Raw genomic sequence first — 72,089 nt, forward strand, 5'->3', positions numbered from 1 at the left:
GTCCAGTGGCTCAACAGTGAGGAGGCCCGTCAGCTTCACCCTGTGAAGCGTGCAGCACTCGCCCACTACAAACTGGTCGATGTTCACCCCTTTGAAGATGGCAACGGACGTACATCACGGCTACTAATGAACCTGATACTCATGCAGGCTGGGTACCCTGCACCTAGTATTGTTCGCGTAGAACAAAGTGCTGAGTATTTCAGAGCTCTCGACACGGCCCAGGTCGGACATCACTGTGATGTCCGACCTTTCATTCGTTTCTTAGCCAAATGCATAGAGGACACTCTGGACACATTCCTGATGTTTACTAATGGCAGCAGCGGCCCTGGTCGGCAGTAATGCGCCCTAGGCGAAATTGGCATTCAAGGCCCTCCCCCCCAGTAAAAAAATAACTATTGATTTCCATTCCCATTGATTCAATCAATTTCCAATGGCAGCAGAAAAGTTATCTCAGTAATCCATAAAGTTGCGTCATTGATGATTAAAGTTAAGTCATCTGAGGAGTTCTGAGGAGTTGCCTGCCAAGTCTATAAAAAAAGTTACAGGTTACCCTAGAAGTCTATAAAGTTTCCCTAGAACTATCATGCGTTGCCTGTCAGGCAACCACACTAATTAATCTGAAAATTAATTTATTTATTTATTGAAATTAACAACCAGAAAATTGCCATCAAAGTACTCATACAAACTTTGCACAGTAGCAACTTTCAAGAGTAATGAATGATGCTGAGATGTCGCCCCTCCCTGCTTCACAGGCAAGCTCGCCTGTGAAGGCAAACTCTGTGTGAGTGAGAGAGCATGCAGCTGAGTGTGAATGTCTGATGTCTGTCTGCCCAGTGAAACTGATAAGCCTTCAGAGCCTGCTAGGAGAGGAAGTAAGAGGACACTGGCTGTCATCTCTGTCACTGCATGTCCTCTCTGTCACTGCATGTCCTCTCTGTCACTGCATGCCCCCTATCTCACCTGCATGTCCTCTCTGTCACTGCATGCCCCCTATCTCACCTGCATGTCATCTCTGTCACTGCATGTCATCTCTGTCACTGCATGTCCTCTCTGTCACTGCATGTCATCTATGTCATTGCATGCTATGTCATTGTATGTCTTCTCTGTCACATGCACATTAGTCGGGGGCGTTAGGGAGATAACATGGCCATTTTGTGCTATATTAGTCTAAATGCGCCAAATTTTGCCCAGATGTAGCCCAGGGCATGCTCTAATGATCTAGCTAGGGCGCCCGAATAGGCGACCTTCGGGGTCACCACAGCGGCTATATCAAGTTGGGTTCTATACAGGAGGAAAATACCCAGAAAAGAAAAAAATGGGTATTTAAGTAGGATGTGAGGGGTCTAATTAGGGGTTCGTCATGATGCTGAATCCACTACAAGCAGTTGTTTTGCACAAAACAAATTCCTTGGGCTAAAAATGGACCCAGAAAACGATGGTTTAATGATGAAAAGTGATGAGTCATCACTTTTCACAGTTTTGTGGGCATTTCCACGCCCAAGGGATGTTTTTTTTTGTGGAAAACAAATGCTTGCAATGGATTCAGCATCATGACAAACCCCTAGTTAGACCCCTCGCATCCTACTTAAAGCAGATGTTTTTCTGGGTATTTTCCTCCTGTATAGGAAGTCGATGGGAGCCCAACCTGATTTGGCCGCTGTGGTGACCCCGAAGGTCGCCGACTCGGGCGCCCTAGCTAAATCATTAGAGCATGCCCTGGGCTACATCTGTGCAAAATTTGACGCTTTTAGACTAATATATCCCTAACGCCCCCGACTACGTCATCTCTGTCACCTGAATGTCCTCTCTGCCCCAGTAGGGGCGAGCTCATTTTCCGGCCTCCAACCGGGTCGGGTACTGGTCGCTATATTACCGACCCGGCCATTAATTCTACCAATCGGTCGGTAGATTTAGCCTACTTAAAGCATTATCTCCATAAATTTGGCCGCTGTGGCGACCCCAAAGGTCGCTGACTCGGGCGCCCTATCTAAATCATAGAGCATACCCTGGGCTACATCTGTGCAAAATTTGGCGATTTTAGACTAACTAGAAGCTCGGCCGTCTAGTCGCCAACCTGGCCAACTCGGGCACGATGTAAATAGGGAATGAATGCCCCACCCTTTAATGCAAACCCCATTATACCTGTTGTCATAGGACCCGTTTTGACCATGTTTTTGCCTGTGTCCATTTATGCCCATATATGGTGATATCTGTATGTCTGCATCCATTTTATACCCATATATGGAGATCTCTGTAGGACCCGTTTTGACCATCTGTTTGCCTGTGTCCATTTATGCCCATATATGAAGTTATCTGTCTGTCTGCGTCCATTTTATGCCCATATATGGAGATCTATGTAGGACCCGTTTTGACCATCTGTTTGCCTGTGTCCATTTATGCTCATCTGTTTGCCTGTGTCCATTTATGCCCATATATGGAGATATCTGTCTGTCTGCGTCCATTTTATGCCCATAAATGGCGATCTCTGTAGGACCCGTTTTGACCATCTGATTGCCTGTGTCCATTTATGCCCATATATGGAGATATCTGTCTGTCTGTGTCCATTTTATGCCCATATATGGAGATCTCTGTAGGACCCGTTTTGACCTTCTGTTTGCCTGTGTCCATTTATGCTCATATATGGAGATATCTGTATCTGTCTGCATCCATTTTATGCCCATTTTATGCCGGTGGGACGAAAGGTTCTCGAGATACACAGATTACATACATACATACACACTCACAGAGATTTGTTGTTGACTCATGTGGCATACGTGATGTCAGGCCTTTTATGAAGTGATGTCACAATGAGTCAGCGCTTGCGCCGATTTCCTCCGGAACAGCCTGATGTCAACAATCAGCTCCGCATAAGGAGATTCCGAACGTTTCGCGCCGGTTTCGGAAAACCGAGCGTCGGGTCGGGTCGAGGCCCGGCACTGCACTCAATCACTGCACAAATCTGAAGCCGGTGGGACGAACGGTTCTCGAGATACGCGGATTACATACACGCAGACACGCACGCAGAGACTTCTCGCATTTATTGTAAGATATAGCGCGAAATATCCCTAACGCCCCCGACTACTAACAGGATACGAACTACCGGCCATTCGGCTAATGTTTTTTGGACCAGCCTAGAGCTTCGGCGCGGTGGTTGAGCAGAGGCCACTGCATCTTGATCCCCACCGGAGGGAAGTGGACCAGACCCAGTGTCTGGGATCATTTCGGACAGCTCATTCTCCCCTTCGCTCCCCGACTCGGTGGAGGAGGATGACATGTCCCGAGCAAGGAGGAGAAGGAAGACGTATACCGGCAGTACAGAGCAGGATCAGGGGGGCGCGCCTCCCTGATCAGGTGATCATGAACTAGCTACGCAAGCTGCGCCTCATTCATTCATACTTACACATCATACTATAATCTGGCTTTTAGATTGACCTGATCCAACCCTGAACCCTGATAATGATCATTGGCTGTGTGACTGAATGACTTGGTAAGTGAATGATGTGAATTGGTAAATGACCATGTGGTTCCATTGTTTGCAATGTTTGTTGTTTGATTTTGGGTTTAAATGATTATTGTCCTGGATTTGGGGGGTCCTGGACATTGAACAGGCAACCACCCCCCACCAAACCACCCTCACAAGCGTCTTGTAAGTATAGGAGTTGAGGCATTACATTTCATTTGACTTGGTTCTTTAAATATTGTGAAAATACCACTTTCTGACATCTCAGATCCGCCATCCCATACACCATACTTGGGACAAGACTGATGACATCATCAACATGACTGTTGGATTCACAGAGAAGCCAGGCTATTTAATATACCTGTAATTGCCCAGCTTTGGCGTATACCTGTGCCACAGTTACGCTGCCAGCTCTTCGCTGCATCTTTTGCTTCTAAGACTGTGGAAAGCATAGTAGTGCAGCTGTTGCGAAGCCTCTCAATTGCTCTCACGTCATACCGGCAGTTGACAATTGACATGATTGCGCATGAAGTTGAATCTAAGTTGAATCTCCATATATGGAGATGACTGACGTATCTCACCTCATCTCACATTGGATATCTCCATATATGGAGATATATAGCTGCTGACCTCATCAGGATGACATCACATCGTACACAAATGAGCGGCCCATATATGGAGATGTCTAGCTACTGACCTCATCAAGATGACATCACACTGATGTCACCTCGTACACAAATGAGCCCTATAAATAGGAGCCTTTGGCACCAAAGAGGCCAGAAGCATTTCTCGACTCAGACCTTATCACCAGGATCACCTAAGCTTATAGCTTATCATCACATCCAACCATCTCGAGACACTCAGCTAGTTCTCCCAGCAAGACTTCAGAGCCTTCCATACGATTCAAGGCATCTCGGTTAAGTTCTTACCGGACACCACTGTGGCGGGTCCTAATCCTAGAAACCAGTCCATTTGGAGTAGCAATTTTATGTGCAAAAGGCTTTGGAGATGAAAAGACAAGGGAAGAGAGCGAATGCTCACAAGCTGCTGACGATTGCCCTCAACAAGAATCCTCACTTTGTGGATGCCCTGGCAGAGCGGACCATTCTGGAGGAGGAGAAGGATGTTGTTCAAGCAGACCACCTGTATGCCAAGCCAGAGAGCAGAGAGCACACCCTCCCTCTGGAGGAGGAGATTGACCAACGTCACTTTGGTATCATCGACAGCAAAATGCACAGGCTTTTGTCCATTCCCAAGCTTAAGTCTGCCCTCAGACAGGCAATGGAGGAATCCCACTACCACCATATATACCACACAGTGGCCATTGAAGGTAACATATTGACTCTACCAGAAATCCGCGCCACCATTGATGCCGCTAGGCGCTATGACATTGCTGGCAAGGGCCTGAAGGAGTTCAACGAGGCCATGCGCCGTGCCATCCCTGGTAAGCGCCTGAAGGAGTTCCACGAGCCCATTGGCATTGACGCAGCCCTGAAATATATAAAAAGCACCCTGTTGCCTAGAGCTGAAGATGACATCTCGCTCACAGACATCCTAGAGATCCACCGCAGAGTGCTTGGCGACGCAGACCCCGGGAAGGCAGGGAGGCTCCGTAAAGTCCAGGTGTATGTAGGACGCCATGTTCCACCTCACGCTCGGGATGTTGCCCGACTCATGCAAGAACTGGTCCAGTGGCTCAACAGTGAGGAGGCCCGTCAGCTGCACCCTGTGAAGCGCGCAGCACTCGCCCACTACAAACTGGTCGATGTTCACCCCTTTGAAGATGGCAACGGACGTACATCACGGCTACTAATGAACCTGATACTCATGCAGGCTGGGTTCCCTGCACCTAGTATTGTTCGCGTAGAACAAAGTTTTGAGTATTTCAGAGCTCTGGACACGGCCCAGGTCGGACATCACCGTGATGTCCAACCTTTCATTCGTTTCTTAGCCAAATGCATAGAGGACACTCTGGACACATTCTTGATGTTTACTAATGGCAGCAGCGGCCCTGGTCGGCCGTAATGGCGCCCTAGGCGGAATTGGCATTCAATGGCCTCCCCCCCAATACGAACATTAACTAGAAAAGATGACATTTTCTGAAATTGCGCGTGGTTGCCCGACTCGTGTGGGATCGATTTGTAAAAAATAACTATTGATTTCCATTCCCCGCCCTTAGGGAAGCTGCGGTCCAATTGGCACTTGGTCGCACCCGATCTCCGGTCGAACCTACGCAGCCAAGTGCACCTCCCCTTTCCGGGGCCCCTAAAAATAGGGGAGGGGGCCCTAAAAAAACTACATTTTTTTCCCCGCAAGGCGCACCCGGCCCCGGGGCCCGGGGGCAAACGGGGCCCGAGCAGTGATTTTTTTAAAAACCCATCATACCGCTGCCACCACCAGGCGGAGTCACGCTCCACCCTCCCGGACAAAGTAATGATATTGCCAATCGGACCGTCCTATTGGCAATAGCCTACGTGTTACGGTGCCGCTCGGACGGGTCCGATCGGCAATTGAAGCCATTAAGCGATTCGGGCTCTGCCTGTCACGCCTCTATCTACCTGTCTCGCCTCTCTCTACCTGTCTCGCCTCTCTCTACCTGTCTCGCCTCTCTCTACCTGTCTCACCTCTCTCCACCTGTTTCGCCTCTCTCTACCTGTCTCGCCTCTCTCTACCTGTCTCGCCTCTCCCTGCCTGTTTCGCCTCTCTCTTCCTGTCTCACCTCTCCCTACCTGTCTCACCTCTGCACCTATCTCTACCTGTCTCACCTCTCTCTACCTGTCTCACCTCTCAACCTGTCTCAACTCTCTCTACCCGCCTTGCCTCTCTCTACCTGTCTTGCCTCTCTCTACCTGTCTTGCCTCTCTCTGCCTGTCTTGCCTCTCTCTACCTGTCTCACCCCTCCCCACCTGTCTCACCTCTGCACCTATCTCTACCTGTCTCACCTCTCACTACCTGTCTCACCTCTCAACCTGTCTCAACTCTCTCTACCTGTCTCGCCTCTCTCTACCTGTCTCACCACTCTCTACCTGTCTCACAACTCTCTACCTGTCTCACCTCTCAACCTGTCTCACCTCTCTCGACCTGTCTCAGCACTCTCTACCTGTCTCACCTCTCAACCTGTCTCACCTCTCTCGACCTGTCTCACCACTCTCTACCTGTCTCACCTCTCTCTACCTGTCTCAACTCTCAACCTGTCTCACCTCTCTCTACCTGTCTCACCACTCCCAATCTTGCCAATTGGACGTGCCAAACGTCCAATTGGCAATATAATGTAATGATTCCAGGGACACCCTGTCTCACCTCTCTCTACCTGTCTCACCTCTGTACCGTATCACCTCTCTCTGCCTGTCTCACCGCTCTCGTTCCTGTCTCACCTCTCAACCTGTCTCACCTCTCTCTACCTGTCTCACCTCTCAACCTGTCTCACCTCTCTCTACCTGTCTCACCTCTCTCTACCTGTGTCAACTCTCTACCTGTCTCACCTCTCTCTACCTATCTCACCTCTCTCTACCTGTCTCACCACTCTCTACCTGTCTCACCTCTCTACCTGTCTCACCTCTCTCTACCTATCTCACCTCTCTCTACCTGTCTCACCACTCTCAACCTGTCTCACCTCTCCACCTGTCTCACCTCTCAACCTGTCTCACCTCTCTCTACCTGTCTCACCACTCCCAATCTTGCCAATTGGACGTGCCAAACGTCCAATTGGCAATATCATTGCAATGATATTGCCAATTGGATGTTTAAAACGTCCAATTGGCCATATCATTACATTATCTTTGTATTGGCAGTGTCTCAGAAATAGATTCCAGTCTATATTCCAGTGTATATATATATTTATTTGACAGTTGCACATTTAAAACATAAAATTAAATAACAAAACAAGAAGAAAGAAAAAACAGGCTAACAGGCCTTTCATAATGTCTTTATGAAATAATAATAAAACATTTTATGCAGTGCAATATGGATATTCCGAAAATTTAAACAGTGCCCAGTGCAGTGAAAAGAAAAAACAAAAAACATTCCTTTAATGTTCATTTTTTTTCAACGATAAAACTTTTTTAAACTTTTAAGAAGAACGACAAAACAGGCTAACAGGCCTTTCATAATTTCTTTATGAAATAATAATAAAACATTTTATGCAGTGCATATATGGATATTCCGAAAATTTAAACAGTGCCCAGTGCAGTGAAAAAACAAAACAAAAAACAGCCCTTTAATGTTAATTTTTTTCAACAATAAAACTTTTTTTAACTTTTAACTCATTTAGTGCCACCCCTTTCACCACTAGAGGGCGCCCAGTGGCCAGAGAAAATCCCATAGAGATATGCTGGTATATGCAGAAGCCCTGCAGCCATGACTTGCCTGAACACTTTCCTTTGTGCATGACTGCATGTACAGGAAGAGGATGAAGTTAGCTTGAAGTTAGCTATTGGCTACCAAGCATTTTAGAAGCCTTATTTTCGTCAACTTAGCCATGATTAAACCTTGCACACCTCATGCATGGGAAAAAAACAGAGAAGAATGAGCTCTGAAAAATCCAATGCAATCCAGAGTGGATTTGTGCAGTTTGTTCACAGCTTTCAAACAAAAAAATCCGATTGGAAATCCGTTCAGGCATTCTTGAGATAATCGCCCTTATGTTTTACATGTAATGTAAACAAAAATGGCTGCCCTGTATGTTAGATGGGGTTGTATGGGGGTGGAACATGCAAAATCGCGATTGAAATCATGTTCACCAGATTTGATGGGGTCCAAAAAAAAAAAAAAAAAAAAAATCAAAAAAAAAAATTTCAAAAAAAAAAATTTTTTTTTTTTTTTTTTTTTTATATCCCGAACTTGTTCGGGATAGGCACCCTGTGATACGATCATATATCCCGAACTAATTCGGGATAGGCACTCAATGAGTTAAGAAGAACGAAAAAAACAGGCTAACAGGCCTTTCATAATTGCGTTATGAAACAATAATAAAACGTAGGCAAAGGTCTGAGCTATCTGCGTGCGACATTTGGAGTCTTTAGCACCAACCATGTGCTGTCAGGGCTCTTTCATGCGATTCGGGCTAATTCGGATTCACGTCCATTGACTTCAATTAGTAGTTAGGATCCGGAAAACCGCATATCGGGTCGGGTCGAGGCATAGCTAAGAACGTAGGCAAAGGTCTGAGCTATCTGCGTGCGAAATTTGGAGTCTGTAGAACCAACCATGTGCTGTCAGGGCTCTTTCTTGCAATTCAGCCTTTACATTGGAGAGTCAAACTTATTTTTTTTTGAACAAGTTCTTCCTGGCCTCCTTGAAAATTTTTTGGGACCGCAGCATTCTTTTGTAGTCTTTGAAGGGACTACACACTGAAGCCTTTGGTGGGGTTTTTTTTGGCGTAGAGCCACTCTCACCATAGTCATGGTCGTCTACGATGTCGTTGTCCGACTCGTCGGAATCTGGTTCCTGGTGCACCATGGCCTGATGCACCAGGGTAGGCCTGGCCTCTCCCTCCTCCACCACCCTGGAGGAAGAGGCGCCGTCAGGCACCAGGGGAGGCCTGGTCTCTCCCTCCTCCACCACCCTTGAAGAGGACGCCTCTCCCTCCTCCTCCTCCTCCTCCTCCATAGAGGCAGGCTCCATTATAGCCGACTCAAAAACCTTTCTTATTTTCCTACTCTCCCAATGGTTGGGATCGTAAGCATAATAGGTGTCGGCAGTGTCCTCGCTGTGGAGCATGTAGTTGACTATGAGCGTCCTGTTGGGTCCATGTCGGTACTTGGCTCTGGCCTGGAGAAGCAGAAGAAAACAAATAGGAACATTAGAGCTGAAAAGTAAAACTATTAAAAATCACACCTTCAGTTGTCGGCCATATTTTGTTGTGAAGCTTCCATGTTCACTTACCAGGTCGGAGACGGAGCTCCTGAGGGTGCCGAATCGAACCTTCCCGGGGAGCTTCATTGCTTTCCAGCAATTCTGCATCAGCTGGTTCAGGTTTTTGCAGCATCCCTCACCCGCGGTGAAAAAGAAGTATTTATTTTTCGCCTCCTCAGGAAGTTCCGCCTTTATGGCGAGCCACCGCCTCAGCCAACTGTACTCCTCCTTGGTGAAGTACATGGAGGCCGCTCCAAACTTCTTCTTGGTCTTATTTTCGATGACCTATGACAGAGACAGTTGGAGAGAAGGGGAAAAGGAGAGGAAGCAGAGATAAAGTCAGTTTTGATTTGCGTTAAGTCAAACGTTGTTTCTCTTTCTTTCTAGGTGGCGGTGATTTAGTAGTGGACAAGCAGGTATGTTTTAGTTAGGGTCTCAGCCAGGTAAGTACCAGCATAGGACTTAGCATGGGACTTTAGCTCAGGCTTATAGCTACATAAGTGTCTCAGCGTTATGTCAAACATTGTTTTCTGTTCTCTTTTCTTTCTAGGTGGCGGTGGCGTAACAGCGGGCGAGCAGGTAGGTTTTAGTTAGGGTCTCAGCCAGGTAAGTAGTAGCATAGGACTTAGCGTAGGACTTTAGCTCATTACTTGCATTACTTGCAATTGGACTGCCAAACGTCCAATTGGCCAATTGCTAATTGGACTTTTTAAACGTCCAATTGGCAGTCAAAGTGGTTACTTGCCTCGACGATGTAGCCCTTGTCCATGTCGCCATCTGCCTGTGTGACCATTGTGTCTGTAAGTTTGGAGTGGACCTGGTTGCGGTGCCCAAAGTTGCATGCGAGGTACAGGCACATGTAGCCGTTGAAGGCAGCCTTTCTCTGGTTGGTGCACCCGCTCCCCTCCGGGTCCTCGATCAATGCTGTAAACAGAAGCACAGATCACAACATGGGTCATTATTGAATACGTTCCCTGTGATGTTGAGAGCAACTGTCAAATTGCGATATTGACTTACCCAACACCTCTGGAATCTTGACCTTGCAGGTCTGGAGGCAGGTCTGGAGGTCAGCTGCCTTGTGTATAAGCTTCCTCTTGTTTGCTTTGACCTCATGGGCCCGCCTGACCTTGTTGGGCCTGTTGGTCTTGATGAGGCGGTCCATTAAGGTGATCAAGTTTGTTAACTTCTTTGCAGAGACCCGGCAGTGGGGTGGGGGGCAGTCACGCATGTATTTCAGGAACGTCCTGACGTTGAGCAGGTAGTGCTCCAGGGTGTTGGGTGTCTTGTCGAACTGTACCTTCACTACCTTGAAGACCCAGCTGTTTAGGAGAGTTAAATGTGTTAATGCATGTCTTCAACCATCACTCTCTCTTGCACGCACACCACATCCGGATGGTACAACATTACTCACACTTTGATCCGCTCCTTGTTGTCCACAAACCCCCACTCGCTCAGCCGGGAGGCATTGTGGGCCATGAACTGGAGAAACACCTTGATCCTGCTCAGTTTTGATGTATTGTTGCCTCGGGCAACATCAGACTGGTCAAGGCCCAGCTCTTGTTGGGCAAATTCGTCAAGGTATTTGGCTGTAAAAGATACATCATATGTTAATAGTGTTGCCTGGAGCAGCAAGCTCAAACAGTATGTTATGTCATGTTACATTGCCAATAGGACACTCCATTTGCCATACTTACTCATGCCGGGAGAAAACTGTATGAATCTCATCCGGTTTCCCTTCCCGGTCCCCAAACTCAGAATCGATTTCAGTCTCATTGCATTCAGTGGCCGCCTCTCGAGGTTCACTCTTGCGAGGGACACTCTTGGCTGTCGCACCTGTCAAATACATAGAATAAATATAAGAAACCAAGTTAAGAGTTAAGATCTGTTTATTTGACAGGGACCTTGCTCATTAATGGACATGTCAGTTTTCACTTCAATGTAAATGAGCCAGATTTAGCCCGCTGTGGGCTAATTTCCATCTGCAGTCCCTGGACCCCCATTGGTGGTGATCAACCCCCCCAATCCAACCCTTGATGCTGAGTGCCAAGCAGGGAGGCATTGGGTCCCATTTTTATAGTCTTTGGTATGACCCGGCCGGGGAATTGAACCCCCGACCTCCCAGTCTCAGGGCGGACACTCTAACCACAAGGCCACTGAGCTGGTCAGACAGACAGACAGACAGACAGACAGACAGGATCCCCATTGGTGGTGGTGATCAACCCCCCCAATCCAACCCTTGATGCTGAGTGCCAAGCAGGGAGGCATTGGGTCCCATTTTTATAGTCTTTGGTATGACCCGGCCGGGGAATTGAACCCCCGACCTCCCAGTCTCGGGGCGGACACTCTAACCACAAGGCCACTGAGCTGGTATTGATCACATGAATGAGATAATGGAGCCACTGGCCTCTTTCTGGGTGCTTACTGGTACAGCGGGAGACTCATCTTCGGTCACCTCCACTTCCCCCGCCAATTCCCCGCCATCCAAGGGATCTGGTACCGATATCACGATTGGCTGTGGAGAGTGATGCATGGGGAGGTCCGGTTCGTCCCCAAACTCCATTTCATCGGAGTTGTTGGGGACTTCTGGATCCTCCACGCTCGGCTGTAGAGAGATTGGTCTGTGTCAAACCCAAATACATTCTAGGGGCAACTGGACGGTTCAAACGGCAAGAGAAATATATTATTTCTGTTGTCCCCACGCACCAGCTACAGATAAGCAGTAGGGGCAACTGGACGGTTCAAATGGCAAGAGAAATACATTATTTCAGTACCAGCATAGGACCTAGCATAGGACTTTAGCTCAGGCTTATAGCTACATAAGTGTCTCAGCGTTATGTCAAACATTGTTTTCTGTTCTCTTTTCTTTCTAGGTGGCGGTGGCGTAACAGCGGACGAGCAGGTAGGTTTTAGTTAGGGTCTCAGCCAGGTAAGTAGTAGCATAGGACTTAGCGTAGGAATTTAGCTCATTACTTGCATTACTTGCAATTGAACTGACAAACGTCCAATTGGCCAATTGCCAATTGGACGTTTTTAACGGTTCAAACGGCAAGAGAAATATATTATTTCTGTTGTCCCCACGCACCGGCTACAGATAAGCGGTAGGGGCAACTGGACGGTTCAAATGGCAAGAGAAATACATTATTTCTGTTGTCCCCGCACACCGGCTAGAGATAAGCGGTTGGATAGACAGACAAACACACCTGCGGGTAATCCAGCATCCAATTGGGGATACTGCGCTGGCGCTTTCCAGCGACAGAGGCAGGGGCGATGGCAGGCCAGGTCAAAGCACTGGTGACTGACTCGGGGTGCCAGCCAGGGTCAACAACCTGTAGGAAGAACAGGCGTGGATAAACATCTTTGGAAACAGTCAATTGGACCGACAGACAGACAGACATCCAGACCATTGGATAGTTTAGAATACCTCATTCTCAGACTCTGAGTCAGAGTCAGGCGAAAATCCAGGTGTAGGTGCTGGTGCAGTTGCACAGGCACGGGCAGGCCTCTTTGCAGAGGCAGAGGCCTGGCATGATTAAACAAAAACAGTCAGTGAGACTTCCAGAAAATTGGATAGAAAGACACACACAGAGAGATGAATACAGACAGATGAATACAGACCTCTTGCGCGGGTGTCTGGCGCTTCCCCTTCCCCTTCCCCTTCCCAGAATGGCCTGGGCGCTGAGAACCCTGTACAATGAGGAACAACAGATGTGCATAAACAACATGGGAAAATGTCAGTTGGACAGACAGACAGACAGACAGACAGACAGACAGACAGACAGAGTTTTAGCTATATAAGTGTCTCAACATTATGTCAACCATAGTTTAGAATTAATACCTCAGGCTCAGCAGGCACAGCAGTCGAGGACACCTGTCCTTGAAGTGCTCTCGCCATTGCCTTATACTTGGATCTTTCAACTAAGGCTTTGGCAAGAGACTTCCGTGTTTCTTTTAGCTCTCTTCTGAGTGCCCAGAGCTCGGCAGTAGTTGTGTCCTCGCCAGGGGGGGGTGGATGGGGGATGGGGACCACTTGCAGGACCATGACCCTCTCTGGAGGAGGACGGGGGAGGTGAATGTGCTCCAGGACGTGGTCCAGGCCCAGCCCCCTGTTGCTCGCTGGAGGAGGACGGGGGAGGTGGACGTTGTCGTGCTCTAGGACGTGGTCCAGGCCCAGCCCCCTGTTGCTCGCTGGAGGAGGATGGGGGAGGTGGACGTTGTCGTGCTCTAGGACGTGGTCCAGGCCCAGCCCCCTGTTGCTCGCTGGAGGAGGACGGGGGAGGTGGACGTGCTCCAGGACGTGGTCCAGGCCCAGCCCCCTCCTCCTCTGGCTCCTCGTCCGACGGTGGCTGGTACGGTGGCCGGTATTCTGGCGTGTAGTTGTCCAAATCTACCGTGGTCACCAGAGGTGGGTGAGGGTTCTGGGCCCTCAGTTCGGCCATTGTTTTCCGTATTTTTGCCCAACCGGCCTCTTGCAAGATCATCTTGGCTCGTCGGTCCCCGTCTATCTTGCCGTGTAAATCTTTAACGTGCCTTGGCAGTTTTCTGGTTTTCTTTCCGCAAGCAGGACACGGGTCCTCGTCGATGCTCAGGCGGCCCCGAGACATCTGGAGATAGAGCCATCGCTCCTCATCATTGGTTATCCTGTGTGTGTTAAGGAGGTGCTCCTTCACCTCCTTGATGACCTTCTCACACCCAGGGACGGTGCACCACACGTACCTGTTTTTGGTGGCTGAAACAACAGTAGGTTTTAGTTAGGGTCTCAGCCAGGTAAGCACTAGCATAGGACTTAGCATAGGACTTTAGCTCAGGCTTTTAGCTACATGAGTGTCTCATTGTTATGTCAAACATTGTTTTCTGTTCTCTTTTCTTTCTAGGTGGCGGTGGCGTAACAGCGGGCGAGCAGGTAGGTATTAGTTAGGGTCTCAGCCAGGTAAGCACTAGCATAGGACTTAGCATAGGACTTTAGCTCAGGCTTTTAGCTACATGAGTGTCTCATTGTTATGTCAAACATTGTTTTCTGTTCTCTTTTCTTTCTAGGTGGCGGTGGCGTAACAGCGGGCGAGCAGGTAGGTATTAGTTAGGGTCTCAGCCAGGTAAGTAGTAGCATAGGACTTAGCGTAGGACTTTAGCTCATTACTTGCATTACTTGCAATTGGACTGCCAAACGTCCAATTGGCAATATAATATAATGATATTGCCAATTGGACGTTTTAAACGTCCAATTGGCAATATAATGTAATGATATTGCCAATTGGACGTTTTAAACGTCCAATTGGCAATATAATGTAATGATATTGCCAATTGGACGTTTTAAACGTCCAATTGGCAATATAATGTAATGATATTGCCAATTGGACGTTTTAAACTGGATGGTTCGAATGGCAAGATAAATACATTATTTCTGTGCCCCCCGTGCACCGGCTACGGATAAGCGGTTAAAGACACAGAAATACATTCTGTTGAACAGTGAAATTTATATTTGTTTTCCCCCACAACCCAAATTCAAATAAGCAGTTGAAGATGATGGATGGATAAAATACGCAATGTTGCGCCGCTAGTAACATGCGCGCCAAGTTTCACAATATTTCGAGTACGCTATGCAGCTCAAGAACGCAATTTATTGGGAATAATAAAGAATATAGATATAAACATTTTCAATTCACACTTGCTATGCAGTGCTCGGGCCCTACAATACACAGTCCAAAATACACAAACCAATAACCAACCTACAATGATCTACATTGTGAGCTTGTGATGATGATCTGTATTTTGTCTACAAAGTTTTTAATTATTTCCACATTACCAATTGGACAATGTTCAATTGCTTGCCTAATGCTTACTCACCATGCTTTTGCTCCTTCAGCACAGGTCCAAAAGGTCTCTCTCCTTCAGCTCTTCTTGACCTTCTGTTGAGTTTGGAGGGTGGAGTGTGTGGGTTAACACACCTGATTCTCATAATGAGTTGATTAGCACATGGGGGATGGGGGATGGGGATTATATGTAATGATATTGCCAATTGGACGTTTTAAACGTCCAATTGGCAATATAATGTAATGCTATTGCCAATTGGACGTTTTAAACGTCCAATTGAACGGCCAATAGAACGGCTAGAGATGGCTGGTTGCAGGTGTGTTAATTAAGGCCACCTGGTTTTGCTCACATCATACCTCACTTCACAAAGAGCACAGGACATAGACTGAGTGATTTCAGAGACAAATAATACAACATGCCAAGGGTAATAACAGTCATAATAAAAGTCATAATAGTATATTATGTTGGGTAAAAATGTTTCTTGCTAGTTTAAAGAAGACAATGTAATAAATGTTGCAATACCATTCCATGCATTTATTATTCTTTTCTTTTTCAGGACAACCCCAAGAAGGGATATTCCCGGAGCCTTGTGCCTGACAAAACTGGCAAAAACTGCAGATGCATGGTAGAGATGGTCAGGCTCAACAATGCCCTCATCAGGGCCGAGAGGGAGCGTGACGGTTACCGTGCGGCCCTCACTCAATTACAGGAAAAGTGGGCAGAGGTATGTATTCTGTCTGTCTGTCTGTCTGTCTGTCTGTCTGTCTGTATGTCTTACTATCTGACTGCCTCGTCACCAGACTGTATTTGTTGAACATTTCCAGGTGGAAAAAAAGGACGAGGAAGGAGGCCAGGCGGACACAGGAGACAAAGAAGAGAAGACTGAAGGAGGAGAGGAAGAAAGCTGCCATACAGCATGTGGGGACGAAACAGATGAAAAGGATGGGGGAGAGGGGGCAGGGGCCAAGATGGTTTAATTAAAATTTAATAAAAAATGTGGCAACTATGCGCAACATGAGTTTGACTTCTGTACTTGTCCTTGAACAATGACTGCCTTTACAATTATAAATGTATAATCATAATCTCAGATACCTTTCCAGGTGAACTAGCACTTTTCAAAATCTACATAGAATCAGGGGCCACAAAACGACGAGTCGATAGTGACAAAGTACAAAGCATTTCAGTTCCAATACATGTTTATTGCTAATCGGACGGTCCAAATGGCAATAGAATCCATTTTAATACATAAAAAAGCATCTTCATGGTTTATTTTATAAGTTCTGTAGGTGCTACAGACACCCCAATTATGCCACACAGTCATCTTTCACCGCTCTATCATAATATGCTGAGTTTTAGCCAGAGGGGCCTTTATTTGGGTGAAAAGTAAAGGTTATAGTGAGCCAAGAAAGGCCAGGCGTTCATTTGGCAATATTTGCTTTTTTCATTTTGATACTTCAAACGGCTCCCGCTCCAAAACCGTGATAGATAACGATTAGCTCTGGATATATTTTATTATTTGATAGGCCTAGATAACGCACATGCAGTATGGTAGCTTTTGGTGGTCCAGGGGAGAAATAGGAGCAAAAGAGTATCGACCAATGTCCGTTTGGCAAGAGAAAATAATACCCCCCCCAAAATGAAAGTGTTTTTTGTCCGCCGATCGGCCATAAGACCACCCCAGGCCCCCAGATTCTCAGCAGCGATAGTCCTCGTGCCCAACAATCATAATCTAGAAGCTGGTCTTTGTACAAATTGTAGAAAAAAAGTGCTTCATTTCGGAGCCTCCGAAAGCTCTTAGAGTCTACGCCACTGAGACCTTTCGGAGCAGAAGTTGACCTTTTGAGACAAACTTTTTTTCAACAGGTTCTGAGGTTACGATACTGACATATGTTTATCGGCAGTCGATGCAAAGGCCCGCTGCGGTGGTTTCACGTCTCTAGCTGCTCTGGGAGGCCCGCAAACGCAGCGTCCAATTGGCAATAGAACGGCTAGAGATTGTTATGTGCCAATAGCAAGTGAATCAATCAATCATAATGCCACTGGTCGCAGGTGTGTTAATTAAGGCCACCTGGTTTTGCTCACATCAGACCTCACTTCACAAAGAGCACAGGACAGGACAGAGTGATTTCAGAGAGAAGGAATACAACATGCCAAAGGTAATAACAGTCATAATAGTAAATTATGTTGGGTAAAAATGTTTCTTGCTAGTTTAAAGAAGACAATGTAATAAATGTTGCAATACCATTCCATGCATTTATTATTCTTTTCTTTTTCAGCACAACCCCAAGAAGGGATATTCAAAAAAACGTCCAATTGTCAATCTCGTTACAATTTTATATTCCCGGAGCCTTTGGCCTGACAAAACTCCCCAAATCTGCTTGAGATGCATGGCAGAAATGGTCAGGCTCAACAATGCCCTCATCAGGGCCGAGAGGGAGCGTGACGGTTACCGTGCGGCCCTCATTGAATTACAGGAAAAGTTGGCAGAGGTATGTAGTCTGTCTGTCTGTCTGTCTGTCTGTCTGTCTGTCTGTCTGTCTGTCTGTCTGTCTGTCTGTCTGTCTGTCTGTCTTACTATCTGACTGCCTCGTCACCAGACTGTATTTGTTGAACATTTCCAGGTGGAAAAAAAGGACGAGAAAGGAGGCCAGGCGGAGACAGGAGACACAGAAGAGGAGGGGACTGAAAGAGGAGAGGAAGAAAGCTTCCATACAGCTGGTGGGGACGAAGCAGATGAAAAGGATGGGGGAGAGGGGGCAGGGGCCAAGATGGTTTAAATAAAATTGAATAAAAAATGTGGGAACTATCCGCAACATGAGTTTGACTTCTGTACTTGTCCTTGAACAATAACTGCCTTTACAATTATACATTTATAATCATAATCTCAGATACCTTTCCAGGTTGAACTAGCACCTTTCACAATCTACATAGAATCAGGGGCCACAAAACGACAAGTCGATAGTGACAAAGTAAAAAGCATTTCAGTTCCAATACATGTTTATTGCTAATCGGACGGTCCAAATGGCAATATAATCCATTTTAATACATAAAAAAGCATCTTAATGGCTTATTTTATTTTTATTAGTTCTCTAGGTACTACAGACACCCCAATTATGCCACACAGTCATCTTTTACCGCTCTATCATAATATGCAGAGTTTTAGCCAAAGGGGCCTTTATTTGGGTGAAAAGTAAAGGTTAAAGTGAGCCAAAAAAGGTCAGGCGTTCATTTGGCAATATTAGCTTTTTTCATTTTGAAACTTCAAACGGCTCCCGCTCCAAGACCGTGATAGATAACGATTAGCTCCGGATATATTTTATTATTTGATAGACCTAGATAACGCACATGCAGTATGGTAGCTTTCGGTGGTCCAGGGGAGAAATAGGAGCAAAAGATAATCGACCAATGTCCGATTGGCAAGAGAAAATAATTTCTCCCCCCAAAAAAGCATCTTCCTGGCTTATTTTATAAGTTCTGTAGGTGCTACAGACACCCCAATTATTCCACACAGTAATCTTTCACCGCTTTATCATAATATGCTGAGTTTTAGCCAAAAGGACCTTTATTCGGTAAAAAGTAAAGGTTACAGTGAGCCAAAAAAGGCCATTCGTTCATTTGGCAATATTACCTTTTTTCATTTTGAAACTTCAAACTGCTCCCGCTCAAAAACCGTGATAGATAACGATTAGCTCCGGATACATTTTATTATTTGATAGGCCTAGATAACGTACATGCAGTATGGTAGCTTTCGGTTGTCCAGGGGAGAAATAGGAGCAAAAGATAATTGACCAATGTCCGATTGGCAAGAGAAAATAATTTCTCCCTCCAAAAAGGCATCTTTATGGCTTATTTTATAAGTTCTGTAGGTACTACAGACACCCCAATTATGCCACACAGTCATCTTTCACCGCTCTATCATAATATGCAGAGTTTTAGCCAAAGGGGCCTTTATTTGGTTGAAAAGTAAAGGTTAAAGTGAGCCAAAAAAGGTCAGGCGTCCAATTGGCAATATTAGCTTTTTTCATTTTGAAACTTCAAACGGCTCCCGCTCCGAAACCGTGACAGATAACGATTAGCTCCGGATATATTTTATTATTTGATAGGCCTAGATAACGCACATGCAGTATGGTAGCTTTTGGTGGTCCAGGGGAGAAATAGGAGCAAAAGAGTATCGACCAATGTCCGTTTGGCAAGAGAAAATTATACCCCCCCCAAAATGAAAGTGTTTTTTGTCCGCCGATCGGCCATACGACCACCCCAGGCCCCCAGATTCTCAGCAGCGATAGTCCTCGTGCCCAACAATCATAATCTAGAAGCTGGTCTTTGTACATATTGTGGAAAAAAAGTGCTTCATTTCGGAGCCTCCGAAAGCTCTAAGGGTCTACGCCTCTGAGACCTTTCGGAGCAGAAATTGGCCTTTTGAGACAAACTTTTTTTCTAAAGGTTCTGAGGTTACGATACTGACATATGTTAATCGGCAGTCGATGCAGAGGCCCTCTGCGGTGGTTTCACGTCTCTAGCTGCTCTGGGAGGCCCGCAAACGCAGCGTCCATTTGGCAATAGAATGAAAGAGATTTTCCTGAACTCAAAATTCCATTCATTCTATTGCCAAATGGATGCCGCGTTTGCGGGGCCTCCCAGAGCAGCTAGAGACGTGAAACCACCACAGGGATGCTCTGCATCGAGTGCGGTTTGACATATATCAGAATCATAACCTCAGCAGCTTTTGAAGATGACCGTTTGCACGTTTCAATATGTAGGGGCCACATTATGACACTTAATGTCGAGGGGCGAACGACACCACACTCGAGGGGTCGCAGGGATCGTGTGGTGTGAGTTTCGTGTCGATAGTGGCCACGAGCCCAACGTTCTGGCCATAAATATTTGGCTTAGGCAATAACATGAGTCTATCACGCAGTCCAATAGGCCAATACATGTTTATTGCTAATCGGACGGTCCAAATGGCAATAGAATCCATTTTTAATACTCTGTTACATAACAAAGCATCTTCATGGCTTATTTTATAAGTTCTGTAGGTGCTACAGACACCCCAATTAAGCCACACAGTCATCTTTCACCGCTCTATCATAATATGCTGAGTTTGAGCCCGAGGGGCCTTTATTTGGGTGAAAAGTAAAGGTTATAGTCAGCCAAAAAAGGCCGAGCGTTCATTTGGCAATATAAGCTTTTTTCATTTTGAAACTTCAAACGGCTCCCGCTCCGAAACCGTGATAGATAACGATTAGCTCCGGATACATGTTATTATTTGATAGGCCTAGATAACGCACATGCAGAATGGTAGCTTTTGGTGGTCCAGGGGAGAAATAGGAGCAAAAGAGTATCGACCAATGTCCGTTTGGCAAGAGAAAATAATACCCCCCCCAAAATGAAAGTGTTTTTTGTCTGCCGATCGGCCATACGACCACCCCAGGCCCCCATATTCTCAGCAGCGATAGTCCTCGTGCCCAACAATCATAATCTAGAAGCTGGTCTTTGTACATATTGTAGAAAAAAAGTGCTTCATTTCGGAGCCTCCGAAAGCTCTTAGAGTCTACGCCTCTGAGACCTTTCGGAGCAGAAGTTGACCTTTTGAGACAAACCTTTTTTCTACCGGTTCTGAGGTTACGATACTGACATATGTTGATCGGCAGTCGATACAGAGGCCCCTCTGCGGTGGTTTCAAGTCTCTAGCTGCTCTGGGAGGCCCGCAAATGCAGTGGCCAGTTGGCAATAGAATGAAAGAGATTTTGACTGAACTCAAAATGCCATTCATTCTATTGCCAAATGGATGCCGCGTTTGCAGGGCCTCCCAGAGCAGCTTGAGACGTGAAACCAACACAGGGATGCTCTGCATCGAGTGCGGTTTGACATATATCAGAATCATAACCTCAGCAGCTTTTGAAGATGACCGTTTGCACGTTTCAATATGTAGGGGCCACATTATAAAACTTAATATTGAGGGGCGAACGACACCACACTCGAGGGGTCGCAGGGATCGTGTGGTGTGAGTTTCGTGTCGATAGTGGCCCCTGGAAGTCACCCAGAACCAGGCTGAAGAAGGCCAGCACATCTAATCGGACATGATCACATGACCTCAGACCCATGCATATTGCCATTTGGACTGGACGTGACCAATTGGCAAGAGACCAATGGTCAGACAGTACCTTTAACATGTATGGACCTAGCCCTAACCCTAGCCCCCTGGTGGCGGACTAATCTAGTGCCAATTGTACTGTTTTTCTTGCCGATTGGACGCGTCCAATTGACAGGATTTAGCCAATTGGACGCGTCCAAAAGGAAGGATCCTGTCAATTGGACGGTCCAATCGGCAATTTGCTATGGACAATTGGACGAAAACTTTTCCCTAAGCTCGACCGCAACTTTGTGCGGTCCGGTTAGCACTAGAATGTCCAATTGGAACTAGGCCCGCAGATACCAATTGGACGTTTTTCCATTACCATTGATTCAATCAATTTCCAATGGCAGCAGAAAAGTTATCCCAGTAATCCATAAAGTTATGTCATTGATGATTGAAGTTAAGTCATTTTTGAGGAGTTACCCAGCCATTTCCAATGGCAGCAGGAAAAAAGGTCTATAAAAAGTTACAGGTTACCCTAAAAGTCTATAAAGTTTCCCTAGAACTATTATGTGTTGCCCTGTCAGGCAACCACACTAATTAATCTGAAAATTAATTAATTAATTAATTTATTGAAATTAACAACCAGAAAATTGCCATCAAAGTACTCATACAAACTTTGCACAGTAGCAACTTTTAAGAGTAATGAATGATGCTGAGCTGTCGCCCCTCCCTGCTTCACAGGCAAGCTCTCTGCCTCTGTGTGAGTGAGAGAGCATGCAGCTGAGAATGTGTGAATGTCTGATGTCCTACTTGGTTCTATAAATATTGTGAAAATACCACTTTCTGACATCATCTCAGATCCGCCATCCCACAAGCCATATTTGGGACAAGACTAATGACGTCATCAACATGACGTTGGATTCACAGAGAAGCCAGGCTATTTAATATAGCTGTATTTGACCTGTATGCAGTCATGAATGCTACACTGATCTGGCGTTACGCCAACTGCCGTGTCCTTGGGGGATGTGTTCTCCCTTCGGTTTCTCTTCGGGGATCTTTGCCACTAGGTCCCCAGCTTTGGCGTAAACCTGTGCCACAGTTACGCTGCCAGCTCTTCGCTGCATCTTATGCTTCTAAGACTGTGGAAAACATAGTAGTGCAAAAGGCATTGGAGATGAAAAGACAAGGGAAGAGAGCGAATGCTCACAAGCTGCTGACGATTGCCCTCAACAAGAATCCTCACTTTGTGGATGCCCTGGCAGAGCGGACCATTCTGGAGGAGGAGAAGGATGTCGTTCAAGCAGACCACCTGTATGCCAAGGCAGAGAGCAGAGAGCACACCCTCCCTCTGGAGGAGGAGAACTTTGGTATCATCGACAGCAAAGTGCACAGGCTTTTGTCCATTCCCAAGTCTGCCCTCAGACAGGCAATGGAGGAATCCCACTACCACCATATATACCACACAGTGGCCATCGAAGGTAACATATTGACTCTACCAGAAATCCGAGCCACCATTGATGCCGCTAGGTGCTATGACATTGCTGGCAAGGGCCTGAAGGAGTTCAACGAGGCCATGCGCAGTGCCATCCCTGGTAAGCGCCTGAAGGAGTTCCACGAGCCCATTGGCATTGACGCAGCCCTGAAATATATTAAAAGCACCCTGTTGCCTAGAGCTGAAGACGACATCTCGCTCACAGACATCCTGGAGATCCACCGCAGAGTGCTTGGCAACGCAGACCCCGGGAAGGCAGGGAGGCTGCGTAAAGTCCAGGTGTATGTAGGACGCCATATTCCACCTCACGCTCGGGATGTTGACCGACTCATGCAAGAACTGGTCCAGTGGCTCAACAGTGAGGAGGCCCGTCAGCTGCACCCTGTGAAGCGCGCAGCACTCGCCCACTACAAACTGGTCGATGTTCACCCCTTTGAAGATGGCAACGGACGTACATCACGGCTACTAATGAACCTGATACTCATGCAGGCTGGGTTCCCTGCACCTAGTATTGTTCGCGTAGAACAAAGTTTTGAGTATTTCAGAGCTCTGGACACGGCCCAGGTCGGACATCACCGCGATGTCCGACCTTTCATTCGTTTCTTAGCCAAATGCATAGAGGACACTCTGGACACATTCCTGATGTTTACTAATGGCAGCAGCGGCCCTGGTCGGCCGTAATGGTGCCCTAGGCGGAATTGGCATTCAATGCCCTCCCCCCCAGCATGAAAATTAACTAGAAAAGATTACATTTTCTGAAATTGCGAGTGTGGTTGCCCGACTCGTGTGGGATCGATTGTAAAAAATTAAAAAATAACTAATTATGTCCATTCCCATTGATTCAATCAATTTCCAATGGCAGCAGAAAAGTTATCCCAGTAATCCATAAAGTTATGTCATTGATGATTAAATGCAGCTGAGAATGTGTGAATGTCTGATGACCTACTTGGTTCTATAAATATGTGTCCCAATTTGCCTGGGAGCCAGTCATTGGATTTTTATTCATTTTCATTTTTTCATTTCATTTGAAAGCTGGGGATCATAGCTACAAAATGATATATTGGTTGTGGAGATTGACCCAACAGTTTTGAAGATATGGCTTATAGAATGATGCCATGCTGAAATACTACTTTTGAGATATTCAAGTTTTAAATAAATGTCTAACCTGCAAATGACCTGACGATCTCTCACATTAATTAAAAAAAGTCTTATTTACATGCAGAGTTAAGCTCTGGCGTTTAAGTGAAATGTAGCCTGAAATCTATGAAATGCTTTAGTGGCTTTATCACATTTTAGTAAAAAAAAAAAAAAAAAGTATTTTCAGTCCCTGTCTAAAGCTGTACTTTCCGAGATGACTGGCTCTCAGTGAGATTGGGACACATATTGTGAAAATACCACTTTCTGACATCATCTCAGATCCGCCATCCCACAAACCATATTTGGGACAAGACTGATGACGTCATCAACATGATGTTGGATTCACAGAGAAGCCAGGCTATTTAATATACCTGTATTTGACCTGTATGCAGTCATGAATGCTACATTGATCTGGCGTTACGCCAACTGCCGTGTCCTTGGGGGATGTGTTCTCCCTTTGGTTTCTCTTCGGGGATCTTTGCCACTAGGTCCTCAGCTATGGCGTCTACCTGTGCCACAGTTACGCTGCCAGCTCTTCGCTGCATCTTCTGCTTCTAAGACTGTGGAAAACATAGTAGTGCAAAAGGCATTGGAGGTGAAAAGACCTCACTTTGTGGATGCCCTGGCAGAGCGGACCATTCTGGAGGAGGAGAAGGATGTCGTTCAAGCACACCACCTGTATGCCAAGCCAGAGAGCAGAGAGCACACCCTCCCTCTGGAGGAGGAGATTGACCAACGTCACTTTGGTATCATCGACAGCAAAGTGCACAGGCTTTTGTCCATTCCCAAGTCTGCCCTCAGACAGGCAATGGAGGAATCCCACTACCACCATATATACCACACAGTGGCCATTGAACGTAACATATTGACTCTACCAGAAATCCGCGCCACCATTGATGCCGCTAGGCGCTATGACATTGCTGGCAAGGGCCTGAAGGAGTTCAACGAGGCCATGCGCCGTGCCATCCCTGGTAAGCGCCTGAAGGAGTTCCACGAGCCCATTGGCATAGACGCAGCCCTGAAATATATTAAAAGCACCCTGTTACCTAGAGCTGAAGATGACATCTCGCTCACAGACATCCTGGAGATCCACCGCAGAGTACTTGGCGACGCAGACCCTGGGAAGGCAGGGAGGCTGCGTAAAGTCCAGGTGTATGTAGGACGCCATGTTCCACCTCACGCTCGGGATGTTGCCCGACACATGGAAGAACTGGTCCAGTGGCTCAACAGTGAGGATGCCCGTCAGCTGCACCCTGTGAAGCGCGCAGCACTCGCCCACTACAAACTGGTCGATGTTCACCCCTTTGAAGATGGCAACGGACGTACATCACGGCTACTAATGAACCTGATACTCATGCAGGCTGGGTACCCTGCACCTAGTATTGTTCGCGTAGAACAAAGTGCTGAGTATTTCAGAGCTCTGGACACAGCCAATCGCGGTGATGTCCGACCTTTCATTCGTTTCTTAGCCAAATGCATAGAGGACACTCTGGACACATTCTTGACGTTTACTAATGGCAGCAGCGGCCCTGGCCGGCCGTAATGGCGCCCTAGGCGAAATTGGCATTCAATGCCCTCCCCCCAGTATGAAAATTAACTAGAAAAAATATGACATTTTCTGAAATTGCGAGTGTGGTGGCCCGACTATTGATCCCCATTCCCATTAGAGGTCTTCTCGGGTCTAATTTTAACTACCCAAACTCAAAGGGACCCGGGGAAAATGGAGCCGGACCCATATGGCCCCGTCTATAATTTGGAATTTCAGAACAGTTACCCGAGCAGCCCCGAAACATGACGGACCCGGTCTGACGGCCCTGTGCCATTATTAGGCCAATTAGATCCGATACCCACGCAGAACGAGAGGTCCGACACCCGAACCTGTGGCCCTGAAATGAAAGAATTCCAACGTTATTTTATTAAGAGTTGTATGAGACGTCTTTCTTACCTAAAGTCGCCATGGTTGCAGCTGCTGCTGTTGCTGTCAGCGGCGCTGTCACAAAATGATCTTTTCCCAGACCATGCAGACAGTTAGTAAATACAAATAAATCCATGTTTTCTTTATTCCTTCTTCTTTGGCTAGCCAATGCTAATGCTATCATTTTCTGTCGCATGTGTTGTTCATTATATCTGTCTGCTTTGAGTTTCCAATATGCTTTGCAGAGCATGACAACACGCAATGACAACTCCATTGTAAACCATTAACCAAAATGTTACGTTAATCTATCTATAAATGCGAGAAGTCTCTGTGAGTCTTTGTGTATGTAATCCGCGTATCTCGAGAACCGTTCGTCCCACCGGCTTCAGATTCAGCACGCGCGTTCCCCGCCGCGGCGCGGAGTGCCGGGCCTCGACCCGACCCGACGTACGGTTTTCCGAAACCGGCACAAAGCGTTCAGAATCTCCTTATGCAGAGCTGATTGTTGACATCAGGCTGTTCCGGAGGAAATAGGCACAAGCGCTGACTCATTGTGACATCACTTCATAAAAGGCTCTGACATCACGTACGCCACATGAGTCAACAAAAAAGGTCATGGTTACGTATTGAATGACATCAGTATGACGTGTTCTGATGTTCATATATGGGCTTAAATGGACACAGGCAAACATATGGTCAAAACGGCTCTTATGACAACAGGTATAATGGGGTTTGCATTAAAGGGTGGGGGGCATTCATTCCCTATTTCAAATTCGGCACGCGTGTTCCCTGCCGCAGCAGGTAGTGCAGTGCCCGGCCTCAACCCGACCCAATGCACGATTTTCTGGAACCGGAACCAAAGGTTCGGATTCTGATGTCTAACATCAGGGTTTTCCGGAACCGGCACTGTGTCTGCATAGATCTCCATATATTGGCATAAAATGGATGCAGACAGACAGATACAGATAACTCCATATATGGGCATAAATGGACACAGGCAAACAGATGGTCAAAGATCTCCATATATGGGCATAAAATGGACGCAGACAGACAGATACAGATATCTCATATATGGGCATAAATGGACACAGGCAAACAGATGGTCAAAGATCTCCATATATGGGCATAAAATGGACGCAGACATACAGATACAGACATCTCATATATGGGCATAAATGGACACAGGCAAACCGATGGTCAAAATGGGTCCTATGACAACAGGTATAATGGGGTTTGCATTAAAGGGGGAACTGGCACTGTGTCTGCAACACAGTCGGAGGCCCAGACAGATAAAGAGATCTCCAACGCAGACAGACAGATACGGATATCTCATACATGGGCATAAATGGACACAGGCAGGTTCGGATTCTGATGTCTGACATCAGGGTTTTCCGGAACCGGCACTTTGTCTACAGAGATCTCCATATATGGGCATAAAATGGACGCAGACAAACAGATAACTCCATATATGGGCATAAATGGACACAGGCAAACAGGGTCAAAAGCGTCCTACAGAGATCTCCACATATATGGGCATAAAATGGACGTTGACAGATATCTCCATGTATGGGCATAAATGGACACAGTCAAGCAAACAGATGGTCAAAACGGATCCTATGACAACAGGTATAATGGGGTTTGCATTAAAGGGCGGGACATTCATTCCCTATTTACATCGTTCCCGAGTTGGCCAGGTTGCCGACTAGACGCTCGGCCGCCCGAGCTTCTAGTATCAGCAATCGTTGATAATAATAACAAATCCAACTGCCCCATACAGTGTTGTGACTGTGAGTGAGTACTAAACAACTTTTCACAACCAATGCATCAGATTACACGCTGCATCGTTTAGTGACATATTGTGGCGTGATCTCTTTGGTGCAGTTGGTGCGTTCTCTTTCATTCAATCTCGGCTGACTCTGCTCCACTCGGGTAACAGGAACTGGCGATTTCACTATAGACACCCGCCCCGTGGTAAATGCTTGGAAATGGCCCCGTTACCTGGCTCGGGGCAGGTCGGATCCCGAGTAATTTCGGATCTCGGGCAGGTCCGAAGACCTCTAATTCCCATTGATTCAATCAGTGGCAGCAGAAAAGTTATCCTAGTAATCCATAAAGTTGTCATTGATGATGAAAGTTACGTCATTTTTGAGGAGTTACCCTGCCATTTCCAATGGCAGCAGGAAAAAGTCTATAAACAGTTACAGTTTACCCTAGAAGTCTATAAAGTGTCCCTAGAACTATAATGTGTTGCCCTGTCAGGCAACCACACTAATTAATCATAAAATTAATTAATTTATTTATTGAAATTAACAACCAGAAAATTGGATCAAAGTGCTGTGAGAGCCCAAACACGCTTGCTTACTCAGTTATTCGTTATTGCGACCGTCAGGTCGCACTTACTATCAAAACCTCCACCAGCTGTCCGTCAGTCCCTCCGTCAGTCTGTCTGTCACACGTCACACGTCACACTTTTGCCCTGCTCATATCTCCGCAACCGTTGCCCCGATCCATGCCAAATTTTGCACACATACTCCATGCCTGCCCATCAATTCACACATGACCCTCTACTAGCGCCACCATGAGGCCGATTCTTGCAAAACACATTTTTGGACACAGCTCCTACAATTTTTACCCTAAAATCACGCAAATCGGTACACAGTATGTCTACACTCATGTCATCAACATGGATCTGTCCCATATAGCGCCACCTTCAGGCCTATTTTTTAAAACACATTTTTGGACACTGCTCCTACAGATTTTGCCCTAAAATTAAGCAAATCGGTACACAGTATGTCTACACTCATGTCATCAACATGGATCTGTCTCATATAGCGCCACCATCAGGCCGATTTTTTAAAACACATTTGTGGACACTGCTCCTACACATTTTGCCCGAAAATCACGCAAATTGGTACACAGTATGTCTACACTCATGTCATCAACATGGATCTGTCCCATATAGCACCACCAACAGGCCAATTTCTTCAAACACATTTTTGGACACTACTCCTACACATTTTGACAAAAGGGACAAGCTGCTGACGATTGCCCTCAACAAGAAACCTCACTTTGTGGATGCCCTGGCAGAGCATGGGACCATTCTGGAGGAGAAGGATGTTGTTCAGGCAGACAACCTGTATGCCAAGGCAGAGAGCAGAGAGCACACCCTTCCTCTGGAGGAGGAGATTGACCAACGTCACTTTGGTATCATGGACAACAAAGTGCACAGGCTTTTGTCCATTCCCAAAGGGCGAGCTGCCCTCAGACAGGCAATGGAGGAATCCCACTACCACCATATACCGGTATACCACACAGTGGCCATCGAAGGTAACATATTGACTCGACCAGAAATCCGCGCCACCATTGATGCCGCTAGGCGCTATGACATTGCTGGCAAGGGCCTGAAGGAGTTCAACAAGGTCATGCGCCGTGCCATCCCTGGATAGCGCCTGAAGGAGTTCCACGAGCCCATTGGCATAGACGCAGCCCTGAAATATATTAGAAGCACCCTGTTGTCTAGAGCTGAAGACGACATCTCGCTCACAGACATCCTGGAGATCCACTGCAGAGTGCTTGGCGACGCAGACCCCGGGAAGGCAGGGAGGCTGCGTAAAGTCCAGGTGTATGTAGGACGCCATGTTCCACCTCACGCTCGGGATGTTGCCCGACTAATGCAAGAACTGGTCCAGTGGCTCAACAGTGAGGAGGCCCGTCAGCTGCACCCTGTGAAGCACGCAGCACTCGCCCACTACAAACTGGTCGATGTTCACCCCTTTGAAGATGGCAACGGACGTACATCACGCCTACTAATGAACCTGATACTCATGCAGGCTGGGTACCCTGCACCTAGTATTGTTCGCGTAGAACAAAGTGCTGAGTATTTCAGAGCTCTCGACACGGCCCAGGTCGGACATCACTGTGATGTCCGACCTTTCATTCGTTTCTTAGCCAAATGCATAAAGGACACTCTGGACACATTCCTGATGTTTACTAATGGCAGCAGCGGCCCTGGTCGGCCGTAATGGCGCCCTAGGCGAAATTGGCATTCGATGCCCTTCCCCCAGTACCAAAATTAATTAGAAAACATGACATTTTCTGAAATTGCGAGTGTGGTTGCCCGACTCGTGTGGGATCGATTGTAAAAAAATAACTATTGATTTCCATTCCCAATGATTCAATCAATTTCCAATGGCAGCAGAAAGGTTATCTCAGTAATCCATAAAGTTATGTCATTGATGATTAAAGTTAAGTCATTTTTGAGGATTACCCTGCCATTTCCAATGGCAGCACGAAACAAAGTCTATAAAAAAAGTTACAGGTTACCCTAGAAGTCTATAAAGTTTCCCTAGAACTATTATGTGTTGCCCTGTCAGGCAAACACACTAATTAATCTGAAAATTAATGAATTAATTTATTGAAATTAACAACCAGAAAATTGCCATCAAAGTACTCATAAAAACTTTGCACAGTAGCAACTTTTAAGAGTATTGAATGATGCTGAGCTGTCGCCCCTCCCTGCTTCACAGGCAAGCTCGCTGCCTCTGTGTGAGTGAGAGAGCATGCAGCTGAGAATGTGTGAATGTCTGATGTCCTACTTGGTTCTATAAATATTGTGAAAATACCACTTTCTGACATCATCTCAGATCCGCCATCCCACAAGCCATATTTGGGACAGGACTGATGACGTCATCAACATGACGTTGGATTCACAGAGAAGCCAGGCTATTTAATATACCTGTATTTGACCTGTATGCAGTCATGAATGCTACATTGATCTGGCGTTACACCAACTGCCGTGTCCTTGGGGGATGTGTTCTCCCTTTGGTTTCTCTTCGGGGATCTTTGCCACTAGGTCCTCAGCTTTGGCGTATACCTGTGCCACAGTTACGCTGCCAGCTCTTCTCTGCATCTTCTGCTTCTAAGACTGTGGAAAGTATAGTAGTGCAAAAGGCATTGGAGATGAAAAGACAAGGGAAGAGAGCAAATGCTCACAAGCTGCTGACGATTGCCCTCAACAAGAATCCTCACTTTGTGGATGCCCTGGCAGAGCGGACCATTCTGGAGGAGAAGGATGGTGTTCAAGCAGACCACCTGTATGACAAGGCAGAGAGCAGAGAACACACCCTCCTTCTGGAGGAGGAGATTGACCAACGTCACTTTGGTATCATCGACAGCAAAGTGCACAGGCTTTTGTCCATTCCCAAGCTTAAGTCTGCCCTCAGACAGGCAATGGAGGAATCCCACTACCACCATATATACCACACAGTGGCCATTGAAGGTAACATATTGACTCTACCAGAAATCCGCGCCACCATTGATGCCGCTAGGCGCTATGACATTGCTGGCAAGGGCCTGAAGGAGTTCAACGAGGCCATGCGCCGTGCCATCCCTGGTAAGCGCCTGAAGGAGTTCCACGAGCCCATTGGCATAGACGCAGCCCTGAAATATATTAAAAGCACCCTGTTGCCTAGAGCTGAAGACGACATCTCGCTCACAGACATCCTGGAGATCCACCGCAGAGTGCTTGGCGACGCAGACCCCGGGAAGGCAGGGAGGCTGCGTAAAGTCCAGGTGTATGTAGGACGCCATGTTCCTCCTCACGCTCGGGATGTTGCCCGACACATGCAAGAACTGGTCCAGTGGCTCAACAGTGAGGAGGCCCGTCAGCTGCACCCTGTGAAGCGCGCAGCACTCGCCCACTACAAACTGGTCGATGTTCACCCCTTTGAAGATGGCAACGGACGTACATCACGGCTACTAATGAACCTGATACTCATGCAGGCTGGGTACCCTGCACCTAGTATTGTTCGCGTAGAACAAAGTGCTGAGTATTTCAGAGCTCTGGACACGGCCAATCACGGTGATGTCCAACCTTTCATTCGTTTCTTAACCAAATGCATAGAGGACACTCTGGACACATTCTTGACGTTTACTAATGGCAGCAGCGGCCCTGGCCGGCCGTAATGGCGCCCTAGGCGAAATTGGCATTCAATGCCCTCCCCCCAGTACGAAAATTAACTAGAAAAAATATGTCATTTTCTGAAATTGCGAGTGTGGTGGCCCGACTCTTGTGGGATCAATTGTAAAAAAAAAAAAAAAAACTATTGATCCCCATTCCCATTAGAGGTCTTCTCGGGTCTAATTTTAACTACCCAAACTCAAAGGGACCCGGGGAAAATGGAGCCGGACCCATATGGCCCCGTCTATAATTTGGAATTTCAGAACCGTTACCCGAGCAGCCCCGAAACATGACGGACCCGTGCCATTATTAGGCCAATTAGATCCGATACCCACGCAGAACGAGAGGTCCGACACCCGAACCTGTGGCCCTGAAATGAAAGAATTCCAACGTTATTATATTAAGAGTTGTATGAGACGTCTTTCTTACCTAAAGTTGCCATGGTTGCAGCTGCTGCTGTTGCTGTCAGCGGCGCTGTCACAAAATGATCTTTTCCCAGACCATGCGGAAAGTTAGTAAATACAAATAAATCCATGTTTTCTTTATTCCTTCTTCTTTGGCTAGCCAATGCTAATGCTATCATTTTCTGTCGCATGTGTTGTTCATTATATCTGTCTGCTTTGAGTTTCCAATATGCTTTGCATGACAACACGCAATGACAACTCCATTGTAAACCATTAACCAAAATGTTACGTTAAAGTCTCTGTGAGTCTTTGTGTATGTAATCCGCGTATCTCGACAACCGTTCGTCCCACCGGCTTCAGATTCAGCACGCGCGTTCCCCGCCGCGGCGCGGAGTGCCGGGCCTCGACCCGACCCGACGCACGGTTTTCCGAAACCAGCACAAAGCGTTCGGAATCTCCTTATGCAGACCTGATTGTTGACATCAGGCTGTTCCGGAGGAAATAGGCACAAGCGCTGACTCATTGTGACATCACTTCATAAAAGGCTCTGACATCACGTACGCCACATGAGTCAACAAAAAAGGTCATGGTTACGTATTGAATGTCATCAGTATGACGTGTTCTGATGTTCATATATGGGCTTAAATGGACACAGGCAAACATATGGTCAAAACGGCTCTCATGACAACAGGTATAATGGGGTTTGCATTAAAGGGTGGGGGGCATTCATTCCCTATTTCAAATTCGGCACGCGTGTTCCCTGCCGCAGCAGGTAGTGCAGTGCCCGGCCTCAACCCGACCCAATGCACGATTTTCTGGAACCGGAACCAAAGGTTCGGATTCTGATGTCTAACATCAGGGTTTTCCGGAACCGGCACTGTGTCTGCATAGATCTCCATATATTGGCATAAAATGGATGCAGACAGACAGATACAGATAACTCCATATATGGGCATAAATGGACACAGGCAAACAGATGGTCAAATATCTCCATATATGGGCATAAAATGGACGCAGACAGACAGATACAGATATCTCATATATGGGCATAAATGGACACAGGCAAACAGATGGTCAAAGATCTCCATATATGGGCATAAAATGGACGCAGACAGACAGATACAGACATCTCATATATGGGCATAAATGGACACAGGCAAACCGATGGTCAAAATGGGTCCTATGACAACAGGTATAATGGGGTTTGCATTAAAGGGGGAACCGGCACTGTGTCTGCAACACAGTCGGAGGCCCAGACAGATAAAGAGATCTCCAACGCAGACAGACAGATACGGATATCTCATACATGGGCATAAATGGACACAGGCAGGTTCGGATTCTGATGTCTGACATCAGGGTTTTCCGGAACCGGCACTTTGTCTACAGAGATCTCCATATATGGGCATAAAATGGACGCAGACAAACAGATAACCCCATAGGGGACGGTTCTCCATTCCGAAACCCCCCCTTTCCGAAACCCCCCGTTTTCGAAACCCCCCCTTTTCGAAACCCCCCATTTTCGAATTTCTAATTTTCGGAAAGGTGGGGTTCCGGAAATTGCGGTCGGGACCTCACCATTCCGAAATTCAGAATTTGAGCAGATTATTCCACCAGCAGGGCTTAAAGTGAGCCGGAACGGCCGGAACCCCCGTCAACACTAGGGCTTTGCACATAAAGAGTGCTGCTGCATTATATCCTATATTAATTATATGGACTTATAATAAAGTGAATATGCCTAATATGAATGCCATATAGGCCTATTAATTATATGGACGTATAATATGCATGACGCACTGTGCGTCTGGGAACACATTGCCAAAGGGCACAAAAAAAAGAAGAAGAAAAAAAAGCCAAGCCGATCATCATCATAGATTCAGAGCCTAATAACTAATATGTAGGCCTACCGGTATTTGCTCCGCCTAAAAATAAACAAGGAATGCATGCCAAACTATTGCGTGATGCCTGATCAATGGTTGTGAATGTGATAATCGATCTCGGTGGTCGCCCGCAGTGAGTGCACCTGCAGGCTGGCTGTGCTGCTCCCACAGCATTCATATTCATTACTGTCTGAAAAGGCATCCAATAAACTGAATAAAGACTACTATGTGAATTGTGAATAACTCTTTACCTACTGTCGCTGCCGGCTGTGATGTGATGCATTTTGAAGGTCCATGAAGAAGTCATCCTTAATTGGGGTGACGACAACCAGAATGCAGAATAGACTATCATTGTTAGTTGGCTGCGAATGTAATTCCACAATGGTTTAAATTATCTAATGTAACTTTGAGAAGCGCAGAGCTGGTCAGAGTCCAATCAGACCAGCTGCGGGACTGCTGCGCTAATTGGGTTGACTCGTTGACCCTATAGGCCTACTTGCGCTATTCGGTTTATAATTGAAAAATGGAAATGCAATTACAGTAGGCCTATTAATTCATTTATCTGTCTGTCTGTCTGTCTGTCTGTCTGTCTGTCTGTCTGTCTGTTGATCATTTTCCCATTGCACACAAAACGTCAAGTCAGTCAGTTCAGCACCGCAGGCAGCCCCTCATCAAGTGGTTGCACTTACGTATGAGACAGAAATGGGCCTCTAATATTTGACAATTTGGCCAATGTTTAATTTTGTTAGAAATGTGCAGATACTGCTCTATAGACGTAGACTTTGTTGGTTTGTTTACTGTCGAGTGAGAAAATGGTGCATGCATATTAAGTTAATCATCTGGGGACAGAATAATTTGGGTCCCAACCCACAGGTTGAGAACCACTGGTATAGCTCCCAGTTACCAATGGATCAATTAGCGCGGTCATTATTTGCTTTCAAGGAAAAACAAACAATAGATGTGTGAATTGCGCCGGTCATTAGCTCCTGCTGTGACATCAAATGGATATGGTCCACCAATTAAGGATCAAAGCTAAGGCAATTGTGGTGATCGAGGATTTCGGTGTCTGGAAGTTTGAGTGGAGTTTTTGGTGTGGGGATTCGACAAGAGATGACATCTGCTATAGACTACAGTCTCACAGCTGAAAAAGGGAACTGCATGCGCTGAACTTTATGACAACTAGGCCTACTATAACTATACTTCCTAAACGTCAAGGAGGGCGCTCCACTAATCACGTACAACCAGACAAGCTAGGATCACCTTTTAGTAGATCATGTATCATTGATTTATGCTGTCATGAAACTGTAGGCCTACTTTTTCATATGCAACCTTCAAATAAATTCTTCAATCCAGCGATCAATCAAAGGCGCCTTACTCTGTTGCGCACCTTAATTAGGTTTTGACAGAAATATGTGATACACTGACTGATCACAGCCACAATGAACAATCATCTGGTCTGTATGTTTAATGTTTTTTCGTCTGTGTATCCGGGAGTGAAAAGCCTATCTGCAGATTCAGCTCATAGCGTGGCAGCGCACGGCGGTGCACAGACTTCACCGATGCTCCGTGTGTGTGTGTCGTGTGTGTGTGTGTGTGTGTGTGTGTGCGCGCGTGCGTGCGTGCGTGTGTGTGTAAAGCATCTGCTGTTTGTATATTGTGAGTTGTTTGTCATCATTTAAATAAACGTGTTGACACAGGACAGTAGGCTATACAGTACAGTTCAGATGCAAGTCTAGCCTATAGCCTAAAATAACTGACCAAAGCATTGCTGTGTTTACGTCAATGTTCATAGTGTCACCTGTAGCCTAACTACTCTCAGTACTCTGGGGGGGGGGGGGGGGGTTCAAAGAGCCTCCCGTTCAAAGTAGCCTATCTCAATCATGAACTTCACCTCTATAGGTCAGGAACAAAGTACTCAATCATTAACTACACCTCTAACAGGTCGGGAACAAAGTACTCTCAATCATTAACTACACCTCTATTGGTAGGGAACAAAGTACTCAATCATTAACTACACCTCTATAGGTCGGGAACAAACTCAATCAATTAATTGAGAGGCCAATGAAAAAAATAGTATAAAAGGAGTCAATCAAACAATCAAATGTGTTTGAGGCAAGTGAGGCGAGGACGGAAAGTCTGTGTAAGTTGAATCAACATTTAAATTAAAATAAAACATAGTAGCCTACAAATATGGCTTATTTGCAAGTTGGGAACGCTAGAGGAGGGAAAGCCCTCATCATTGATGAGTACCGTTATCTACGGAATAAAGAAATTGTGGGGGAGAAGACGTACTGGCGGTGCACTCGGTGCAACATGTTTGTCCATACCCGCTGGCTGGACGTCCACGCGGACCCACCAGCGGAGATAGTGGTGTTGAGGCCTCCGGGGGACCATGGGCACGCACCAGAGGCCGAACTGGTCCGCTGCACCACTCTCATCGAGCGGATGCTTCAACGTGTGGCAGCGGACCCCACCATCCCTGTCAAGCGCGTGTATGACAATGCTGTGGCCCAAGCCGCTGCTGCTGAGTTGCGTTTCATGCAGCCCTGGAACTCTGTAAAATCACGGCTGGAGAGGCGCCGGGCAAGCCTCATGCCCCCCATTCCAGCTACTGTCCAGGAGGTGCAGGTGGAGGGCGAATGGGCCCTGACATGGTCAGGCCACGAATTCCTGGCTAAACACCATGTCCAGCAGGGGTTCGTGGCGTTTGGGACCGAGGCCAACTACACGAAATTGAGCCAGTGTAACCAGGTTAGATCTGTTAAATTGAATAATTTACAGAGTATTTCCACGATACTATTTTGTCTAATTTATATCAGTATGAACACAACAGTGGTGTAAACTAAAGCAACTATAAGTACATATAGTTAAGAAGTGTACTTTATGAAGTATTGTACTTTACTTGAGTATTTTCAACTTCCAATACTTTTACATCTACTCCACTACATCTGGGATCCAAATATTGTACTTTTACTCCGCTACTAAACTTTAGTTACTAGTACTTTGCAGATATAGCCAATACTTTCATATTTTTACTCAAGTTCATTTTGAATTCTGGACTTTTACTTGTAACGGAGTAGCTACATCTACAGTGCAGTATTGATACTTTAATTTAAGTAGGCCTACAAAATGTGAGTAGGCCTACTTTTTCCACCTCTGAGTAAAGAAATACGGTTATTGTGTTGTTTCAGATATATATGGACGGCACATTTAAAACATGTCCTCGGCCATTCTACCAAATGTGTGCCATACACGGCCGCTACTTGGGAAGGGTGGTCCCATTTGTCTTCGTCTTGATGAGCGGCAAAACGACGGAGATGTACAGCGCCGTCCTCTGGCACGTCAAGAGGAGGGTCGCGCGCCTCACAGGGCAACCGTAAGTGTGTGTGTGTGTGTCTGACTATGAAATGGGCCTGATGAACGCCTTCCGCCAGGAGCTGCCAGCAACCAGGATCACTGGCTGCTATTTCCACCTGTGCCAGAGCTTCTGGCGGAAAGTGCAGGACATTGGCCTTGCAGGTTAGTGATGGTGTATTAACACAACCCAACAAATAGACATTCTCTGTGATTTCTTGACAGGATAAAGGACAAATGATTCAATGGATGTGTTGTAGGTCAAGTCTAGTAGTATGGTTATATGCAAATAGATAGATAATAATGTTAAGAGCTGGCAGGAAAGATTCATAACAATATACTGCTTGCAAATCAGACTTATTGGATTTTAGCCAGTAATCAATAATTATTACTGACAAATAAAATAAACATTGATGATGATAATTATATTATTATTGTTATTATTATTATCATTTGTAGGCCTAGTAGTAGTAGTAATTGTAGTAGTATCATAGTTCTATAATAATATTACTATTCATTCATTCTTGATTTGAAGCTTTTTGTTCTTTTGTAAACAAATATTAGTATCGAGCATTGAGTGCTTATGAAATTAGTATGATTTTAGTAGTAGGTTAACTTTTTAACTATTTCTTCACTTAATGTTTGCAGGTCCATATAGGCAGGACCAGAACCTCCGGGAGTGGGTGAGGAAGGTTATGGCCACTGGCTACCTCCCCGTTGCCCTCCTGAGGGTGAATTTCAGGGCCTTCATCAGAAGCCCAATGACCCGCCGCCTTCTCCGCGAATATCCCCCACTGGGTGACTTCATCCAGTACCTGGAAGACACCTATGTGGGGGAACAGGCATTGTTCCCCCCCGATGTGTGGTGTGTGTTCGGCCGCCGCTCAGACAGCAGGAGCAACAATTGGGTGGAAGGTATCTTAGATCTTTATTATTATTACTATCGACGTTGTTGTTATTCTTATTACTGTCTGTTCTGTTTGCAATAGGACCTAACACTGAGCAATGTGGAATGAAATGTCAATGGGCCATGTGCTATGTGTGCTTATGATTCTATGATTATTTCAGCATGGCATCACAGGTGGAATCTGCGGGTGGAGAGGCGCCGCCCCTCCCTCTGGGTCTTCATCCGCAAACTGAAGGATGAGCAGAGGACAGTGGAGTCAGTGTGTCTCCATGCAGACCGCGGGGAGCAAGCACCGCCCCAGCGGAGAAAATGGCGGGTCATGGAGGAGAGGTTTGAGAGTTTCTTTATACAAAGAATAATGAAATAATAAAAGACTGTAGGCCTATATAGGTCCAGGGAGCAGGTGGAGGCTTTGGCCTATAGATGTATTGGTCATTTGAGGAGCATCCACAGGGGAGTTATACCTTATTGAACTTATTGTGCTCAACAAAAATGTTTTCACTTATTAATATTATATATTAATTACCAATATTAATGACATAATGATTTTCTCAAACAGGCTTCGGAGGATCCGGAGGCAGTATACAGTAGGAGAAAGGACCCTGGAACAATACTGGGAGGCAGTCCAATACTGCGTCCATAATTTTGTGTAGGCCTCTGCGATTCTTTTTCTTTTTTTTTTAATTTCTAATTGAATCTAAGTTTGTTTGGAATTGGAACATGGAGCAGCTGAATTCAAATGTTAGACATTTTGAAATGGGAGTCTGGGACATTATACTTTAGTACAGTGGTTCTCAACCTTTTCAGGCCATGACCCTCTACCCCGATGGAGGCAATACATTTTGTATAGGCCTAACACTGTTTTATTTGAAAATAGCAGATACATTGCCCCAGTTAATTTCTTTCTTTTCTTTCTTTATACTTTATTTATTCAGGGGAGCCCATTGAGAGCAAGCTCTCTTTTTTCGAGGACACCCTGATCACAGCATATGACACAATTTAATAATGTCTGTCTCTAATATTTGATCATTTGGCCAATGTCTAATTTGTCATTTTAGAAACATTGAAGTCCTTTTATTTTCATTAGAAATGTGTATTTATATACACTTAAACTTTATTTTGGTTTGTCTACTGTTGAGTGAGAAAACAATGTTGCACATTAAGTTAATCATCTGGGGACCCCCCAAGCCATGTGCGGGTTAAATCTAGTTATATATAATAAGTTAAATCCCCCTTCGACCATCAGCTCCCACTAGATTTCTGACCATTACGGCCCATGGCCGTCCTCTCAGTGAATGCTTTCATTTCTGATCACCGCTCCCTCGATCACGCATTTATTTTGTGAGAAGTTGCTCACAGCCAGCAGCCAGATAAAAGGAAAGTGCCAAATGGGTATCCACGCTGTGCCTAATAGCCATGGGCCGATTTGTGGGTCTCTCACCCTCGCTCTGCCAAATGGAGACGTTTTACGCACGGAGAAAGCCTGGTGATGCGAGGTTACGCGCGGAGCGAGGTGAGACTAAACAGAATTATATTATGAGAATGTGGCCTTAATTTGTGAAAATAGCAGATCCATGCTCACGCCTCGGTTAATTTAATATTTTATCATTTGGTCAATGTTTAATTTGTCATATGAGCATTACAGTCCTTCAACATTTGTCACTTTACAGTTAGACTTTATGTTGGTTTGGTGAGTGAGAAAACAATGTTGCACATGAAGTTAATCATCTGGGGACCCCCCAAAATTCCCGACCTTCAGGTTGCAGAACCACTGCTGTAGTATCGGTAATTATTTTTGTTATTGTTATACATCTTGTCAAAACTTTTGTGCGTTTACTTATTATTGTTATTTAATTATTATTGTTATTTAAAACTGTCATCATTGAAATAAATATGCCATCTCAGCTGTTACAGAACACTTAACGCCTGGGCTTTGTTTAATTTATCGCAAGAAAGTTCTAATTTGGTTTGAAAAGTAGGCTATGAATGAAGACTGAATGAGCTTTATTACCGGTAGTCATTGTTGCATAAAACAAGTTCAAGAACAACGAAATTGGAGCAAACCTTTATTGTTACTTAGGTAAAAGTATCAATAGCATACTGCATTATTGAAATACTGTGTTACAAGTTAAAGTCCGGAATTCAAAATGCACTTGGGTAAAAGTAGGCTACGAAAGTGATGGCTTCAAAATAGGCTCACAACGTGTCACAGCGCAGCGCGACGCGTTGTGAGCTTGTAGATTGGCTATTTTCAAATAGTCTAAAACGGGGCTAAATGCACTATGTTTTATAATAGGCCTATAATAATTTACATCTGCAAAGTAACTAGCTATGTTTTCATATAGGTCTAATTGTAGTGGAGTAAAAATACAATATTTGGATCCGAGATGTTGTGGAGTAGCCTAGTATTGAAAATAAATAAATAAATAAAAACGTTTGGCTCACCCGCCGCTTTGAGAAAGAGAGATCTCTCATGCGAGAGAGAGAGCGCTAAAGTCAGATATAAAGATAGTCTTATATAGGCTATATTCGGAATAGAGGGGTGCTATAGAAGAAGAGTAAACACCCCCATTTCGAATAATGGAAGTCCATGTTCGGAAAGCGGGTGCTTTTTCATTTCGGAAAAGCGGGGCTTATATAACATTTGGAGACACCGCTATTTCGAAGAATGGAAGTCAATGGTCGGAATAGCGGGATTTCGTAATAGCGGGGTGAACCCAACTCCATAATGGGCATAAATGGACACAGGCAAACAGGGTCAAAAGCGTCCTACAGAGATCTCCACATATATGGGCATAAAATGGACGTTGACAGATATCTCCATGTATGGGCATAAATGGACACAGTCAAGCAAACAGATGGTCAAAACGGATCCTATGACAACAGGTATAATGGGGTTTGCATTAAAGGGCGGGACATTCATTCCCTATTTACATCGTTCCCGAGTTGGCCAGGTTGCCGACTAGACGCTCGGCCGCCCGAGCTTCTAGTATCAGCAATCGTTGATAATAATAACAAATCCAACTGCCCCATACAGTGTTGTGACTGTGAGTGAGTACTAAACAACTTTTCACAACCAATGCATCAGATTACACGCTGCATCGTTTAGTGACATATTTTGGCGTGATCTCTTTGGTGCAGTTGGTGCGTTCTCTTTCATTCAATCTCGGCTGACTCTGCTCCACTCGGGTAACAGGAACTGGCGATTTCACTATAGACACCCGCCCCGTGGTAAATGCTCGGAAATGGCCCCGTTACCTGGCTCGGGGCAGGTCGGATCCCGAGTAATTTCGGATCTCTGGCAGGTCCGAAGACCTCTAATTCCCATTGATTCAATCAGTGGCAGCAGAAAAGTTATCCTAGTAATCCATAAAGTTGTCATTTATTTATTGAAATTAACAACCAGAAAATTGGATCAAAGTGCTGTGAGAGCCCAAACACGCTTGCTTACTCAGTTATTCGTTATTGCGACCGTCAGTCCCTCCGTCAGTCTGTCTGTCACACGTCACACGTCACACTTTTGCCCTGCTCATATCTCCGCAACCGTTGCCCCGATCCATGCCAAATTTTGCACACATACTCCTTGCCTGCCCATCAATTCACACATGACCCTCTTCTAGCGCCACCATGAGGCCGATTCTTGCAAAACACATTTTTGGACACAGCTCCTACAATTTTTACCCTAAAATCACGCAAATCGGTACACAGTATGTCTACACTCATGTCATCAACATGGATCTGTCCCATATAGCGCCACCTTCAGGCCTATTTTTTAAAACACATTTTTGGACACTGCTCCTACAGATTTTGCCCTAAAATTAAGCAAATCGGTACACAGTATGTCTACACTCATATCATCAACATGGATCTGTCTCATATAGCGCCACCATCAGGCCGATTTTTTAAACCACATTTGTGGACACTGCTCCTACACATTTTGCCCGAAAATCACGCCAATTGGTACACAGTATGTCTACACTCATGTCATCAACATGGATCTGTCCCATATAGCACCACCAACAGGCCAATTTCTTCAAACACATTTTTGGACACTACTCCTACACATTTTGACAAAAGGGAAGGGAAGAGAGAGAATGCTCACAAGCTGCTGACGATTGCCCTCAACAAGAAACCTCACTTTGTGGATGCCCTGGCAGAGCATGGGACCATTCTGGAGGAGAAGGATGTTGTTCAGGCAGACAACCTGTATGCCAAGGCAGAGAGCAGAGAGCACACCCTTCCTCTGGAGGAGGAGATTGACCAACGTCACTTTGGTATCATGGACAGCAAAGTGCACAGGCTTTTGTCCATTCCCAAAGGGCGAGCTGCCCTCAGACAGGCAATGGAGGAATCCCACTACCACCATATACCGGTATACCACACAGTGGCCATCGAAGGTAACATATTGACTCGACCAGAAATCCGCGCCACCATTGATGCCGCTAGGCGCTATGACATTGCTGGCAAGGGCCTGAAGGAGTTCAACAAGGGCATGCGCCGTGCCATCCCTGGATAGCGCCTGAAGGAGTTCCACGAGCCCATTGGCATAGACGCAGCCCTGAAATATATTAAAAGCACCCTGTTGCCTAGAGCTGAAGACGACATCTCACTCACAGACATCCTGGAGATCCACTGCAGAGTGCTTGGCGACGCAGACCCCGGGAAGGCAGGGAGGCTGCGTAAAGTCCAGGTGTATGTAGGACGCCATGTTCCACCTCACGCTCGGGATGTTGCCCGACTAATGCAAGAACTGGTCCAGTGGCTCAACAGTGAGGAGGCCCGTCAGCTGCACCCTGTGAAGCACGCAGCACTCGCCCACTACAAACTGGTGGATGTTCACCCCTTTGAAGATGGCAACGGACGTACATCACGCCTACTAATGAACCTGATACTCATGCAGGCTGGGTACCCTGCACCTAGTATTGTTCGCGTAGAACAAAGTGCTGAGTATTTCAGAGCTCTCGACACGGCCCAGGTCGGACATCACTGTGATGTCCGACCTTTCATTCGTTTCTTAGCCAAATGCATAGAGGACACTCTGGACACATTCCTGATGTTTACTAATGGCAGCAGCGGCCCTGGTCGGCCGTAATGGCGCCCTAGGCGAAATTGGCATTCGATGCCCTTCCCCCAGTACGAAAATTTATCAGAAAACATGACATTTTCTGAAATTGCGAGTGTGGTTGCCCGACTCGTGTGGGATCGATTGTAAAAAAATAACTATTGATTTCCATTCCCAATGATTCAATCAATTTCCAATGGCAGCAGAAAGGTTATCTCAGTAATCCATAAAGTTATGTCATTGATGATTAAAGTTAAGTCATTTTTGAGGAGTTACCCTGCCATTTCCAATGGCAGCAGGAAACAAAGTCTATAAAAAAAGTTACAGGTTACCCTAGAAGTCTATAAAGTTTCCCTAGAACTATTATGTGTTGCCCTGTCAGGCAACCACTCTAATTAATCTGAAAATTAATGAATTAATTTATTGAAATTAACAACCAGAAAATTGCCATCAAAGTACTCATAAACTAGACCAGGTCAACCTGGTTGTGCCAGACCCCCTGTCTGTCATCATCATTTATGACCTCATGCCTTTTGTAGGCATGTCATCATCATGTCATCATCATATATACCCTTTATATAGAAAACCCGGACAGACATTTGCTTATGTAGGCCTACCCATTTCATGGGTCTGGCAAAAACTTTGCACAGTAGCAACTTTTAAGAGTATTGAATGATGCTGAGCTGTCGCCCCTCCCTGCTTCACAGGCAAGCTCGCTGCCTCTGTGTGAGTGAGAGAGCATGCAGCTGAGAATGTGTGAATGTCTGATGTCCTACTTGGTTCTATAACTAGAGAAATTGCAATTTGGGAAATTGCGAGTGTGGTTGCCTAAAAAGTTACCTTACTCTTACATCACTATATATGTTTCCCATTCAAAGTCAATGGGAAAGGTCAGATACCTAAAAGTTACTCACTATATATGGTGTTTCCCATTCAAAGTCAATGGGAAAGGTCAGATACCTAAAGGTTACCTTACTATATATGGTGTTTCCCATTCAAAGTCAATGGGAAAGGTCAGATACCTAAAAGTTACTCACTATATATGGAGTTTCCCATTCAAGTCAATGAGACTAAGAGTTGTAAAAACTGCAGAATTCCCCAGAGTAATAATGTGGTTGCCCTGGCAACCACACTAAATATTGTGAAAATACCACTTTCTGACATCATCTCAGATCCGCCATCCCACAAGCCATATTTGGGACAAGACTGATGACGTCATCAACATGACGTTGGATTCACAGAGAAGCCAGGCTATTTAATATACCTGTATTTGACCTGTATGCAGTCATGAATGCTACATTGATCTGGCGTTACACCAACTGCCGTGTCCTTGGGGGATGTGTTCTCCCTTTGGTTTCTCTTCGGGGATCTTTGCCACTAGGTCCTCAGCTTTGGCGTATACCTGGGCCACAGTTAAGCTGCCAGCTCTTCTCTGCATCTTCTGCTTCTAAGACTGTGGAAAGTATAGTAGTGCAAAAGGCATTGGAGATGAAAAGACAAGGGAAGAGAGCAAATGCTCACAAGCTGCTGACGATTGCCCTCAACAAGAATCCTCACTTTGTGGATGCCCTGGCAGAGCGGACCATTCTGGAGGAGGAGAAGGATGGTGTTCAAGCAGACCACCTGTATGCCAAGCCAGAGAGCAGAGAGCACACCCTCCTTCTGGAGGAGGAGATTGACCAACGTCACTTTGGTATCATCGACAGCAAAGTGCACAGGCTTTTGTCCATTCCCAAGCTTAAGTCTGCCCTCAGACAGGCAAAGGAGGAATCCCACTACCACCATATATACCACACAGTTGCCATTGAAGGTAACATATTGACTCTACCAGAAATCCGCGCCACCATTGATGCCGCTAGGCGCTATGACATTGCTGGCAAGGGCCTGAAGGAGTTCAACGAGGCCATGCGCCGTGCCATCCCTGGTAAGCGCCTGAAGGAGTTCCACGAGCCCATTGGCATAGACGCAGCCCTGAAATATATTAAAAGCACCCTGTTGCCTAGAGCTGAAGACGACATCTCGCTCACAGACATCCTAGAGATCCACCGCAGAGTGCTTGGCGACGCAGACCCCGGGAAGGCAGGGAGGCTGCGTAAAGTCCAGGTGTATGTAGGACGCCATGTTCCACCTCACGCTCGGGATGTTGCCCGACTAATGCAAGAACTGGTCCAGTGGCTCAACAGTGAGGAGGCCCGTCAGCTGCACCCTGTGAAGCGCGCAGCACTCGCCCACTACAAACTGGTCGATGTTCACCCCTTTGAAGATGGCAACGGACGTACATCACGGCTACTAATGAACCTGATACTCATGCAGGCTGGGTACCCTGCACCTAGTATTGTTCGCGTAGAACAAAGTTATGAGTATTTCAGAGCTCTCGACACGGCCCAGGTCGGACATCACTGTGATGTCCGACCTTTCATTCGTTTCTTAGCCAAATGCATAGAGGACACTCTGGACACATTCTTGACGTTTACTAATGGCAGCAGCGGCCCTGGCCGGCCGTAATGGCGCCCTAGGCGAAATTGGCATTCAATGCCCTCCCCCCAGTACGAAAATTAACTAGAAAAGATGAAACTTTCTGAAATTGCGAGTGTGGTTGCCCGACTTGTGTGGGATCGATTGTAAAAAAAAAATAACTATTGATTTCCATTCCCATTAGAGGTCTTCTCGGGTCCAATTTTAACTACCCAAACTCAAAGGGACCCGGGGAAAATGGAGCCGGACCCATATGGCCCCTCTATAATTTGGAATTTCAGAACCATTACCCGAGCAGCCCCGAAACGTGACGGACCCGGTCTGACAGCCCGGTGCTATTATTAGATAAATTAGATCCGATACCCACGCAGAACGAGAGGTCCGATACCCGAACCTGTGGCCCTGAAATGAAAGAATGCCAACATTATTATTATTAAGAGTTGTATGAGACGTCTTTCTTACCTAACGTCGCCATGGTTGCAGCTGCTGCTGTTGCTGTCAGCGGCGCTGTGCCTCTCGTTACAAAATGATCTTTTCCCAGACCATGCGGACAGTTAGTAAATACAAAAAAATCCATGTTTTCTTTATTCCTTCTTCTTTGGCTAGTCAATGCTAATGCTATCATTTTCTGTCGCATGTGTTGTTCATTATATCTGTCTTTTTTGAGTTTCCAATATGCTTTGCAGAGCATGACAACACGCAATGACAACTCCATCATAAACCATTAACCAAAATGTTACGTTAATCTATCTATAAATGCGAGAAGTCTCTTTGAGTCTGTGTGTATGTAATCCGCGTATCTCGTGAACCGTTCGTCCCACCAGCTTCAGATTCGGCATGCGCGTGTGCGGAGTGCAGTGCCGGGCTTCGACCCGACCCGACGCACGCTTTTCCGAAACCGGCGCAAAGCGTTCGGAATCTCCTTATGCGGCGCTGATTGTTGACATCAGGCTGTTCCGGAGGAAAAAGGCACAAGCTCTGACTCATTGTGACATCACTTCATAAAAGGCTCTGACATCACGTACGCCACATGAGTAGGGTTTTCCGATTAATCGATTTTTAATCGAAATAGGGATTTCTTCCTTTGGACGATTTAAAAAATAAGAAATCGTCAAATCGAGTTTTCACTTTAATTAGGGTAATTCTTACTCATTGGAGCCTTGCAAGGGGCAAAACGTACACAGTCCTCCTAAAGCAGGACGACAAGGTCCGACACCAAATTAATATTAATTTCTCTCAAATGTGTAATTTCTTTGATGTGCAATGCAGAGCACATCAGACTGGGCAGAGCTCACCACAGCTCTGCGCTCACTCGCGCTGGTACAGGCAGCAAACTGAACAAACGCTGCTGAGCTGGTAAACTTACTTGTTGTTGTAGTTTGAAAGAAGCTTATTAATTCTGTGTTACCCACCTACTGTAGTCCTACTGTCACTGTCAATGTGTTAATTTTGCGTCGGAGACTCAGGAAGCAAAGCGCTTCGCCTCCGTTTACAATCAATCAACATCTCCGTGCATGAGCAGTGCAGGGGCGGCCTTAGCTATTTTTTCCACCCGTTTCACCAGCCTCCAAGAGCTGGCTTGTTTTGGCTGTTTTGTCACTCACTATTGATAAGGAAACACTAAGGACGCTAAGTTAACTTCTGTATGTGATTGTTGCGCAACTAAAGTTACTATTATTAGTAATACCCTTATAGTCGGGGGGGCGAAGCTGATATTTAGACATATGCGGGTATCTCGGGGTAGAAGTTGCCAACCTATTCAGAACTAATCTTTAACCCCCTGTGATGGGTTCTAGCCTGGTTGGCATCTCTGAAAATGATTTTTAGGTCATTTTATCACTGTATACTTAAAAGTGGTAAAATCGGATTTTGCTGCTATAATGTTGAGCAGATTTGCTAATGTAATTGTACTGCTAATGTGGTAATGTAATGACAATACAGGTAGCAAAGCTAATATTAGTTGATGCTGGCTAAAGTGTTGATGAATATTTTTTGGAGGGGTGGGATGGAGGATATGGCTTATTCTGTGTGTGCAGTCACTGGTTGTCAAGGCGCCAAATCTGATATTGACTTGACCTAAGATAACACCTCTGGGTAAAAGCACACAACCTATTAAGTATTAATGTTTAAACCCTTGTCATGTATTCTAGCCTGGTTGTAATCTCACAAATCAGTACTGACAAGTTATTTTAAATTTGCTGCAATAATGTTGAGTAAGTTTGTGGTAATGCAATGAAAATGCAGGTAGCAAAGCTCTTAGTTGATGCTGACAAGAGTAATGATTAATACTAGTAAGACGCTTCAGCGCGACATGCGACCTCGCCCTTTAGGGCGAGGTTGCGCCAATTCTTGGCCATCTGGCCAGTGATGTATATCGGACCATTTACCCATATACTGTATGGAGACCCCTGCATGATAGTCAACAATGTTATGTCAAAACATGCCCATATATGGGCATTATCAAATATGGGCATTCCCAGATGTCCTTAATATTGAAGACATTGGGACAGGGATCTCCATATATGGGCATAAAACGTATGTTAATTAGTAAAGCCAAGCAGGGCCTTGGCAAGTTAGGGCCTGGGTTTGATGCCTGGTGATCTCCATATATGGGCATAAGGTACCCTAACAGGACATCATCTGGTAATGCCCATAGTGTATATGGACATTTTATTTATTTTATCCTTTATGAATATATCCATATATATATGGACTTAATATTAACATTTTCGGGGAAGGTAGGGTGTAAATCAGAGTAATGCAGGCTCTTGGCCAGTTAGGGCCTGGGATTGATGACATCAGAAATCTCCATATATGGGCATACAAGGGATTTTGTTTCTGGAACGCTCTTTATTTTAGTATATCCTTTATTAATAATAATATGTATCCATATACATACAATATATTTTATGCCCATACATGGAGATCCCTATCGGAACCAGACACACAGATATGGGCCATGCCTTTGCCATCTGGCCAGTGATATATATCGATGACATCAAGGATCTTCATATATGGGAATAAAAGGGATACCCATATATGGAGTTTTAACATAGGTGATATCACCTGTGATGTCACAGTGACAAGGGAACCAACCCATAGACTATTAAAAATGTGTACTGACTGACTGACTGACATACACAGTATGGATATCCAGGGTTTGATCTTTGATGAGGTGATGTCACGTGACATCACTTCCAGTACAGAAGGATGGACAAGCTGCGACATTCCTCATGGTATACTGCGACCTTCGGTCGCTATTATTTCAAGAGCATGATGCCCTTGTTTGCAGCTTATGACCACAGGCATGAGACAGCTATAAACCGCTGGTCCATCACCTACAATGAATATGCAACCTTGGCAGAGGATACTAGATAATTTTTTGGACTGACTCAAAAGAGATCATACTGATGCCTTGCAACTTTGTTGAACAGTTCCATAGATATCACATCTTCCAATAGGAGAATGTTTATGATCTAGTGTCTCTGAAAATGATCACTGAATTTGTTGGGAACCAACTGGTCACAAAGAATAAAGCCTCTACAAGAGAATACAGCCTCTCCAAGAGAAAACCAAAAGCTTCCTCAAGGCTCTACAGTGCAGATGCCAAGCTTGAAAAATTCAGAACCAAGTGTGTGAAGACAGACAGGAATGTTTAGCTTAATTGAAATGGATGAAAACAAAGCCAATCTGACCCATTTCCTATCAAATGAGCTAGAGAAGATAGTTCTCAATTATGGTCAGGAAATTGGTATTAGTAGAGGGTTTGAGGATCCTGAAAAGGTGTCATCAGTAGCTGTGACTGATGTTCCTCAACTGCAGGCTTCATATTAAGTATAAAGAAGCTGTTACTCACTATCAGAGGCACGATGTGCTGGTGTTAATTCTTATGTTTGCATACCAACTGAAACAAGAAATGTGGATAGATAAAAATGTCAAGTGAGATACTATATGGTCTGTTAGCATTTAATGTTCTCACTGCCAGTTCACTATAGGACAAAAGAGAGCCTGGAAATTGTCCCAGCCCTCAACTTCTACCAAGTACAGCTACTCTCATTGGCAGTGTGTATGCACACTCAAAATCAACCAGCAAATCAATTCATGCCATTTTCTGTGGCCTGTTTTGAAAACTGAGAGCTAATATTGATACATTGCCGCCAACAAGTGATGCCTTGACTCTGCACATGCACATCATGAGGACCCACTATCAACGAGGGTATCCAAAGCTACCCTCACCAATCAATTGTGTCTGGCACATGGTAGAAGGCAGGTTGGTCCCCCAGCTTTAATTTTAAACTTAAAAACCTCTTCAGGCCAGATGTTTGGAACTTACAGTTTGTGGATGCAAGGCAAGTGGAAACCAGTACAGGGCATCTTGTTTGTCGTAAAAGAGGGATTTACTGCAGTGGAGCATATGGAAGTGCAGAAATAGAAATAGACCTTGAATAGTGCCATAGTGAAACTCAAAGAGTTAAGTTCACCAAAATTGTATGTTATTACACAAATTTTACTGTTATTACATAATTGTATTATTATTATTATATTCAAATTATTTTACCATACCAGAGTGCTTCTTGTTTACTGATTACACATATTTCCATTATTAGATAATACCCAGGACGGTACGGTTTGCCATCAACATTGAGTGTTGTCATGTTATATTCAATTGTATTGTCATATTGTCTATTTAGCATGACACATTTTCAATGTTGAAAATGTTCTTATTCTTAGTCTTGCTGTTATTATTTGACCTGCTATGTTATCCATTTTGGTGTGATGTGTTTTGAATTGTGTAATTTATTGTATACTCAAAATGGACAAAAACACCATTAAAGAAGTTGCCTTTTACCATAATATTTACAAATCTATTGCAATACCATTCAAAATAACTTTCCATATTGCTCTTTTATCTATTTCCTTTAATATAACATGGAATGAAATACATTTAAAAGTAAAGAATTAATCAAATGAACATGATGTTTAATCGGATTATTTGACCATAGCATGAAATGGGCATTCAAATATTGAAGGGCTTATAAAAGTCACCAGAAAATGAATTCAAAATGCCAACCACCTTAAAACATCTTCTATGGGTACCTTCTAACAGAAAAAAAAGGTTGTCAGCTTCTACCCAAACATAGTCGCAAAAGTCATTTCTGAAGCACTTTTCAGTTTTGGCCCCTTGACTATTATTGTTTTATTACATTTTGCTATTTGGCTATATAAAAAATAAAAAAAATAAAACAATAATTTAAAAAAAAAATCATTTCCTTGCATTGAATGAAAACAACATAGTTGAAACAATGTATTATTCTTTTACCAAAAAAAAAAATCGAAATCGTAATCGAAAATCGACTTTTCTGAGAAATAAATCGAGATTTTATTTTTAGGCCACATCGAACAACCCTACACATGAGTCAACAAAAAAGGTCATGGTTACGTATTGAATGTCATCAGTAGGCCTATGACGTGTTCTGATGTTCATATATGGGCTTAAATGGACACAGGCAAACATATGTGACTGAGCATGGCACGGGGGCAGTCATCTCGCATTTATCAATATTGTTCACTGCATCTGTTATGATGTTTTTTTTTATTTTTTCTATAAAATGTAATTAAGCCACAACACCATCTCAAAATATCTAGGCTACATTTCACTTATACGCCAGAGCTTAACTCTGCATGTAAATAAGACTTTTTTTTTAATTAATGTGAGAGATCGGGACATAATTTTGTTGGTCCTCCCGGAATACAGCTAACATGCTAAGTTTTCACCACCCCCTGTTAGCCATTTGTAGCCAAATGCGGTAATATCGAGACTCCATTGCTTAGCGATGCAAACCACAGTATTTATCTCGTTCATTTAATGCCACGTATGTTCCAAATGAACCACGTTACGTTGTTATAATGATTTAATCTATTATTTATTTAATTATCATTCCGCTGTTCTTCTTCTCTGGTGTGGAAAAAATTATCCGTTTCCTGCCTGCAGGCGTCTGTGATTGGCTTCGACTCGTGACGTATGTGTTTGACTTCCGCAAACAGTGAGTCCTTTGTCGTAGAGTTAGCTTAGCATTGAATAGAACAGTGTCATCGTAAACTATCTAGTTTTAACGTTCAGAGCATTTTTTTTGGACAATAAAACATTGACAGCTATGACAGCCAGGGGAAAAAAATCCATCAGAAGGACACATGGAATGCAATCGTTCACTCGCCGTTGTAAAGTTGACTTATTAGACTACTCTGGATGACTGTCTATTAGTGGCTAATGGCTAACACTAACGCTAGTTAAGCGCTAGCTGCAGGCTAATGTAGGCATGGTATACACATGAAATAAAACGTGACCCAACTCTATTGTTGCTCTTCTACAAGCTCACAACACGAGGCGTTTAAGCCTGTAGATTGTGGTTCATTATCAGGTCAGAACCGTCAGATTATCCTTCTGACTGAAGTTACACAAACACTGATGATGTTACATGAAGCACAGTTAGCACAGTTAGCCGACCAATTTAGATAGGGCACGAGTTATGGTGTTGCACACGTAGCTTCCCTTAGAGCAACGTGGACTGACGAAAACGGGTGCCCCATAGAACTTTGTGCCACTATAGGAAGAAATACTTTACTTTTCTTATTTACCTAAGTAAAAGTATATGCCTACTGCAATTTAGATATACTTACAAGTAGAAGTCCGGTATTAAATAAATATATTTTTAAAATAGCAGACCTACAAGCTCACAATGTGAGCTATTTTCAAATGGCCAAAATGTATATAGGCTACAATAACAGCTGAAGTGGTTGATGTATGTTTTGGACTATTAAAATCAAAATCTACAAAGCAATAACTAAAGTGTTGAAATAAATGTAGGCCTAGTGGAGTAGAAGTCAAAATATTGGAAATTGGATTTACTAAAGTAAAGTACAAATAGCCAAGTTCTCCAAGTTACAATGTACAGTATGTAAACGTTTGTGTTCTCATGGCAATAAAGCTTCTTTGAATTGAATTTTGCTCTCTACTTCCCCATGTGGCGGAGTCAAGTCAATCTCCACGACCAATATATCAATAATATAATATATATGAAAAATTAAATGAAAAAAAATTCAATGACTAGCCGTCTGCCGTGGTGGGACACATTATGGTCAAAACGGCTCTTATGACAACAGGTATAATGGGGTTTGCATGAAAGGGTAGGGCATTCACAGAGATGGATGGATGAATGGATGCCCGTATGCGGAGCTGATGTCTGACATCAGAGTTTTCCGGAACTGGTACTGTGTCTGCAGAGATCTCCATATATGGGCATAAGTGGACAAAGGCAAACAGATGGTCAAAACGGGTCCTATGACAACAGGTATAATGGGGTTTGCATTAAAGGGTGGGGCATTGATTCCCTATTTCAAATTCGGCACGCGTGTTCCCCGCCGCAGCAGGTAGTGCAGTGCCCGGCCTCAACCCGACCCGATGCACGATTTTCTGGAACCGGCACCAAAGGTTCGGATTATGATGTCTAACATCAGGTTTTTCCGGAACCGACACTGTGTCTGCATAGATCTCCATATATTGGCATAAAATGGATGCAGACAGACAGATGGGCATAAATGGACACAGGCAAACAGATAATAATAATAATACATTTTATTTACAACGCACTTTACATTTGAAGCAAATCTCAAAGTGCTACATTAAAATGGAAAACATTAAGAAAACAACTAAGAATTAAAACGAGAAACAAAGTGAATAAAAACAGAACGTTGATCACCTATACACAGCTAAGAAAAGGTTTAACACAAAACATCCATGAGACTGTCTAGGCAAACGCCTTGTTAAAAAGAAAAGTCTTTAGTCCACCTTTAAAAGTGTCAATGGACCGTGGTGCTCTCAGGTGGTCGGGGAGGTCATATTCCACGGTCATTCCACAGTCGAGGAGCAGCTGAGCTGAAAGCTCGATCCCCCATAGTGCATAACTTAGTGTTTTGCCCTTTAGTGAGTTGGACTTTGCAGAGCGGAGGGAGCGGGTGGAGCGGGTGGAATCCGGGGGTTCAATGAGTTCCTTTAAATAGGAAGGAGCGTTGCCATGGATGCACTGGTGGGTGAGGAGACAGACCTTGTACTCTATCCGTAGGGAATGAAGTATGGGTGTGATATGGTCGTATTTCCGCACTCTCATCAGAATCCTGGCTGCACTGTTCTGGATGTACTGGAGCCTCTGGATGCTCTTTCCAGGGATCCCAATGAGAAGTGCGTTACAGTAGTCTAGCCTTGAGGATATAAAGGCGTGGACAAGTTTTTCGGCATCAGGAAGGGTGAGTGTGGGACGGAGTCTGGCTATGTTTTTGAAATGGAAAAATGAAGTTTTGACAAGGTGTTTAATGTGGGGGTCAAAGGTCAGCTGGGGGTCCATTTTTACACCCAGGTTGGTGATAACTGGTGAGAGGGGGAGGTTCTGGCCGGAAAAGGTGATGCTGGTTATTGTGGATGATTTGACCTGATTTGGGGCACCGATCAGAATGGCTTCTGTTTTGGAACTGTTTAATTGCAGGAAGTTATGAGCCATCCACGCCTTTATCTCCTCAAGGCAGGTGGTAAGTGTGGATGCTGAGATGATGACGACAGGGGAGCAGAGGGGAGTGGGACAGTCCTGAAATACAGTTGGGTGTCATCAGTGTAACAGTGGAATGAAATCCCATGCCGGCTGATGACACGACCAAGGGGAGCATGTATATTGTGAAAAGGGTGGGGCCGAGGATGGAACCTTGGGGGACACCACAGGTGACAGGGTGAGGTAGGAGGAAAACCATTGAAGGGCAGAGTCAGAGAGTCCTGTGGTGGAGTGGAGACGGTCGAGGAGGATAGTGTGATCGACTGTGTCGAAGGCTGCTGATAAGTCCAGGAGGATGAGGAGGGAGGGGGAACCAGTGTCAGCTACCATCAGAAGGTCGTTTGTGACTCTGACCAGTGCTGTTTCAGTGCTATGGGTCTGTAATTTGCGTGAACTTCTGGGTCGAGGGTGTTTTTTTTCAAGAGGGGTGTGATGATGGCTTTTTTTAAAGCAGGTGGAACATGGCCGGCTTGGAGGGAGTGGTTGATAACTGTGGTTATGAGGGGACTTATGGCAGTGATGTGGGTTTTAACAAGGACTGTGGGGAAGGGATCAAGGGTGCATGTGGAGGTGTTTACCCAGCAGTGGAGAGGCTGGGGGATCCCTGGCTGTGGGGTGGCAGACAAACCAGGTGGAGTGGGGGAATGGGATAGAGCAGACCGGATTGAGTTAACCTTTGACCTGAAGGCATCGAGGATGAGGTTGCATTTATCCTCTGTAATGTCACTGTGGGTGGGTGGTTGCGGTTGGAGAAGGTTATTTATAGTGGAAAAAAGTTGTTTTGAATTACCGGAATTGTTGTTTATGATGTTGGAGTAGAAATACGACCTAGAGTCTCTGAGGGCTTTAGAATAGGCCTAGCGATGGTCCCTGTAGGCCTGTCTGTGGACAGTAAGCCCTGATGCTTTGGAGCGGCGCTCAAGGACACGACCCGCTGCCTTCAATTTTCGCAGCTCACTGGTAAACCAGGGGGAGGAGCGTGAGAATGAGACTGTTTTTATTTTAACAGGGCGTGAAAATCCAGGAGGCGACTGAGCGTGGTATTGTACAGGTCAACTGAGTCAGTGGTTGATGAGGGGGTTTCGGACTAGAGATGGTGAAGGTCCAGGGCTACAGCATCATGGTTGATGTTTTTTATAGTGCAGAAATTAATTTGACGTTTTGGCTTATTGTGGGGGGAGGGGAAAGGCAGCTTCATAGCGATGACCCTATAGGCAGACACGACCATCTCATATACCAGCAAGTTGCTGACCAAGCCGGCATTGCAAATGACCAGGTCAAGCGTGTGTCCCTTGTCGTGAGTAGGGACATGGACATGCTGTGTAAGATGAAGGCAGTCCAGTAATTGTGATTGTTCAGCTGCAGGGGGGGAGGAGGGGTTGTCCACATGAATATTCAGATCGCCTAGAATTAATGTATTTGTAGAGGTGGTGCAGAGAGTTGTGAGGAGATCATGCTGTTCGGAATTAAAAAGTGAGTTTGTTTTTGGTGGCCGGTAAATAACTAAAACTGTCATGGTGGAGGGGGGTTTGCATTTGAATCCTAGGCATTCAGATGGTCAAAGATCTCCATAATATGGGCATAAAATGGACGCAGACAAACAGATAACTCCATATATGGGCATAAATGGACACAGGCAAACAGATGGTCAAAAAGGGTCCTACAGAGATCTCCAGATATATGGGCATAAAATGGACGTTGACAGATATGTCCATATATGGGCATAAATGGATACAGTCAAGCAAACAGATGCTCAAAACAGATCCTATGACAACAGGTATAATGGGGTTTGCATTAAAGGGTGGGACATTCATTCCCTATTTACATTGTTCCCGAGTTGGCCAGGTCGCCGACTAGACGCTCGGCCGCCTGATGGACTTTGACAGATATCTCCATATATGGGCATAAATGGACACAGGCAAACAGATAGTCAAAACGGATCCTATGACAACAGGTATAATGGGGTTTGTATTAAAGGGCGGGACATTCATTCCCTATTTACATCGTTCCCGAGTTGGCCAGGTTGCCGACTAGACGCTCGGCCGCCCGAGCTTCTAGAATCAACAATCGTTGATAATAATAACAATCCAACTGCCCCATACAGTGTTGTGACTGTGAGTGAGTTCTAAACAACTTTTCACAACCAATGCATCATATTACATGCTGCATCGCTTAGTGCCATATTGTGGCGTGATCTCTTTGGTGCAGTTGGTGCGTTCTCTTTCATTCAATCTTGGCTGACTCTGCTCCACTCGGGTAACAGGAACTGGCGATAACCAGAAGATTGCCATCGAAGTGCTGTGAGAGCCCAAACACGCTTGCTTACTCAGTTATTCGTTATTGTGACCGTCAGGTCGCACTTACTATCAAAACCTCCACCAGCACACATACACCTTGCCTGCCCATCAATTCACACATGACCCTCTTCTAGCGCCACCATGAGGCCGATTCTTGCAAAACACATTTTTGGACACAGTTCCTAAAATTTTTGCCCTAAAATCACGCAAATCAGCACACAGTATGTCTTACCTTCTTTAAGTGGGATGTGAGGGGTATACATATACGTATACTTGAAATGCAACTCGGATGCAAGATATCCGGAGCGTTTAGAGGGTGGAGTTGTTTTTTTTTTCCTTTCCCCAAACCAAAAACACAGATGGAGAAATGTCTTTTATGGATTAAACAGTGTGAAAGATCTGACTCGCTGAAGCCATCAAAGATAACTACTATTATGTTTGTTCCAAGTTAAGATGCTAACGCTAACAATCTAGTTAAACACACACACACACACACACACACACACACACACACACACACACACACACACACACACTCAGCTTTTGCATGCCACGTACATTGATGTTACGGACAGTTATGAATAAAAGTAGCTTGTGTTTTAACCAGTGGTGCAGTGGTGATTCAATGTTTGGGGGGTCTCGAACGTCGCTCAACACCTACTATACAGGTCTATTGATATGCATATAGGCTCGTTTCTTTGTTAAAACAGTTGTCGAGAGGTGTGAACTTGGGGGCGTGCGAGACCCCGGCTCAAAAAAGATATGGGTCGTCGGGGTTGCGCGACCCAAGACCACGGCATCACTGGTTCTAACATTTGAGTAAGGACGGTAATTGTGTCATTTGAGGCAGAGTTGTAAACAAAGACGCTATCACTGGTCTCCCCCTCTCAGCATTTTGTGGATGGACGACCAACGCCAGACTTTCCCAATCCTGTAGCTGCTAATATGCCTGTGTGTGACGGTGAGCAAAGACGGGAACATTTGGGTGGCTGCAGAAACCCTCCATCCAAAAGGTTTGTTGTGCAAATCATTACATGTAGTTGATTTCATAGTGCTTTAATGTAATGGTGATGTTTGTGGAGTAGTGGTTCGGAGATATCCGAGAGAACAAGGCAGAAAGGAAAACGAAAATGCATTTGAAATGTACATACACAACATAACTATGATCCAGGTCCTATGCCTTATGCCTTAACCTCTTTGCCTTTTTTTTACTATTTTGAAAAACATTTTTAAATACTTCAAATGCGGATCTACATCTGCACGTTGTGAGCTTGCAGATCAGCTATTTGAAATAGTAAAAGAAATATGTCTATATATTAAAAAAAGGCCAAGAAGTTAAGGCATAAGGCATAAGACCTGGATCATAATAGAGCCCAATGGGCATTTCTCACAGTGACGTCACGTCGTCGTTCTCCGGCAGTTCTGCTTTACGGCAGCTCGGTTTGCGGTGATAAAAGGACTGCCTCTATCTCTACACAATAGAGCCACCACAAGGTAAAGTTTGTTATGCTACTGTTAGCTGTTTGTCATCATGTTCTATTGTTAATGTTAACAGTCTTTTTTCATTTTGAAAATTGCCTTAGATTGGGGTGAGGGGGAAAAAAACATGGCATTAGGTGCTAATAATGCTACATGCTGCCTGCCTGTTTACATATGAGCCACAAGTCTGGTGACAGAAAACGATTTATTTACATGATGACAGAAGAAATCGAATCTTTTCCCACATAGATCAATCATATTGGTAATTATTCTTTTCAAATATAGTTCACATTGTCCCTTATGTCCATCAGCTGCAAATGAGCTTCAGTGAAATAGGCCTACACAAAATTGATAGCTATCCCAGTTTGTTCAATACATAACTCAACATCAAGGCTACATTTTAAACCACTAGGTCTACTTGTTTTTATATTGTGTTGTTGTGGACATTTTTTATAGAATACAAGTTAAGTGGGCAATAAGCCAGGCCATATCTATTGTTGTGTTAACTAGCCTACTTTAACACATGGGTGACTAACAGGTCATTTTGGCCGATTTTGAAATTGCAAAGTGCAATAACTCTCCCCGTGAAGGTCTCAGAAATTTCCCCTTCCATGACTTTTCCTAAATACTCAAGATGTATGTTCTCGTTTTTTTTCCCCTTCTGAAAAGTTTCCTAAGTATGAAATAATATACGATTATACCACTCTGACTGCATTTATAGGTCAAATTGACAGGTAAATTCTTTAAAAATTTTGCCCAGTAGAGCAACACCTCCTCCCCCCCTGCCAGCAGGGGTTCTATTGTCAATAGAACAACAGACAATAGAACCCCCGCTGGCAGCAGGGGAGGAGGTGTTGCTCTCCTGGGCAAAAAGGGAGAGAATTTACCTGTCAATTTGACCTATAAATGCAGTCAGAGTGGTAGTTTTTTATTTTCAGTCACCCGAGTGTTAACTACCATCCACTTGTCATTATTGACTACATAGGCTGATAACCATAATTTATAGGCTCATCTAGGAGCACCCCCTAGAATAGATGAGCTTCAAATAAATGATACATAGCCCATTTGTCTGATCTGAAAGATGCCATTATGTTTTGACAGTGGCAAGTGAACATTGCATTGACACATTTAAAATGTTCATAAATGAACATGCAACCATGTTCAACATTCATGCTTTCCATTTAATATACACATGATTATTGCATTTGTTTTATTTATTTAATAATGTTTTGTTTTAGGACCAACTCAGATGCGTGGTAGATGCAAAGTGGACCTCCATGGGGATGTGAGAGGACCTTCACGACACGAGGGATGTGGAAGCACCATGCTCTTCTGGCTCACAGCATCTGAAAAGGATAACCTTGCTGTCCCTAGATCAGCTCCATAGCAGCTATGGATCACTTGTGTCAAGTCTGCTAAATCAGATTAAACAAGGAGCATTTGTTAAACCTTGGGAGAAACGAAGATGTTGACAGCATCATTGCTCTCATAGTGTATTGTTTTTATTGAATAGTTATTACACTAGAGAAAAAGCATGTCCATGTTGTGAAGAATAACCATAACATAATATACACACCATAATATACACACACGTGTGCACCCAGCTAACCCCAAACCTGCAAATAATCGATTTTCTTTTGAACAACTGAAAATTAAATATTCCTCTGTTGTATTTTGCATGAAGGTGAGGGTAAATAGTTTTTCTTGAAACAAAATGTTTGCTTTGTCCTCAACCTGTGAAACATTAAGGGAACAATAATGTTTCTAAACTGCAGCTTTATAATTCTTTACACTCTGTAAATTGCAAATAACGTTTATTAATGTATGTTTTAAACAGGATATGCATTGTAAGTTATAAAATGATACCTCAAGATGGACAACTTAAGGCATCCATGTACATTTTAGAAGTGATCAAGATTCTGTCACATTGAGTGGACCATCTGTACATATTCTCCCATAACTGAATGGTACTGTAATTAGTCAGTTTTGCATCGAGCTGGTGCATGACAGGGGTAAAACCATCTTCGACTCCCAAAGTGCTTTACTGTTCCCAGCACAGCATGATGTGCTCTTCAGCTCCACAAGAGCATATCTTGAATGATGTGTAACCTGTTAAGAGAAATAACAATGAGTGTGTTTTGCTGTATACATAGATGTATAATTAACGTTGCTAACTCACAGCTGCCATAGGGAGAGACTGTAACATACTGGTTATCTTTCACATATCAAGCATATACGATTTATTTTATCTATTTGAGACTATTAGGGGGAATGGGGGATTACGTTGTGGTGATATAATTATCAGCCTATTCAGTTAATAATGACCAGATGAGGTCAGTTTCTAAGTAATTAACCATGTTAACATAACAAAAGATATGGCCCAGACTTGAATATTGCCCACTCAACTTGTATTACATAGAAATGTCCACAACAGCATACAGTATAAAACCCAGTATGCATAGCCTAGTGGATTCACCTCTGTTAAATCATGTGTACACACTTGGTTAAAAAGGCTTAACACTTGGTAATATAATTTACTGATGAGTGGTGACTTTGTCTTTAACTTTCTTCTGTCATCATGTAAATAAATCGTTTTCTGTCACCAGACTTGTGGCTCATATGTAAACAGGCAGGCAGCATGTAGCATTATTAGCACCTAATGCCATGTTTTTTTCCCCCTCACCCCAATCTAAGGCAATTTCCAAAATGAAAAAAGACTGTTAACATTAACAATAGAACATGATGACAAACAGCTAACAGTAGCATAACAAACTTTACCTTAAAAACGAGTAGTTGTAGGCTTGTGGTGGCTCTATTGTGTAGAGATAGAGGCAGTCCTTTTATCACCGCAAACCGAGCTGCCGTAAAGCAGAACGACGCGGTGACGTCATGTGAGAAGGAAGAATGTGTTACCGGAGTAATGACAATGAGAAAATAAATCCTAATCGAGGCAAAGGCTCACCGATCGCTATGCAAAAGTCAGTCTTTTTTTTGTGTGCTACAGAATCAGCAGTGAACCGATTGCTGAAGCATCCACCTCCTCAACAATCACTGAAAGTGCATCATCACAACAACAACAACAACAACACCACCACAGTGCACAGCACCCCCCTTAAACCTCAGTGAAAGTGCATCACAACAACAACACAGTGCACCATCATCCACCTCAAACCTCCCCATCAATGGTAAGTGCATTTATTTAACTCTGGTGGCTACTAACAAAATAGTTAAAGAAAAACATGTCTATTTTTTTTTTTTTTTTACATCCCACACCACTTTACTGTATCAAAATGAATCCGCTCAAGATGGAAGTCATTTGCACATGAAAGTCACACCATGGCATGCCTGTGAGTCTCATCTGGCCCATTATTTGAAAGTGGTATGCGTGGCTTTCTTTGAGCTTGTAGCTCCCATCTGCCTGCCTCTTGAGATACACACACTCTTGTATGTTGTCTTTTGATGGACACTTTATCTCTAAAAGTCCATAGTGTGTGGTATCCCCCTTCTTCTCAATGATTTTCCTGTCTGGTGAAGTGCCAAGATGAGGAGCTTGTGGATTCACTACAAATCCGCATGGTAATGCAATATTGCCTGTTATCTCCGAATATTGATTTGCTGCAGTGGACTCAAGGTCTATCCCTCTTTTCATTGCCTTGGTCCTTCTTTGCACAGGGGTCTTGAGGGCAGTAGCCAGACTCTCATGGTCGGCTTTCCTGGAGCATATACTATGAAAGTCACTAGATGTAAGTCGTGGAGTCCGTGCAAGATGCCAGAGGTCTGATGTGTTCTGTTGTCCGGTTTGAAGTTCTAGATGTATTGACTCAGACAAAGTGATGGTTATGTTATTGTAATAATTCATGTCATTGTTATTTAGAACTGTACAGACATCTGTTGGTTGTGGTGGTAGCGGAAAATCTGGGAAATGGCCAGGCTGGTTTGCAGGTGGTGTTGGTTCAGCTGTGCAGATGAGAGGAAGCTGTAATAAGGGAGACAATGAAACACATGATTAAATGTTTTTCTTTTTTGTTATTTGTACCATTACAGAGGCACATCATCTCACATGCAACCCAGAAGAGGAGCCGACAACCCTCAAGGACACAGTGGAACAACAGAAAATGGACCTGGATGCAAAGGATGCCCAAATCCAGCTGCTCAGAAAACAACTTGAAACTGCATGTACAGTACAACCACTCCAGAAACATTACATGAAAGTCTGTCCCAGGTTATTTTCATTACAACAGCGGATTCACATATGATCAGTTCAACGACTTGTGTGAATTTTTCAAACTGCCTAATAATCCAGATGCCCCACAAACACCCATTCCTCTCACATACTTAAAAGTAGACCAGCATATCCTATTAATGCCCTTGCGTAGTCATTTTTTATTCACACTAATGACATTTCGGCAAAACTTTAACCACAAAGATCTGGCACATAAATTTCACATTCCTTTTCAGACTGTCAGCACACTTTTTAACTCCTGGATAGATTACATGTACGACCAACTAGCCATTTGGCCGCACAGAGATGTGATTTCACAGAACATGCCAGCTAACTATAAAAGGGACTTCCCAAACACCTTTGCAATACTGGACTGCACAGAACTAAAAATAGAAGCCTACTTCATTAGTCTTTGTAATACTGGACTGCACAGAACTAAAACTAGAAGCCTACTTCATTAGTCTTGCAGAGTATGACCTATTCTACATACAAGTCTGCCAACACACTCAAGTCTCTAGTTGCCTGTGACCCACGAGGTGCTGTCATCTCTTCACTGGATCCATCTCAGACAAAGAGCTCTTTAATAGATGCAATCTCATAGAGCAACTGCAGGGTTTGATTCATTGTGGCTACCTAAAGGCAGGAGATGGGTTAATGACCGATAAGGGTTTTCTTGTTGAAAAAGAAGTGGAAGATATTGGTCTGAAACTTAACATTCCACCTTTTTCCAGGTCCAACCTGTCAGATGCCACATGCAGATGTTAAGATAACCCAAAAAATAGCTAAACACAGAGTTCACGTGGAAAGAGCCATTGGCAGATCCCACTCACTCGTCTGAGTAACATAAATCAAATATGGCATGCTGTCCAACTTCCAACCACACATCATCAAAGACGAGTGACTCCTTGACTCCTTGTGTGTATATAGATTTTCATGTGGTAATATATTTCCATGTGGTTTTGTGATATATTTTTATTTTTTGGTTGCTTTCCCTTAATGTTATTCTTAGTTCTCTCTTACCCCCCTTGTCAAATGTATTTGGGTAATCAGAAAAGTGCTTTATAAATTTGAGTTTATTATGTGATGTTTATTAGGATCCCCATTACCCTTTACCATGACAAGCTAGTCTTCCTGGGGTCTGACTCTGACACAGACAAGAAAAAATAGTTTTTAATAAATGGTTGGTTGCTTCAATCTTGTGTCCATGTACTTGATGTTCTATGTGGAATGAAATTTGGATTAAACAAAACTAAGTGCTTTTCCTATACCTGATGGCTCAAACCACTTCCAAGTGGGTATAGCTGCTTCCTCCTACAGCTATTTCAACAGGGGGTCAGTTGGCCAATTAGCTGATGGGAGCACCTCTCATCCTCTGCAACAAACTCAAGTCCTCATCACTTATTGCATTGCTCCTCATCCTAACAAACCAGAAAACACAATGACTCATCCCATATGAAAGAAGATATACGGTCATACCACTTGGTTGTCAATACATATCTTTGTTACAGTTTGTGTGGACCTCAAAAATATGCGCTCATGATTAGCTCTATCCCTGAAACGGGACTGTCGTTGATAATCTGATGTACGACCGTCCTGGGTGAACCTTTACCTCGGTTTGCGCATGCGAATCCGTTCGAGTCTACAAACTACACAAACGTTCACATTTCACAAACAAAGTGCTTAAAAAAGTCACAACCAATAGCTTACCTTGGCCGGCAATGTAGAAATCCTGGCCGGCATTGCGTTCTTTAATATAAAGCCTTTTTATCCGATCGTGTTATGTTTTCCCATGTATTTCCTGGGGTTCCCCATTCGCACCAACCCCGTCTATTGAACATTGAGATGTGGGCGTGGCCTTGCAAAAATGGGTCGGTCGTACGTCAGATTACGTCAGATTATCAACGAGTCGACTGTCCTGGTTCAGGGCTAGATTAGCTCGAGTACACAGCGTTATCAGGGCTAGGAGAACTAACGCATTGGACCAGAGCTGATAATGTGCATCCGTTAAACAAAGGTATCTTAACTCAAATGAGGCTTTGCCACTTGGCCTACTGTGCAAGTTAACTTACCCTGGTGCGTAAATAAAGTATGAATACCCCCCTTACCGTTTCCCAGTGTAGTGACAGTCGACAGGTCTTCGTTTGTGGAACTTTATGGCTTTACTGACCACCATATGGGCACTGGTTGTATTTTTGCCCCCCTGGGGATGTGCCATTCTTGTGGCAAACTAGTACATGATCTTCCTGGGCTTTCCACTTGGGCCATTATCACATCCAGTGTGTTTATTAAACCCACGATGTGGGAACACTATCCCGGGGCGCTATAAACAAATGGAAACAGGATGATTTACCAATAAGGGGCTAAAACACATTTGATTGCGAAAACTATAGAAAGTCATGACTGAACCTTAACTTAACACAAGTCTTCTTAAAACCGAACCGGGAATTGAACCTACCTCCTGGGAGCGGGGAGGCCTGAAGCTGTTCAGGAGGAGCTGGACCTGTTGAGAGAAAAATGATTAACGTCGTTGTTACGCAACACACAAGTCTTCTTAACACTGGAACAGGAATGAACCTACCTCCGTAAGTATTCTTATAATTTGAAGAGTAATTGCAAATGTCTTACCTAACCCTTTGAGGTTTTTGATCCTTAGATTCAACTGCTTTAGGCCCTGCCTCCTTGGCTCATCCTCCTCCTCCTCTTCCTTGTCCACCTCATTTTCCTCCTCGTCATCTGGATGTGGCGTAGATCGGACACTCTTGACTACTCGCCTCCTCTTTGCCTCCTTGGGGGAGGGGTGGAGGGGGAGGCTTGCCTTGGAGGGCTTTTTGCCTTTGAAAATGCCTCACGTTGCCTCTTGGAAGGGACAGGTCGCTTCACTTTCTTTTTCACCACCACCTCCTCCTCCTGCTCTTCTTCCTCCTCCTCCTGCTCCTCCTCCTCCTCCTTCTCTTCTGTCTCCTCCTCTTCTGTTTCCTTCTCTTCTGTCTCCTCTTCTGTTTCCTCCTCTTCCTCCTCATCCTTGTCCCCTTGTGATGACCTCAAGGAACTATCTGTAATTACATCGAGTATAACATACAACAACTAGTCTTATAGTTTGACGTCTTTCAATGGTCAACAATAAATATTTTGGTTTAAACAGATCTTGCTCATATTTACAGAATTGGAACTCACCGATCGATTTGTCATCAAGTAAAATGACCTCATCATCATAGTCCGTCTCCGTCGGAATTTATCCTCTCTTCTTTGTCCCTCTCTTCTTTGTCACTCAGGTCTTCGTCTTTGAACCTTTTATCTAAAAGTTCCCGTGCCTTCCCAATGGCTGTGGGGTCTGGGAGGCTCACATAATGGCCGTGTCTAGGTTGTGGTGCATTGCCCGGGCGACGGCCTCCTGCCCGAGCGGATCCTGGGTACGATGTGTCTGTGGATGGAAGAGAAGGTCTAAGTAATAATACTTAATTTTACGATATGTCTGTTGAAAGTGTTTGGTTTGTAAAATGTACCTTGCTGGTTGCAGAAGACCTCATCAGGTTAAAGCTGACCTTTCCTGGGAGACCGGCCTTTTCCCACTGCTGTTGGACATACGTCCCGAGATCCCTGACTTTCCCCCCGGCCAAGTTACAAAAGAGTCTTTGTGACTTGACTTTGTTCAGGAGGCAAGTATTGTAAAGCTGTGTCAGCCAAAGATGTTCAACAGGCTTGAGTGCCAGGGCGGCCGGGCCCTTTGTTGAGGAGGTCTTGTGATCCCTGACCTAAAACAGAAGAAGCACATTGTGTGAAGATTTAAACACATTCAGTGACCCACGGTCCAAAATCCATTCAAACCTCACCATATAAGTGACCCAAACCCAAGAATTGACACGTCCCTAACCCAGCCGGCGCTTGGTGAAAATAGAATTTGCCTTCTACTTAGTTATAAAAAATGAATGGATTTGATAGGAATTTGGGCAGACAATTTGCTATCAAATTAATAAAGTTTCCCACCCAAAAAGTGACCCCCTACTAACCCTAACACAGAAACCTCTTAGGAGCCGTCCAATGTTATTTGGTGTCTACAGGCCCCCTAAAGATTCTACCAAGGTTCCATAAAAAGACATTTAGACAATACCAATGGGAGGTGTTAGAAGTCTTGACTTACAAGAACCATTTGGAGGTCCTTTGCCTTTTTTGCCTGCAGGAATTCTTCGATCTTCAAGTTGGTCAGGACTCCTGGCCGGTGTCCCGTCCTCAGGATGAGGTATCCTGCCAGGAGCCCTTGGACCTCTTTGAGGGTACTGTTCTGAAAGTCCCTCAGCAGTTGGTCTAAATAGAAAAGGTTCATTTTTAGTTTTTTTTTTACAACTGGCACAGATATACAGATATGGGTATGTTTACTTACTCAGCAGCTGCGGCAACCTCTCTCGGGCCATGTTGAGGAAGGCCTTTTCGTCCTTGACACTGAGCTCCTCATCTGTAAATATATATATATATATATATATATATATATATATATATATATATATATATATATATATGAGGTTAAGTCTTAATATGCGTTTTGACACACCTTGCTTTAGGTCTGGTAATAGACTCACCTGATTCTTTTTGAAGAATACTGTATTGGTGTTCCCTAACTTTTGGCGCGTTGCCGTGTTTCAGGGACTCCAACGTGTACTGGATGCTCATGATATCGCCCTTTGAGAGGCGCGATTCTTTTAGAAGGTTGGTACACTGGATGTGATTAAGAAATCTACTGAAGTGAAGCAGATATTGCTTAATTGTGGTGGGGGTTAGTGTGTCACGCTGCTCTGAGATCCAGCTGTGGAAAAAAAAAGATATAAGAGTTAAAATAACAAATCAGGAGTATGAGTATGTATTAAAAGGCAACTTTTTGGACTCCACCTACTTGCTCAGCCGGTCTGTATTCTTTAGTGGGAGGAGGTCAGCCTTCCCCTCGCAGCCCATCACTATGCAAATCGTCTTTGCATGGCTGGCCTCGGTATTCTTGTTATCTTTCCACCTAGGATTGTCCCGCATGGCCGCCCGATGTTCCCGAAAGTGGTTAGTTGCTTCAACTGTACACAAACACACACACACACACACACACACACACACACACACACACACACACACACACACACACACACACACACACACACACACAGAAAACATATATGTGATTGATTTCATGATTCTTTTTCACATATCGGAAGAAGTCACGTTAAGATGTCATGAAGTACCAAACAATACTCACTAAAGAATTCCTGCTTTGTATTTTTTGTCTTGACCGTGGCCTTCCTGCCAGGTCTCTCTGGAGCATTTTCCGCCTCCCTCTGGGTCCTCTGCTGGGTCCCAGCCACCCTAGGGGCCCTTTTCTCTTTTAAGGGCGTGAGATGGGCCCTTTTGAAGTTCTCCAACTCCATAACTCTTGTTGTAAGAGACTTAATATGCTCTCTCAAGGAATTGTTCTCAGCCAGCAGCTCCTCTGCATCAGCCCTCAGGGCCACGCAGGCTGGTCGTGAGCAGGCTAGGGATGAATTGAAACAACTCATTAGAGTGGATATCCTTGTGGTAAAGAGTGGTAAAGAGAATAGTTTATTTCAGTTATTGGGTGGATCAATGGCTTTGATAAGGTATTGGGCAACCCATTTCAAATCAAATCTTTGAATCGTTTGACCCAATAACCCAATGATTTTTTCTTGGTAGATCAAGCCTTGTATGTATTCTTGCAATTTGGAACCATTATTCCCCTCACCTGCTGAACCAGCGGGTTGTTCCCCATCGGGCTGTTCAAAAGGGCCTGGAGCTGGTCCCTGGGATGGCTGGGCTGGAAGATGATAAATAAATAAATAAATAAATACATAAATAAATAATGGTAACCTAGTTGTTAGGCAAAAGAAGGTTCCAGGGTATTTGTTCTATGTTAAATAGTCACAGACGATTCCCTATCAAGTACCATGTTAAAATGCAATTTGCCTAGATTTGTTCCTGCCCCTAACACAAGTCTTCTTAAAACCGGAACAGGAATTGAACCTACCTCCTGGGATCGGGGGGGCCAGAGGCTGGTCTGGAGGAGCTGGACCTGTTGAGAGAAAAACGATTAACTTAGATGTTGCGCAACAGACAAGTCTTCATAAAATTGGAACTGAAATCGAACCTACCTCCTGGGAGCAGGTCGACGTTATCCTGGTCAGGAGGTGCTGGACCTGTTTGAAAAAACAAAACAAAGCAATTAACTTAGATTTTACGCAACACACAAGTCTTCTGAAAACTGGAACGGGAATTGCTCCTACCTCCTGGGAGCGGATCAGCCACATCCTGGTCACGGTTAGCTGGACACAAAAACTATTAACTTAGATGTTACACAACAGAAAAGTCTTCATAAAACTGGAATGGGAATTGAACCTACCTCTGTGGGGCTGGAGGGCCCGGGGAGCAGGAGGCAGGGGGTTAGGCAAGGGGTTTGGCAGCTGTGGAAGAGGCAAGTTGGGGTGCCGTGGAGGAGCTGGAGCTGAAACTAAAATGATTAACCTAGTTGTTATGCTAGCTCAGGTATTGGGTGAAAAATATAAGAGATTTGATATGTGGGTGCCCCAATGTCCTATGAATCCATTCATTATCTTCACCCAAAAACTTGAATATACACATTCTGATACATCCTCGAATGATGATTCCGATTAGAAAAAAAATATCATGGAGAAAACTATCACCAAACCCTTAACAGACACCCCACCCCAAAACCCACCAAAGACCCTGAACAATAACAAAACAATTATCCCATACTTACAATTGGAACGGCAGTTCAACCTACCTCCTTCCACAAGATCAAGCTGGCTGACCATCGCCACGCCGGAGGCTCGTAAATTAGCCAGCTTCCCTAGCGTTAATTGCCTCTTTGCGGCGATGAAAATTATTCGGTTTTCTTGCTCCTTTTGAAGAGTACAGTCTGGTTAACCACACAATTTTGGTCCAGTGAGGTCCAGTGAATATACACTCTAATTTGACCAAATCTTTAATAAGTAGCAAGCAAAAAAAAAAGATCTTACACCGGTAGGTAGGTCATGCATGTCTCTGAGGTGCTTGTCCAGCCTCGTGTTTTTTTTCTTTCCACATAGAACACAATCGAGGGTGTCCTTGTCGTGAATTCTAACAAGTGAAGACAAGGTAAGCAACAACAGTTTTGAAAGTGTCTGCTTATTGCACCATTACAGAATAATCATGGTCTCATTAAACAATGACGGTCATGGGGTCGACTTTACCTGCCATTGGCATAATCTTGTATAAGGAGCCTCTCCTCATCATTTGTCACCTTGTGTTTTTTTTCGAGGTGGGATTTAAAAAAAGCACTCCCCTTGGTCACAGTTGACCATGGGACAGGTCACTGTCGAAACGTGGGTTCTCTTCTCTCTCTAGATGAGTCAAAAAAGGTGATTGTCAGTAATTGGGTCACGTAGCAATTTTAATTAGAAGGACGTTGGGTCTAGAGCCAAACTTCATGACAAGCTGTAAGAAATGAAACCTGCTGTTTTGCGTAAGTTGTTCTGTTTGGATTTGATCAAGTAACTCAATAATACCCAATAAAAACCTCATAGTATAACAAAAAAATAACAAACCAATCATATTATCCTTACATGTGGGAAGATCCGATCAGCGCTGGGCAGAATACGTTTAGCAGGGTTAGGGGTTTTGCAGCTTTTTGGGCCATTGAACAATAGGGCTTGATATAACATCGGGCCTGACCAAAGTACCGTTTTGGTTAGGGTGCTAACTTGTAATTGGGTTAAAGTGCAAGGAAGTTTGATAAATAGTTGTGAAAACAAGCAGCAACCAGCCAAAACACCCAAACAATATAGCCCAACCTGACCAGTTAACATAACATAATACAGAAAAAATTATATGTAGGGTTAGGTATTAGATGGAAAATGAACGGACTTGATAGAAAATTGGTTAAACCAGAATCCTATCAAATACCTTCAATTTAAAAAAAACTTGAATCCATAAATACAATTGTTTTACTAAAAGTTTAACCCTGGATAATCTGGCATCGAGCTATAACATCTAGGCTAATTCAAAAAAAAAACATAACATCAACTCACAGGCATATTGGTGATTATTCCTTTTCACTCTCTTTCCTCCCTCTCTGTCTCTCTCACAGAAAGGTTGGGTAAACTGAAAACCAAAGTTATCCTTTCTCCTCTTATACCCTAACACAAGTTACCTCCCCTAGACCCAATATAAAGTTCCTAACACATCCTAACACGTCCTAACACATCCTAACGCATCCTGCCTAAGGTCCACTTGACCAGTTAACATAAAATGATACAGTAAAAATGATGATAATGACACATTATATTTATAAAGCACACTGTAAAATACAAGTCAATCCCAAGGTGTTTTGAATACAATGCAAGTCAAAGATATAGCAAAGAAAGCTTGAATCGATAAAAACAATTGTTTTACTAAAAACTTAACCTTAGATAATATGTATTCAATGCATAACATCTGGGCTAATTCAATAAACATATAATATTACTCACAGGCATGTTGGTGCAACCTTCCTTCTCTCTCTTTCCTCACTCTCTCTCTCAAACAACACCAGGTGAGTTCAATTTGCACATAACGAGCCAACCAAGAAACCCCTCCCCAAAGGGAGGAGCTTGGTTACTCACCCAAAAACTGAAATATAATATTTTATCCCGCAACCACATGATACAATAATGCGAGGGCTTGGAGCGCAAAGGGCCTATGTGACATTTTTTGCAAAAATGACTTTTTTACATCATTTTAAAGGTCTCTGCGAACTCTATCAGATGGTGAAAATCTTTCGTAATAATAACTTTTACTTTTTGAAATAAAGCCTAAAAACCAAAAAGGCTCATGTGAAACCCTTCAGTTGAACTTGGAGCGCAAAAGGCTTTAGTGCACGTGTAGAATACCAAACCAGACACACCGTGGCCCTAATAGGCACCCAAATTTGGCACAAACACTGTTCAGGAGCCTGCCATGACAAAAGTCACGCCAGGGGCCTTGTGGGGCCCCCAGGGACCACATTAGGGCCCCTGGTGGGCCCTGGGTAACACAAGGGAACAGAGATAGTAACTTGCCAGAAACTGCTCTGATCCGCACCAAAAAAAGATTAATCAGGGGTCTGCATTCAGAGTGGCCACACCAGAGGCCATGTGTGGCCCCCAGGTGCAAAATCAAGGCCCCCAGGGGCCCCTGGATGACACAGTTGCACCGTTGGTCCACTCTGCACCAAACGTGGCATAAACACTGTTCAGGGGTTTGCCACAACAAAAGTCACACGAGGGGCCACATTAGGGGCCCCCAGGGGCCACATTAGGGGTCCCCAGGGGCCTTTGGGTGCCACAGGCGCACTGTTGCCCCATTACGCACCAAACTTGTCACAAACACTGTCCAGGGTTCTGCCCTGAGAATAGTCACACCAGGGCATAGTCACAACCCCGGGGCCCCCAGGGGCCACTGGCACCCTGGGGCCCCTGGTGAAGCCCTTTGTGTGACTATTGTCATGGCAGACCCTTAAACAGTGTTCATGCTAAGTTTATGCAAATTGGAGCAATGGTGTGCCTTTGGAACCCGGGGCCCCTGGGGGCCCCTGATAAGGTACACTGGGGACCCTGATAAGGCATGTGAGGTGGCCCCTGGTGTGACTATTGTCATGGTAGACCCATGGACAGTGTTTGTGCCATATTTGGTGCAGATCAGAGCAACA

At 44.6% G+C, this 72,089-nt stretch overlaps 5 protein-coding genes across 5 annotated transcripts in view; all 5 read left to right on the forward strand.

Annotated features, from left to right (window-relative positions):
• The window catches only part of LOC308285300 (protein adenylyltransferase FICD-like), a gene marked incomplete at both ends in the record, with an annotated part of 1,017 nt that extends 678 nt beyond the window's left edge, over positions 1 to 339 (forward strand). Inside the window, one exon of the mRNA XM_080726016.1 lies at positions 1 to 339. This exon is cut by the window's left edge and continues 678 nt beyond it. Within this exon, the coding sequence (XP_080582142.1) occupies positions 1 to 339 (339 nt within the window).
• A 4,129-nt stretch (positions 340 to 4,468) lies between these two features.
• LOC308285301 (protein adenylyltransferase FICD-like) lies at positions 4,469 to 5,485 on the forward strand (the record flags this gene model as incomplete). The annotated part of the gene is made up of 1 exon (XM_080726017.1): positions 4,469 to 5,485. The coding sequence occupies one exon, from the start codon at positions 4,469 to 4,471 to the stop codon at positions 5,483 to 5,485; it is 1,017 nt and encodes a 338-aa protein (XP_080582143.1).
• Positions 5,486 to 22,374: 16,889 nt separating this feature from the next.
• LOC308285302 (protein adenylyltransferase FICD-like) lies at positions 22,375 to 23,373 on the forward strand (the record flags this gene model as incomplete). The annotated part of the gene is made up of 1 exon (XM_080726018.1): positions 22,375 to 23,373. The coding sequence occupies one exon, from the start codon at positions 22,375 to 22,377 to the stop codon at positions 23,371 to 23,373; it is 999 nt and encodes a 332-aa protein (XP_080582144.1).
• Positions 23,374 to 30,703: 7,330 nt separating this feature from the next.
• LOC308285303 (protein adenylyltransferase FICD-like) lies at positions 30,704 to 31,708 on the forward strand (the record flags this gene model as incomplete). The annotated part of the gene is made up of 1 exon (XM_080726019.1): positions 30,704 to 31,708. The coding sequence occupies one exon, from the start codon at positions 30,704 to 30,706 to the stop codon at positions 31,706 to 31,708; it is 1,005 nt and encodes a 334-aa protein (XP_080582145.1).
• Positions 31,709 to 44,795: 13,087 nt separating this feature from the next.
• Positions 44,796 to 45,812, forward strand: LOC308285304 (protein adenylyltransferase FICD-like; the record flags this gene model as incomplete). The annotated part of the gene is made up of 1 exon (XM_080726020.1): positions 44,796 to 45,812. One exon carries the CDS (start codon positions 44,796 to 44,798, stop codon positions 45,810 to 45,812), a length of 1,017 nt encoding a protein of 338 aa, XP_080582146.1.
• Between the last annotated feature and the right edge of the window lie 26,277 nt (positions 45,813 to 72,089).

The sequence above is a fragment of the Nannobrachium achirus genome (genome assembly GCF_963921795.1).
Source record: "Nannobrachium achirus genome assembly, chromosome: 5".
NCBI classification, from domain to species: Eukaryota; Metazoa; Chordata; class Actinopteri; order Myctophiformes; family Myctophidae; genus Nannobrachium; species Nannobrachium achirus.